General features: G+C 39.7%; 1 protein-coding gene and 1 long non-coding RNA gene across 2 annotated transcripts; one reads left to right on the top strand and one right to left on the bottom strand.

Annotated features, from left to right (window-relative positions):
* Positions 1-12,755: 12,755 nt before the first annotated feature.
* Positions 12,756-68,843, bottom strand: LOC105451930 (retinal homeobox protein Rx1-like). The gene is made up of 5 exons (XM_011692656.1): positions 67,752-68,843; positions 44,863-45,095; positions 14,219-14,316; positions 13,936-14,114; positions 12,756-12,919 (listed from the first exon to the last, which is right to left on the bottom strand). Exons 1-5 carry the CDS (start codon positions 67,924-67,926, stop codon positions 12,756-12,758), a joined length of 849 nt encoding a protein of 282 aa, XP_011690958.1. The 5' UTR covers positions 67,927-68,843.
* Positions 50,616-51,093, top strand: LOC105451929. Its single transcript, XR_974646.1, has 2 exons — positions 50,616-50,797; positions 50,890-51,093. It is a non-coding gene; the product is annotated as an uncharacterized LOC105451929 (long non-coding RNA).
* Positions 68,844-72,089: the final 3,246 nt, after the last annotated feature.

Here is a 72,089-nt window from a genome sequence, read left to right as displayed (position 1 = left end):
ATGTATAAGTCTTTTTTTAAACAGACTGTGCAATTTGCACAGGAAAATTGTAATAATTATAATAATTTAGCAATGTTACGTTCTTTATCGACGACTGTTTTATCGATGAAAAATATTTTGCCGATAAAAGAAGAAGACTATGCTTGCCGACTTCCAGTCATTCGTTACCATTGATGGTAACACTTCTATCGATTTTTCTCAACTGTACCGATAAACTGCATCGAGTGATACAATGTTTTTATGCCAGAGGACATCACTAGGAAATTTCGATATTATTGTAGAAGCTTTGTGGCTGTGAAGAATTGAAACTTGAAACCGAATTTATTCATTGGATTCATTATAAAAAGTCAAAACCTTTTTTTTGTATCGTTGATTTAAATATCAAAAACTTTATAATTAAAATTTCAAAATTACAAATGTGTAACGTAACATATAGATGATGCGCACAAAATTTTGTTTCTTAATTAATATTTAAGATTGAAAGACAAATTAAACTGTTACTTCATCTTGTTTAATTCAATAACTGTAAAGCGAAAACTGTCAACGTAAGATTTCAAAAAACAGAAGAAAACGTTGGAGGAATGTGTCAAAGGGTATTGAAATAGCCGCGTATCTTTACACAGATCGTTATTTATTATAGTAACATGCGCACGTTAATGCAGACAAATGCGACGGGCGTGCACTGATACTTCGTAGCCACCATAGAGCGGCGTCTGGCAGTGCACCGTTATAATTACGGAGTAGCAATCAATTAGTACACCAATCATGCGTTGATTAAGGGGTCGATTGGAATGTAATGGGACTGTAGGTGGTCACTGATAATTAACGTTGGTGGAAACCGCCCGATGCGTACTGCGTAAAATCAAATACTGTCGACCCTGCCAGGAAACGAAATATTCGGCGTGCGGCAAGCCCGATTTCATCCTACGATTCTGTAGAGGGCTGCAGCCCCCGCGGTGCGCTTGTCATAAAAATTATTACCCAAGCGCCGTCGTGACGAACTAATATTCTGAAATACGAGTGGATAAAATAACTCGAGTTATACTGGAAAATCAAATCGTAGAGGTATTTAAAATAGTAACTTCTCGACAAGGGTATGATAAAAATGTCTGTTTAACATAAAATATCATTTTTGCCACTTAATTGCATATATCTGATCTTTTGAGTTTTCCATTGCTGTTGAACGTCCAACGAACATAAATAGTAAGTAATAAAGAATAATGCGATGGAAATGAATGAAAATCGAAAAGCAATAGCTGTCATAGTGATTTTATAAAATTTGCTCGCTTCCCGTTTTATTAGCGGCGGAGAAGCGAGGAACGTGCCGTAACTCTGGGCGTTCACAAAAATATGCTAAAAACTTGCATTCGAAAATATCGCAAGTAAAAAAAATGAACGCCGCCACGCAGGAAATCATCGATCTGTCCATCGCCGTTTATCAAAGCTCGACGCGGACGATAACGCTCGACGCGGTTCCATAATCGAGAAGGGAGTGTGCGCGCGCGCGGTCGTGCGCTCGCGCGCACGAGCGAGCGGGCGAGCAATTCCGGCATCCTGCGAAATATAAAAGCATTATATTCGCGAATAATAATCAGCGTTTCCTGCATAGCCAGGCGGAAAAAAGCGCGATCGACGTTGTACCCCGTCGACGGCATTAATCCGGCACGAGTTTTATGCAATTTGTCGTTCACAGGCGTGAGAGGCGGGACGTGTGTGAGGCAGGATGTGTGTGTGTGTGTGTGTGTGTGTAAGCGCATGTGTGCGTGCGCGAACGTGCGTATATATTATAGATATGGGCGCGTATGCGCGCGACACACGCAGCCCACGCACACAGAGGCGCCGTCGCCAGTCAACTTTTAACGGGGCGCATTTTATTTTTATGCCGGACTACCTTTGAAATGCAAATCGATTGTTGGCCGAGCCCCTGCAAAAAACCGAGCAATTAGCGACAGAAACAATCCTGGCGTATTTGCACGGGTACTCATTTCGGAACTCCTCCGCCCCCTCGAGCCCACCCGCTCCGCCGGCCCCACCATCCTCGATCGGTCGCCGTCTGTTTGATACCCAGATCGAAAGTTGCTCTACGATATCGATGGCCTCTCATTGCCGATTTTTTTCTCGCGATCGCAAACACACGGCCGCTGCCGCGAGAATCTTTAATTAATGTTCAACGTTAACGGTATTCGGTGGGCGTATCGGTACTTCCCTTCCGTTCCGCGACATTTTTCAATACTTTTCGAGCTTACAAAACACAAAATTTTGTTTCGAAACTTGTTACGTGATGTTTGTACGTTTCCATTGAAAAACGCAATTTAAGTTTCTCAGGTAAAAAATACATTTTCACAATCATGTAAAATGTATTTTATTTTGTATAATGCTGTAACTGCGTCTTTGTAACTCTAAAACTGTTAGATTACATTAAATTAAGTTAAAATATCGACCTTGTATGAATATTTAATGACTCTCCGTATGGATGCTGGCTCTTTCGATTTGTGTTATATATTAATTCCAATCCTTTTAAATATACATATATTTCAGCAGTTTAAACTGTTTTTTTTTACTGATTGCCAAACAATTTTATTTTTCTAACCTAATCGTCTTAATGCTTTCATCAATACTTAGATAATGTAATCCGTAATTGCCTTAACACTCTTTATTTTTAATGTTAGATATAGGTATTATAGGTAATCTCTTTCTCTTTTCCCATTTTCTCTATTTATCTATCTCTATCTTTATTTCTTTTTTGTATTTTATCTCGATAAATCTATTCATTCGTATGAAATCTCCTTGAAAATATCGGTCGCACGGAGAAGCATATAAATTTCGTTGAACCATGAGCTCGATAAAATTCCGCTAAATACCAACGCTGCCGAACGTCTCGGCAGCCTAAATTATACTCTCCTCTCCTCCGCTTCTGAGATAATTCGATTCTGCTCATCTGGCGCGGTACAAGAGAGACATACAAGAGGAAGATTACGTGGAGGTAAGGGGAAGGGGGAAATAGAAAAGCATCGTTCGCTTCGCACGCGTCGCGTCGCGATTCTCTCAAAGCCAGCGGCGACAGTGGCGACGGCGGCGGCGGCGGCGGCGGCGGTGGCGGCGGCGACGGCGCCCGAGAATGACCAATTAGCGTGCCCGGGAGCGCGACGTCGGGTATTACATTAATCAGGGTGAAAAAACGAAATTTTCCCTCAACGTATTTTCGCGTTAAGGGGTAACCGCGACTTTCATTTAAGTTACCTAGTGGTAGCTAAACTACCCAGTAACTCGGTCCCCGCGACTCCTCCACCTGCCCTCTCTCGCTCTCTCGCCCTGCCTTCCCCCCTGTTCCCCCCTTTGTCTCTCCCGTCTCCGTGTTGAACACCAGCCTCCCCGGGCTTGCGGGCACAAGTCCCACCATCCACCGCTAACGGGTAAAATGAGTGCGAGAGGAAGAGGAGGAGCGGAGGAGATGAGAGAAAGGGAAGGGGATCGTCAACCTTCCGCCGCGGCCTCTGCGTCGGTCACTTTGTTCATCTCCGGACCCCTCTCTCCTCAACCCTCAGCTCGCTCTTCGTGGCCCCCTTGCACCCCTGCTTTCCCTCTCCCTCCCCCCGCCGTCCACCATTCGGCCCGCCCGCCGCTCCCTTTCTCGTCATCTTTCTTTTTTCTCCAGTGTCTCTCCGCGAAACGAAAAGGAAAGGCACGGTTATTTTAATGAGAATCCGGCTCGTTTATGCCGCCATCTCGTATCTTCGCCGCCGCGTCGCGCCGCGCCGTCGCGCCGCCACTGCCGTCGCCCGTCTAATGAACGCTCTGTGCAAATATTATTTCTGTTTATGTACTCGCCAACTTAGTGCGACTTTGGTTCTAATTAATAATGCTAAATAGTCAGCCGGAGCGGCCGGGAGCTCGGCGTCGCCCTTTGCCAGCGCGACTAGATGCTGCGGCGAGTATACCTATTAGGTAGTCACGTTGCGTACACGCGTGTATTTGTGTTGTATACGTGTGTATGTGTATGTGTGTATGTGTTTGTATAGGAAGCAAAACGCTTCTCGCGGCGTGCAATTTACGGGATTTTGTGTCCCGTTCGGACATGCGCCTTAGTAACGAGACGATTAAGACAATTCGTGAACCATGATCTTAAAGCTTATCGCGTTAATTGCAGTGCGTTTACACGATCTTTTTTCTTTTCTTTTTTTTTGCCTATGACTCCTGTTTACTCACCACTACTGTCTCTAATTGTGATGTCAGAAGCGAAAAAATACACAATAAAAATTCTTGCAAAATATATTAAAATGAAAATATTTCAATAAATAAGACTTCAATAACTGAATCGATAAAGAAACGATTATAAAAATATATCGAAAACTGTTTTTTTATTTCATTAATTAATAAATGATATATCTGAAAATGAATTATAGCTATATAATTGAAAATGAAATAAGCTATGTTCACAGCTATAACAACTGTCAAATTATTAATATACATATATATATATATAAATATATATAAATATACAAAATTTAATTCCTTCCCGAAGTTCATGCTCTATCAATTGCAAATTGTTTATTTGAAAAATTTTTCTACTGGAATATATATATTTTGTAAGAATCTTTATAATTTTCTCGCTTCTTATGTCGTAATTTTAAGATTGTAGTGGTGAATAAACAGATGCCTTAAGTTCATTTTATACAAGATCTGTGTTTCACTAGAGAATTTGCAATAAAATTTGAACATTTTTAAATGGTAGGAACGATATCATGTGTCAGAGAGATATTTATTTTCTATATCGATTAGCAATTTAATTAAAAAATTATGACATATCTTTTATTATACGGGCTGTAATGTGAGTTACGAAATCGACTTTAGGAAAATTGAAATGTTATCGAGAAAGTAGTCGAAAGATATTAACGCTGTGTCAATTGCGAAAGAGATTTCATCCTTAATTTTTATTATTACATTTTTATACGTTTTATACTGTCTTTTATATACAGATATCTTGTCATTGATATATTAGCAGTTAGACATGTTTAAAAAAGTGCAGTTTAAAAGTGTAAGTATCAAATAAAGGATATCAGCATGTCTACAATACTAGTTGAAGGTGTTAACGTTTTTTGAACTTTATTACTTCGGAAAATAGCAGCTATATTTTTAGGATACTATTTTTATTAATTTATAAACGAGATCGAAGCAATATTTTCTCTTATAATTCATAATACCGAATTAGAGCGAAATCATTGTCGGCGTCAGTTTGACGATTCTTCGGTTCTTGCCGCGATAATGCATCATGCTTTTACATCGAATCAATTTTAATTGAACGAATGAAGTTTACAAAATGAAGTCATACCCGTCGCGATATGCGTATAATATGTTAATTACACGACAATTATTACCTTGTTCTGCATATGATACTCTGGGCAAATAAGCGTTCTATATCGGGCTGTTATCGTAATTATAATGTGCAGCTAATAAAGCGTGTCGTGCAATCGCGTTTGGAGTAGCGCGTACGTAATATGTTAATGATGGACTAGATCGGACAAAGGGCGTATCAACGAAGGCATTATTCGATAATAGGCGATACAGAAAAGCCAAGGGAAACCTGAAAAGTATTACGTTATTAATTGATTTAATCGATCGTCAAGTTCTTGGAGATATCAATATATATGTAAATACATAGAACTTTTAATGCACGCGATGTTTTATCGTTTCTACTGAGTTACTCTTTGATAGTTTTTTCATAAATTTATAGTTGACACTTTACTCCCGCGAGGATCAAATTTCAGCGCAACCATCTAACTCTCAATATTTCCGCAACCGAGTCGCCGAGATGAAATCTTTGTTCAAGTCGACCTGCAATTAACTTATTGCGGCATATATATGTATTTTTTATTTCTCTCGAGATTTAGTGAGTTGTATTTTCATTCATCAATTACTCGTAAACTATCGATACTTTAATTTTTATATAATAAACGACAAGGAATTACCGAAATATAAATTAATAAAAATCATTAATAAATTAATAAAAAGTAGAAATTTCGTACGATTTTTACAATTATAATGTTTTTTAGATGATATCTATAATAAAGTATTTATTTACTAAATAGAATTTGATACACCGTATTTCATTAAACTATCAATTTCATAACTCGATTTCTCTACACGGCACTCGCTCAAGTTCTCCTTATCGTTGTTTGCAGATTTCAGCCGGTTCGGCTTGCCGCTCCATTGATCTGCGTCCCATCGGTGCCCGAAAACTGGTCTTATTCGGGTCTCCTTGCTGGTTCTTTACTTTGTCGGGGCAATAAGGTTAGGCAGGGCGGGCATCGGGAGATATTAGATAGACGACGGTTCGCCCGAAATCAAGACCCGTTCGCCATTCCCCCACCTGTTCCTAAACAAATTTAATAAAGCCACGATTTCCGTGCCAATTTCAAGCTCAGCGAGAGATTGCCGTCTTCCAGCGAGTCAAGAGTACGCCTTAGCTTCTAATTTGATATACACGAGACTAACGATCGACCAGCTGAATCAAATGTTGCGCAGACTGATATTTATAAATTAATTGCCGATTAATCCGGACGACCGAAAAGATGCTAATAAAAAATTGCAAATTTTTTGTACTTATATTCCTTCGATTTTGATTTATTACATGTTCTGCAAGGTATTTGAGAGATAGATATATAATATTAAGTATATACGCGCGTACGAGAATATTTGAAAGAGAAACAAATATACTATGACCAATGTAGAATTCGCGAAACAAACTTTTCTGGATTTTAAAAGTATAAATAATTGCTAATTTTATGTAACAAAGGTTTAATTTAGGTTTTAATTAAATTCTGTATAAGATATAGATGTACATAGATATAATATTCAAATCCAGAATTACGAATTCTAACTTTCCTTTTATCATGCATATATTTTTTATTAGATTTATTTTAATTAATTAATAATTGGTATAAAATTATTTATCTGTATAAAATTCTTTATCTTCATTTTGTGAGTTATTAATGTAGAAGCCTCTCTGTACCGAGCTCATAAAGAAATCTCGTATTCCTACCGTCTTCTTTAATCTAACGGGATAAATTCTCGAACTGTATCCCTATTTTCCGAGTTTCTACGACTTTTCCACTCACGTTCCCGCAACTCTCGCGCTCTCGACAAACTCCCTCGCGCTCACATGAGAGAACTTTCTCCCTCTCTCTGTCTCGCGCGATTTTACCCCGCGCCTTCTTCCAACTGTACAACTATATCACTGTCGGTAGCGTTCTGCCTCGAGTATTATTAGTCTTTGGAGTTAGGGAGTACGCATGGACTCGAATCTCCAGGCTCGCTCGCATGGTTAACTTCCGCAAACAGAAATTACCATTTTATTGGGTGAGTTCTGGCGCGCCCCTTACCGCGCCGGTCTCTCTCTCACCGGCTGCCCCCTTCCGCCCAGCCCCACGCTGCCGGCGCGAACCCGCCTTTTCTCTCCTTCACCCCCGCCGTACTTCACAGAAGCCCCTAACGCAACGATTGGAATACCTAATCGTCCGGGGACCATTCAGCACCATTGTTCCATCGACTTGCCGTTGTTGGTGCCTGTTAACGCCAAATCCTTTCACGCCCCGGCCGGCGCTGCCCCGCCGCTGCTTTTTCGCCACCCCTCGAAAAAGATGATCGGCTTGCACACGTACGCTGTCACGTTTGCTCGCGCAAACGGAATATCCGAGCGGCATTTGCATCAAATCGCAGCGGCCGCTACGTTAAATTCCCAGGCAGGGAATGTATGGACAGACCGAAATAAAAGGCCCATCTGATTGGTCGCACTTGTATACACTGGGCCCGATCGATGAGAAAGTGGAAAAATATAAAAGAAACTTTTAAGATATTGAACATTAACATTTTTTAAAATGTTACAATAAACATTTTTTTTTAATATATTTAAGGCTGCGTTTTATTGAAATTCTATATATAGATAGTTAATTTCACGTTCCAATTATTTAAGATCTATTAAGGATTAAAAATATAATAGGATTATACATAAAATTTCATTTTATTTGCAAACAGCCATGAAGCCAGTTTTTAAAATAAGTTTTAATTAATATTAGTTGAGAAAAGTGTGAGAAGGGCTGTATTTTTCATGTATAAAAGTAAAAACTAATAAAAATTTATACTTTATTTTACAGATAACAAGGAAAATTATTCTTCTAAACAATCGCCAATTCTCGACTGTTCCAGCGTTAACGGATTCTTCGTGTTCTAACAAATCTTCGGTTTTAATTAAACTCGAAGAAAGACGAATGATAGCTTTCTACCAGTTGTAACTCTCACCCTCTTTCTCGCTCTTCTCGGAAATGAATTAAGACTTAATTAAAGTCGTTCTTTGATATGTTAATTCTTTTGCAAATATGTATTACTTTCTCTGCAGAAATTAAAATTTTCACGGTATACATCTCGGACCGATTTGCTACTTATAGCACACGAAAAATGTAATCTACTGACAGAATTAATTTAGCTATAATAAATTATACAATAAATTTTCTAATTGAGATAATAAACAAAAGTAACGAATAAATGATTCTTTAAGATCTAAAGTTAATAATTGCTGAAAGTTCTTAATATAAAACATATATTATCACATTAAAATGTTAAAAAATATGTTCTCTCCAATTTTATGAAATATGTCAAAAAAAAATTTGACAAGCATTTCTGTTTTTAAGTAGAAATTATTATGTATTGTTATAAAATTATTTCTTCGGGTAACTCACGATTTTGAAGTTTTACTTTTTACACTTTTTACATATTACAAATATTTATTTATTTTTTGTATGAAGGAATGTGTCTTGGATTCAAGGAGAGGAGAATATTGACGTAGGAAGGGTAATAAAGTACCTGCCCTTCCATTTTAATATATTATCATCGTTTGTATTTTTATTTCAATAAAGGAGGCCCTGTCTTCAAACGATATGGTACGATTAAATATGTACATCGAATTTTATTTTGTCACGAGCGGGTATATATACAAATAGACGTCCGGGAAGTGGCTCTAACTACATTTCTTCGTTCTCTACGTGTATCTCGTTTACGGACCGCGGAGGCTGATCGTCATCGCTCACGAACGACCAGCCGAGAGCGAGCATCCGCGAAACACGTTCTGCAAAATCGTAAGGATGAGCATGTTAAAATAGGGGAGAGTTGCCGAATGCATATCACTAAAGATATTTTTGGTTATATTTCACATTTGGTACTATTTAGAATGCAAACAAACGTTCGAAATTGTAGCTTGATGTTCAAGGCATCTAATATTATATGTTAAATCTTTCACTAATAGCAAATTAATTTGTTCTAAGCTTTTTTGCAACATGCTGCTCAAAAGCACGATTCAGCAAACCGGTCGCCTAAATCGTACCTGTGAGTTTTATTAATAGTACCTCCTTCTAAACTATTGAATTTATGAATAAAAATAAGTAAAAACACAAGATTGATAAAAGAATCATGAATTAATACCTACTGTAATTGTAATTTATTAAACGCAATAACTGTGTTGCTTACGCAACTCGATGATGGTTTTTTCTCTACAGACTTGTTACAGAACAACTTCGATCGTGTTAAAATAAATAATGGTGATTATGTCATGTGATCTAAAAATAAAGATACATTAGTGTTCCTAAATTGTATCAATACGGTATAAGAACTCTTATGCTGGTTAGGTTAGGTACGATTTAGGAAACCTGACAGAGATGATAAAAATATTGATATAATTTTTATAATAATTGTAAATATGTATATATAATAAATGTAAAATATGCTATCATAAACTTTCTTTTAGGAAAAAAATAACGATTTAATTAAAAATTGATTGGTTACATTAGTATCAGCAATATAAATTGATCAAAAAGTCACATCATGTGTATCTGATTTTTTAAAAATGTGATAGCATGAACAAAACAAGATATATGTAACCTGTTCATTTTTTGTCTATTTTACACATTTCTTATTTACTTCATATTTTTGTTACTAAATGTTGCTTCTATTAAGTGGAACTATAAAATATTGAAGAGGTATGCTTTATGAGACTGGTACGCATTTGGCAACTCTTCCTTATGTTAAAATATAGATCGTCGGTAGCTGTAAGATCAATATATTGAGTTTAAGAAAAAGACTTATTATTTCGCCAAAATATTTGTGTCACAAAATAATTAATAAAAAATACGCAGAATGCACTATATATTCACATCAAGTTATAGCAAAAATGCTTAATAAAACGATTTTCTTGAGTTTTTTGTATTTGACAGAAAGATACTTTATATCTTACGATTTTGCACATCGCGAGTTGAATTTCACGTCAATCATTAAACGATGTCGGAAGTGGCATGTGGCGAATCTTCCTCCGCGCTCTCTTTCGGAATTTACATTACCACGATGGCGTCTAGATAATATGCACAATTCTTTGCCTTAACGTATTAATACTGCAGAATATTGTTTATGTCAAAATTCACTTTTTTTCCGCCTCCGTGCGCCTTTACCCTATGTGTACTCTACAAGAGATATTTCGCTAGTTCGCCGATCGACGATGACAACCGCCGTCGGGCGTCGAAAGCGTCGCCGTCGATCCGAGGGAGATCTCCGAGGGTTGGTCTCCCGACCAACATCCGGTTTACGCTTAACCGAACGCTTCGATCGCGCGTATGCTGCACTACGTGGGTTTGTACGCAACTTGCCTCGAGTTGCGAGGAGATATTCGGCCGACGAACGCGAATCGGACACACACTTCGCGAGGTGTTACTCGATTTGATCGGATTTATCGATCGTTCAGGGTATCCATGTATCAAGCGAGGTCCTTTTTCGCTCATCGCTTCGCACGGATGTTACCTGTTACCGAGCATCCTGTACACTTGCTGCTTGTTACGCAAGATGTTCGATGATAGTTGTCGAGGAAACCGATACTTCTTGTCAAAGACTGAAACGATTTGTTCCTTTTTGCTTCTTCTTCTGCTTTTATTGCGACGTTTAATGGTCAGTGCGACGCAGAGTGCGAGTTTGTACGAGACTGAAGTAGAACAACAGGCCACGATAACGTTAAAATAACGTTAAAGTGAATCGTGATTGATCGAAAAGAGACTTTCAATAATCGTTTTGAAATCATTTTTATGCCGCATGACTTTTTGTTCTTGAAGAAAGATAGAGATCGTGAATTCCATTTCTCAATGCGGTTTCGAACATGCTATTTTAGAATATTGGAATTATCACTTTACGCACATGGTCGAAGTAGATAATTGATAAAAAGCGACAGCTATTTATTATCACTCTAAATGGCCTACGTACGCAAGTGATAATTTAAATATCCCATACATAAATCAATACTAGTTTATTCACGTTTGTTCACGTGTTCGATGGCCGTAAAACGATATAATTACTTTATGGAAGGATATCGTCGGCTATAGTTCCCCAATTATTGTGTAGCACCGAGGAACGCGGAATGTATCTGTATGTCACGAAATATTTCGCCGCGTACCGCAGCTCGAAATCGCGACTCCCCGCAGTTTTATAATCGCGTATTAGCGAGAAAAAAAATTAATGAAACGTTAACAGATTTAGAAATTGATTTAAACAAATTTGTTACACATTTACTCTCGTGACGGTTGACACCAGCACATTTGCATCTGCGCACCTTTATATTGCTTTATAAAATTAAATAATGTACACCTCGATTTTTTGACGATAGTCATATATGTATCCGCGATACATAATAGACCTCGAGAGTCATATATCTTTATTTTTAAAATTACGCCCATTAAAAACTATTCGCGTAATTTTATGGCAACGTCATGTTCTATTCGCGGTTTGAAAAATAATTTAGCGTGAGATTCGACACACAAGTATTTCTGCAATAAATGTATCGTGAGTAATAACGGCAAATTGATCCAAATTGATCCTCCTTTGCCTTCACTTCAGCTAGGCATGCAACAAGTTTGCGCAACAATTCCTTTTGTCTATTGCACAATTGCCGACTTGGAGCGAGTAAATACCGAGGAAATTTTTCACGCGGCTGCAATCCGCATGAAAAATTTTACGCCAGACTAAAAATACGGGTCTCTGTCTGTCGGTCTGCTATTTTTAGCGGCTGTCGTCGTTATTGTTATCAGAAGCATCACAAATAACACAAATGCCTAAGAAGCGCCTTTGATCTCGTAGACGCTTCCTAGGCACATTTTATGCTTTCCGTGCTGTTTCAGATAAGAATTCAATTTTCCCGAGTTGACGTCAATAATTAGTCAATTCTCAACCATGAACACATGCTCATCGATCATAGATATCTTGCCAATTATCACATTAATAGTGTCTACAATCATCGAAAATATACCCACCGATCGTCGACTGTTGCAATATTAATCTCTTTGATTTAACACATTACCAACGTATATATTAGATCGTCCATTGGTAACTGTTAGTAAAATGAGATCCCTTTTCAGTCGCAGGTTCTCACTCCTCAACACACACACACACACATACACACACACATACGAACGATCGCCTCTTCTTTTCTTTGCCTAGCTTCTTGTACTTTCGTCACGTCCAGCATCGCGTCGATGATTTTCCCCTCTGTGTCACGGAACGAACTCGCTCTCGCCGTTCGACATACCGCTCTCGCTTGCCCAGGCGACTCCTCGCCTGATCCGGAATGTCTTTGGGCGAAGGATTGCTCGCGCTTCTGCTCGTCACGCCGTTACGAGCGCGAGGCCGGTACGGCTGGCAGCGGTGCGCGTCCTTGGCGTATCTTGTGTTAAACTTCAGACCATTTGCAGACCTTTGGTGATGCTCTCGACGTGCTCCTTGGCCCGCATCCTGAGTGCTTGGATGCTCGAGGTGCGAGGATCGTGCCCCGGCGGACTCGGCGGCGGTGGTTGCACGTGACCGCCGGCACTTATGCTAGCCATACTGCTGGCTAACGACCCTGCGAACAATGCGATTTCTACTTCTCGTTGGTATGCTCGATGGTAATGATTGTGATGAACGCTATTATAATGTTGATTAACTCGTTAAACATCAGATAGTGTTGTCAACTGTAAAGATGAAACTATACAAGATTTATAACTAGAATTATCTAATGTATATAATTAAAAAGTAATAAAATTTCTTATGATAAAACAACATATGAAGCGAAGGGTAAATAGAAATCAAAGCGCTATAGTGTCAGTACGCAAAGAAATATTTAATGCAATAATTTAATATAATATATAAACGTACGTTTCGGCTATTTTCTAGCCTTCTTCAATGTTATAAACATTCTTCTTAATACAAAGATATTTAGACGTGTAAATCCTCAAAAAGAACTTCAGTTACTCCACTAGTCAATATTTTAAAATATCGTGTAATTCGCCGCTATCCATAGGTGATCACTCAGAAATCTGTAAATAAGCAGCATTTAATTATCCCAAGCCAGTTGGAACGCTGGACGGAATACTCAAGAGAGCACGCGAAGAATAATATTGTATACATGTCAAAACAAAGAATATTCGTAACTTTAAATATTTCTTTGCGCACTGACACCAGCGCTTTGATTCCTATTTACCCTTCGCTTCACATGTTGTTAATGTATATGTTTATTAGTTGAATAAACTATTTTATAGCTGCAATAACTGTAAAATAGTTTATTCAACTATGAACATTAGTTTTTTTAACTATATGTATATTAATTTTGTATATAAACTTGTTACTTGTATAGTTGTCACCGTTATAGTTGTTTATTACTATGTTTTTCTCTTGTGAGTGAATTTGATATATTAAAGAGTTTAACTTAATAAAATACTATTTCTTGTATACTTTATTTTATTGTAAGTACTTTAATTTTATATTCTCAGGTATAATGTTTCAAATAAGTATATTAAATTTTAACTATCACTCATTTTAAAGCAAATTAACTATGTTATGTTTGTCAAAAGAGTGGGATGTGTTAGAAATAATTGTTACCTGGAACTGGGTTTGCCACAGCGCCAACGTTTGGCGGTGATGGCAATCGCCTGGGTGACGTCAGATAGCTGGGATAGCCCGTGTGAGGCGCAGCGAGGAAACCGGGAAGCGCGCTGAGCAATCCTGGCGGCGCGAGCCAAGGATCCCCTGGCAGACCTAGAGCTGGACCGGCAACGTTCCTGAAAATGGAATGTCTCCGTGTTGTAGATGCTATACATATATTCAGTATGTCATGAGGGTTTATGTAATCGGCACATGTTAACACATAAGCGGTCGGACGAACCTCATATTAGCGGCGTGATGATACTCGCTCAAGCCCAGTCTCGCAGCCTCCATTTTCTCCTGCCTACGCCACTTGGCTCGCCTGTTCTGAAACCAGACCTGGAACACATAACGACAAATTTGTCATTATTCAATTAGAATACGTAAAGAGACATACAACCGATAAAATACATTTGAACGTACGTTTGCTTCAATAGAAAATTTATATGGTTCGCGAGCGTAATAAATTCGGTTTTCCTTCGGCCTTCAACTTAATAAGTGATGGTATTAGCCGTATTTAATATTTTGCTTAATTTCGCAAATTCATTAAGCTTCTACGCTACGGCGTTTGGCTCGACGTAAATCGGGAACAATGGCGGCACAAACTCTCATTAGCCGTTGAGACGCGATAATGGTAACGTGTCACTACCGTATACTTGAGGAAGAGGGCACCCTCCTTTCTTCCCATTCTTCCTGCCCCGATCTCAACAGCAGACTTCGAGGTATCGCTTTTGACTTCGCAAAACGTTCAAATCTCTCTTATATTATTAATACTATGGTTTCTTTTTATATTGCTATTATAATCGCTTTTCAAGCTAAAACAATGTTCTCTTTTAGGAGAATTTATACTTTATTTACGTAGCTATCATTTAAATATTTATTCGATTATTTTGCAACAAGAAAAAATTCAAAAAGTAGAACAATAAAAAATTTATTGGAATAGTTTAAAATATTCAGTGGCAAATCGAGAAAGAGTTTTGACCTTTTTATTATTACATTATCGCCGTTAGTATTTTGATTCACAAATATTACTAGTGCAAGTGTCTGTTAAAACAATATAATCACAATTAAACTATGTATATAAATAATTAATATTTTTTAAAAATTTTAGTAGAATTTTTACAATTAGATTAATCGTCCTGTTTTTATTCGCATATTAATAAGTAAAAAAAATTTCTTATTAAAAAAAAATTCTTTCTAATATGCATATAAACATTAGAAATTTTTATACAATTTGAATTAGAAAATTATAACGGTTATATTTTTAATAATATATTAGTTATCATTAGTTATAATTACAGTTCTAATAATTCTAATACTTATATCGAAAGTATATTTACAATTGATCCGAGAGTTCCTTGAGTAAATATCTGTGTCATATTTCTGAGATTGACATTAGCACTTCTAATTGAACTAGACGAGTTTTGGCTTAGAAAAGACCGCACTTACTTTTCCGACAGAGACCGTTCATCTGTAAAAATCTAACGCAAGAAAACAGATGAAAATGAGCAAGATAGTAACAGTCAGAGCAAAAGTGAAAAAAAAGAGCGGTAAGAAGTGAGAGAAAAGATTTAGAGGTTTCGATAGAAAATGGAGTTCCTTTGCCGGGGTGCGATCATGCGAAGGGCGAGAAAAGTGGCTGCCAAGACTTTCTCCCTTTCCTGCAGTTTCGCCTCGTCTAACTTTCTCTCTCTCTCTCTCTCTCTCTCTCTCTTTCTCTCTATATATTTCTCGACTTTTGCTTCAAAAGGAGGGTTGCAGAAATGTCTCTTTGGGCGGGTCTCCTCGGTCCAACCCTGAAAGCAGCGTTGGCTAAGAAAAGAGGGGACCATGAAGAGGGTCGGTCGGTAAAAGATCGAAGGGTGTGAGAGGGAGGGCGGGGAGGGTCTATCCTTCCATCGGCATTAAGAGGGTAACGAGCCCGTGGGGTGAAATCGAAAGTGAGCGAACGACGTGACGCGACGCGACGCGACGCGATGCAGTGCGCCTCCAAGGTGGACCCGAGGAGGGAAAGAAACGCGCGCGCCGAAGGGGGCACCCCGGCTCACCGTGACGGGCTCTCGGCCATGTTGATTTCTTTATTGTAACATGGCTGCTGTTGGCAGCTCGCTTAAGTCTATTGCGTTAAGAGCCGATGCTATCGGGGTCTCGGCTTATGAATTATTCAATTCTGTTTGAGACGCGCCCGGGTATAAGGCCCACCGTCCGGGTGCCCCGTCCGTGACGAATTTACACGCGGCGGCGGCGGCGATGGCGGCGGCGAGGTGAGCGTGAACTATTCAACTTGGGATCCATCAGCGATCGATGAATCTTCGATTTTTGCCTCAGTGGTCTTAACGCTTAAGATCGGATGAGTTAACGCTGAGCAATCGAGCCCAGCCTCTCTACGGTAGCTGACAGTGAATGGTCAAAGGATAATTATTGTTCGTAACATGAATTATTTGTGACCTGTAGGTTTTTCCATTCTGGCGTAAATTTTTCACGCACATGATCACCAATAAAGTCAATAAGATCGTCAATTGGACTCTAGAGTGAGAAGTTATACATATATAAATTCAGGAATGTAAGACATTTTAACTTGAGCAATGTCTTAATCAAGATAATTCAACAGAAACATATATTTCAACAAAGATTACGATCTTAACGCGCGTAAGAAATAAATCCGAGATTCTTTAACAACAATAACACGAAGCGAACAAAGTGGCGTTCCGTGTCGCCGCGCACGCTTTTGAAATCAATTCTTTGCAAATTTAATTAGTAATAGGCGACGCAAAAATTCTTTCGCCGCCTATTATATTAATAAATAAATTTTGCCTTCGAAATAATCGGTGACAGAGTGAGGCGTTGCGTTCGAATAACGATCAGGCGACTAGCAAATTGAATATTATCCGTCGGGAATGAGTGCCGGTGAATCATCAGAAGAAAAAGTATACAAATAAAAGAGAGAGAGAGAGTCACAGAGAAAAACGCGGAAACGAAGTGAAACGGAGACGAGGTTAAACGTCGGAGGCATCACCCGAGGTTTGGAGCTCTTGATGCAGGAGAAGGGTGGGAGGGAGAAGGAAGGGGTGAGGGGAAAGAGCGGGAGGAGGGGGAGTGGATATCGGAGCATTCCCGGGCTCATCAGGACGATATTCCGCTCTCGGAGAACGAGAAGCAATTTTCTTTCCTGGCTCCGTGGATGAGAAAAGGCTACGGACAAGATGCCACGCCGAAATGATGGGAAAATAAGCGAATTTCCCTTCGTATCTCTTATATATCCTTTTCCATCTCGTTCCATCTTGCCTTTCCTTCCTTTCCCCCTTCCGCAGTTTCCTTCTCTCCTCTCCTCTCTTTCTCTCTCTCTCTTTCTCTCCTGCGCTTCGCTGTAACAGTCCAGCTCTCCGTCTCCGGTTCGCCGAGGAACCGACTTGCGTTTAGCGCGCGGCGAGAAAGAGAGAAAGAGAGCGTGGCTCTTTCGTTTTCGCTCCTCTCGCGGAAATATAAAGAACAGGGCTAACGCGGCTTAATCTTTTTAGGTCGTAAATTTATTAGAGCAGGTACTTCCACCTTTTCCGCTCGTCTCCGCCGCGCGACGTCCTTCTTATTCCTCTCTCGCTCCCCTTTCACCCCGCTCCACCGGCCCTCTTCCTCACCCGACCCGACCAGCCGGCGACGATCCTCGGCAATGATATTGCGAAGGTAAACTCGCTTAGACGGTTTAAATGCAAGAAAATTGAAATAAAATGGAAGTAATTCCGAGATTAAAATTGGACGTCGTTCCGTTGTCGCTGAGAAGCGGCGACACTTTTTCGTGCCTCCCCCCGGCCTCCCCCTTTCTCCCTCATCCTTGCCCCGCTTCCACCGTGGCGTGTTAGTCTCTATAAGATTTTACGTGGCACACTCTCTCGCCCGAGAAACTTCGTGATGCCGGAGTTGCATAATTTGCGAGATTTCGCTTGGAAGGTTGACGCGCGGATAAGAGGGCTAATTATCATTATCGCGTTAATGCGCAAGTAACATAACGGAATAACAGTCCCGGACTCTTTCGCATAGAATCGTTGAATATGACGTAATCGGTAAGAGTGTGGCGTCGCGCAATTTATAAAGAAAAAAAATTATAAATGATACACTGAGAAAAAAGTCTGGTAATAACAATCAAAGAGATCCTAGATATCCTAGATAATATTTAGTTATTAAAGCTTTGAAATGAAGCAGTGAAATAGTTTCAAGTAAATGTTCGGTTAATATAATCAAAATCAATTAATTGCTAATTTTACTTTTGTAAATATTAATAATAATTAGTAACTATTACCACACAGCTAGTTACTGTTATTATATTTGAAAATATTTATTAAATATTGCACCAATATGCTATACAAAATACATTTGGTAGCTATAATTATCAAAATTTTTTCTCAGTGTACATTATAAATGTTATAATACGGTGTAAACATTTTTTTTTCCAAAAAACATTTTTTTTCCAAGAAAGGAGGTTGCCGGGCCATTTGTCAAATTTTGTTCCTGGAAGACAATTTTTAATTTGATAAATCATTTTACAGCTTCTTGCGTTATAGGTACAGACGTGCGCTATTTTTGCTATCAATTTACTCAAATCCGCATAAACTGAATATTTCAGTCGGAGGATAGCGGAGGAGACACAAAAAAATTTATCTTCACACCAAACTTATTAAAATGCTTATATTAATTAAATAAATAAATGAATTATAAAAATTAAACAGGACTCTCAGTGTTCAAGTAAAAAATAAAAAATAAAAATCGCCATAATGGGAGTCAGCGCAGTACTTAATGCGCAAATCTTTTAAAATATAACAATTTAATTGAGATCGTAAATCCTGATATTTAACAATTTAATATTCAGTCATTAAGTCATTCACGTAAAATACAAAAAACCCGTACGAGTTTCGACCTACATTCAAGTCATTTTCTTATATTAAAGTCAGTCTTCAAGCATCTTCAGCAAATTTTCTTATTATTTGGCCGTGCCAATATGCGTTTAACTTTTCGTAAAAATTATTTAATTTTTTAATTGTTCCTCCTTGCCAAAATTCAGGGGGAAGGCAAGAAGACACGCGTCCTGCCTGCCTTCCGTTGCGTATGTACCAATGTCGGTGTGTATTAAATATATATAACTTGTGAAAGATATAAATGTATGGATGATGTGTTTCCGGTGAGCGGACGCAACAACAGCTCTCGTTCTCTCAGTGACGAGCACTCGACGAGCAAGAAGTGTATCGCGCCGAAAATCACTCCCGAACTCTATCTATCGTACGAGCTTTTTTTTCCTCTCTTAGCCCGCACACGTACGTACACGCACACGATCGCCCCTCATTTCTCTCTCCCTCTCCCACCCTTCCTTTCTCTCTTTCTCTTGCCGTCTCTCTCTCTGATGAAACGCATCGTTCCGGGACGATGGTCGCTTTATACTCGACGGCGGCTCTCGTCGAATTCGGATTAGCGCCGGCAAAAAGGTATTCGAGGTGTTCACGCCACGTCGAGTTCATTGTTGCCGACCGGAGTATTAACAGATTTCGGGCATTGTTCCCCCGCGGTGGTGGCGGCGGCTTGTGAGGTCTCTGACAGAGTGTCGCGCGCGGATGCGCGCGAAGACGTCGGCGGTCGCGTCGATTTATCAGCAACGTGATAGGGATTTTTGTCGGTGACACACCTTTTAGAGACACTTTCCTTTCTCCAATCGATATTTTGACAAATTCGCAAAAGAGATTTATAAATCACATGCCATTTGTAGCAGCGTAATGCCACGCAATAATAAGACGCATTGAAATAAACGAAATAACGTACGTGTCCAAGAAATTAGGAAATTACTATCGACATTTGATGTTAAATTTAGATGTGTGAAAGAGCGGAATTTAAAGAGAAATCTCGTTACATTGCACGCAAGCAAAGCGGATCACTAAATAGGAGACAAAGAAATTAATAACCCAAACAACACAAAGTGTAAAATCGATACATAAGACAGCTTTTTTTCTTCTAGACAATTTTATAAATACTTATTGTTAGTGCTCGCAGAAGTGTCTAAAAGACATCTAAAAGACGTCTTGAAGACGTCATGTGTGTCAATTTTAGACTTTATGTTGTCTGAGAAGTTATATTAATATTAATAGTAATAATAGTACAGTAGACAGGTAATAATGTCAACATTCACAAAACATGAAAATTTTTTCTTCTTCTAACATAATTATCTTGTATTTCTTGTTTGCACGAGATCGCGGCTTGATGAAAGTCGATGGTGGACCAAGTCGTGCGAGATGAATACTAAAGTCTTTATGATAGAGGAGATTAATGTGTCTTCCTATTAGCGCTCTGCGCAAAATCGGAATGACGTTGACGTTGATATCGACGTCTTTCCTATAGAATGCTGATAGTTCACACGGGCGTTTTATGGACGCGCCGTGGGGTGATGCGAAACATGCATGAATTATTTACTTTTTCGCACCATTCGCGCGTCACGCGAGAAACTTAATTGAATTGACAATACTTCAGTGTACCAGCAAAATCCTTTCCCGCATGAGGGAGCATCTGTTAACTCTCTTTCACTGAAGAAGTCACGTAATACGTTTCTCGGTTCTTCAAACTCATATTAAATATTAGATTAGATACCAGAAAGATGTAGTTTTCTTTACTGAAAACGAATTAACAAATTGTTATTTCATTTTTTCGCTAAAGAAAGATTATCGAAAAATTTTTGCTATTTTTCAATTTATGTTATTTAATGCATTAATATTTTCTACTTGCAGCTTGTTATTAAGCAGGTCTAATATAAACTAATTTTAAGAATCAACTGATGTATGTGTATGCGATATTCGGACGTTTAAAGTAATAAACATTATGTCGTCATTAGTCATATCAATAGTGTTAACAGAAATGTTAAATATTCATTGCTGTGTATAAAGTGACCGTTTGCATACTTTTAATCCCGTTTCTATATAAAATAAGATTTACGATTCAGCGATAATTTTTTATGTATATGTAACTCGTTATAAGACAAGATGATACGTGAAATTAATCTTAATATGTACATATTAACTTATCCTTTCCAGAAAATACTATTTGTGAATAAAATTGAAATCAGCAATTGGAAATAATGACTTTTAACTCAGAGTTTTAGATATACTTGTTCTATGTACAATTATCCTTATAGATATTATAAATGTAATTAAATGAAGTTTTACTATTTCTTTATTTTTTTTTATGTAAAAAAGAAACAGTCAGTTATAAATCACAGTTAATATTTCATAACCATTTCGTGGCCGATATTTTCCGATTATTTCGATCATCTTTTACTTTTATTCTTGTTCAAAGGATTACCCCTGGCCTCGCTTAAGGACAACACGTTGATAGTGGTTCGACTGTTACGCGTGCGGCACGGTAGACCCGCGTTCAACAACCGTGATCATCGATGTTAATAGCCCTAGCTAAAAAAAGGCTAACACAACGCCGCCACTAATCCGCGGACAAGGAAAAAGACGGACGTGATTATTTTTCTTCCGGGTGTATTACAAGTCTATCAAAGCCCTATCGTCGGTACACTACGACAATCGTGGATAGAAGGGAGAGAGATGGAGAAAGGGGGGGGGGTGAAAAGAACGAAAAAAAGAGTGAGAGAGAGAAGAAATAGGGGACACGTTTCGAATATAAGCCTAGATTCCGGTCCAGGGTACCGCGGTATGCATAGAGAAGGGAGATGTTTGGAGAGGGTTGGAGTCTATTATTCACCGCGCTTTTTATGCTCCTCATCCCCCTCTTTGTTTCCCCCCCCCCTCTCTCTCTCTCTCTCTCTCCGTGTTACTCCCCCTTCTCTGCCCTACAGCCCTGTCAAACTGTCGGCCAAATTCAATCCTATGCAGTCGTTCTCATTTCCCTCTTCTTCTAAGCTCCGCTTATACGCGCGCGGATTCGTCCACAATGCATTTGAATCGTCGCTAATTGATGGTACACACAACATTAACTATGTCGATTTACACAAATGTGAAACAATTGCAAGTTTTTCATATTAACGCTTCTTTTTGCACGCAAGCAATATTACATATTTAAGTGTATGAGTGTTATAACATGATCACATACACAAGAGAGTTGCTGTCGGTCATTACTTAACTATTAAATACAGATGAGAAAAGAAAAAAATTGATAAATATTATAAACTGTAATAAACAAGTAACTGTAAAAGAGTAACGAAAGGTATGATAAATGTGATATATGTGTAGAAATAAGAAAGAATAACAAATCTAATTAACGTGAACAAAAAAATAATTGTAAAGAAAAAATTAAACTATTATGTGCTAAATATTAGCAGAAATTTCTTAGGAGTTAATTTCTTATTGTTTAATAACAGCATTACATGTATTTATAAAACATATTTTATGTATACTAAACACAATTAAACTGATGTATCACTGAACTTTGTTCGGTGATCCAAAGCTCGAATCTTTCTTTTCAAGTGATTAAACTGCGCGATTTTGGAACATCAGGCATATCCATTCTTACAATTTCTTAAGATCTTCTAGTATGGTATAAGTGAGCACCGCTGGCGGCATCCTCCAATAAAGCCACCCCTGTCGTTGCGTGTAATCACCCTTAAACACTCCAACGCCCCGGCCTAACCCCGTCGTACTGCGATACAATACTAATGTGTTACAAATAACATCCCAAACACGAGGCGATTTCACTTTTACAATGCGACTAAACGGCTCGCCGTAACGCCGTTCACGGATCCGCCATGGATCGTCCGTTTGTTGTTCTCGAGTGGAAACCTCGCGACGCACAATGAATTTCGTTGGATGATCCTCAGATCGCGAGGACTATGAGAGCTTTTGTCGCGAAGTCACAGAAATTTCAATGTATGTAGACGTGAATACTCTTTCATTCCGTATATCATTTTATATTTGACAAATAACTACATTATAAGAAATGTATGAATAATACGTCAAGTTACTCCATGCCTAAAACGTACGTAAATGCGAAACAACTATTTAATTAATAATCTTTAAAAAATGTTAGACAAATTTGAATGTCCATTTAGAATTATGCAGCTCAAAAATTTTATAATTTAGACACAAGTATTATATATATATACAGTATATATATATATATATATATATATATATATATATATATATAGTACACACACACACACACACAATATTGCTATTAAAATTAGACATTCAAACTATTATTAAATAATACAAAATTTTACTTTATAATAATATACTTTATAATAATCTTTACTTTATAATAATATTCTTTTTGATATTTGATTTTTTAAATATCTAAATACTTTAGCTTTTGATCCCTAAATTGCTATTGCACTTCTTTAAACAAAAAGTCTAGGATACACTTTATTTTAATAAACTTTAATAGACAACGACGAAATCTTCAAATATATGAACTTATCCTTTAAATTCTTTAAAGGTTGGCAATCAAGCTACAATTATTTTAATATACAAATTGCAGCGCATTTCCAACATTTCGCAATTCTTAGAAAATTATAGTCACAAATGCACGATATGCGAACAGCGCTTTCGAGCAAGCGCGCGCGCGGCGCGCGAGACCAGGCCGGAGGATGGCGTGAATGAGAGACCGCGCAGAAATTCGACAAATTAGCCGTATGGCCTGTGTATTTTGACACCGTGCCCACATTGTCTGACCCCGGTCGTTGTATTTTCTTGCTATACACGCTCTCGCCGCGACGAGATCGGCTCTCAGTGAATGCATCCTTTGTGCAGGAAGCTATTTACCAGACAATATGTTTGCGCCCAAAACGAGGCTTTCAAACGCATTTCTCTCTCGCTCTCTTTCTCTCTTTCTCTTTCCCTTTGCGTATGTGCGCAAACTTTTGCTACTGTTCACTTGTGCATAGTTCGGCGGAAAGCTCTATGAAGTCGCCGATGAGAACGATCAGAACTTTCCAGATATTTTGTCCCCAGTATCCTGGATACCACAGCACGCAAACAGCATCTTTTTAATTGCACTGGACCATATCCGCTGAGTCACTACATATATATCCAGTTTACGTCATATTTTTTTCTCTACGTTATATTTATTGCGCCATAACATTACGTAAACAGTAGCAGGTAACCAATAATAAGAAAAGAAATGTTTAATGTTGGTTAGCGTTAACAGAGAAGTCGAAGGAATTAGATTCGGAGAGAGAGAGAGAGAGAGAGAGAGAGAGAGAGAGAGAGAGAAAATTAGACTCCCCAGGAACTGGATCGCGGCGCGCGCGAGCATTTAACACCATTAAGTCACGTCTGTGCATGCGAAATTACGCTGCGTCGTGCATTCACAGTAGCAACGCCATCGTTTCACGTTTCGCGGCTATGTGCTCTGTCGCATACAATCCCGGTGACTGTACCGCAATTAAGACTGCTCGTTTATAGAGACACTCATCAGAGTCTGGCCAGTGCACCACTTTCAGCGAGTCCCCCTCTTCCCTCCTGCCTTTCCCATGCTCCTTTCTCTCTCTCTCTCTCTCTCTCTCTCTCTCTCTCTCTCTCTCGCTCTCTTTCTGTGGATTACTTTCAGTTAAATGAAATTAACATAAAATTACCGTTTGTATTGAACTGTAAACAACTAAATAGAATAAAATCACGTGCTCGCTACTAATTGTATTACAAGTGTAATATTTATGTGATTCCCATCAGTCCCTTCAAAGATAATAATATTAAATCGGAGCAGTAAAGACAAATCACATTTTATAATAATTAGCTCTAACTGCAGCATTTATTTACTGCTGTCACTCCCTTAAAACTGTACTGTATTTCTTTCAAGTTAATTTCTTGCCGACACAATCAATATAATTTTTCCTAAAATTTAGCGTTTTACCGTGTAACGTCATTTTGCAAAGTGCCATTTACGTTCTAAGACTTTAGTGGCAAACGACTCTAATTTTCACCGTCGCTTCTTTCTACGGGGAAAACAGCGGGGGAAACAGCGAACTCGCGATAATATGGGAGAAGGAGAAAAAAATCTCAGCGGTGGAAAAAAAAGGAAGCGAGCGAGATATAAAAGAAACACGCTCGCGAGACCGTAAGTGCGCTGCACGTGAAAATCCGTCGCCGATGTAATAACTCTAATAACTCGTAATAAAGCCCGGGTGGAGTCGTATTAGCGTCAGGAGCACGCGTGGGCGCACAAAGGGCGGCCGCCCTCGACAAACACTGTGACTTTTGATGATTATTAACTTCATGGGCCAGCCACGGTCGACCGGGAGATGGGTATGCAGAGAAGGAAAGGAGTGGGGTGGAAAAGGACGAGGGAGGCGAAGGGTGTAGGCCGTAGACAGTAATCTGTTGCCCCGGAGGCTTTCTGGTCCCGGTTGAAGCCTCCCCTCTCTCTCTCTCTCGCTCTCTCTTTCTCTCTCGACAGCCCTTCCTTCCACCTTCCACGTGCCCGCCCTTCGTGGCTCTTCGTTCGTACTTGTACTCCCCTACCTCTGGCCGACGCCTGGGAACCAAATTAATAGTTGGTTCTGCCTGGATATATCTCGAATTCGTTGTATTCCCCGGCGAGAGAGTGACCCCGAGCTTCCCTTCCTTCCTTCCTTCTCTCCACGTGAATACACGTAACGCGTGGGCTCTGCCGAAGTACGTTGTGTGTGTGTGTGTGTGTGTGTGTGTGTGTGTGTGTGTGTGCGTGTGTGTGTGTGAACGTTTACGTGTGTGTGTTTGTCGGTCTCTTCTCCGGCTGCGTTTGACATCGGTTACTCGTTAAAGGGCCGCGAGATGCCTCGATAAAGCGGGGGCTCTTTCGTAGTCGAATGGCTTTAATCAAACGGGATTTGGAAATTGATAATTGGCACGATCTCTCTACGTCAGGGTCGTTTGAGAGAGAACTTTTAACGGGGTCGAGTGGCTCCGATGCCGGGGCCATACTCCGAAGATACAACCTTGCACCTTTCGAAGAATCGTGGCGCGATCGTACGACTCGTATTAAATTTACTTCGTCGCTTTCTGACGAATGTAACATAGATTATTCACGTGACAGGCTAGAATTTTTATTAATCGCAATCAAATTACCTGCAGCTAATAATATTGATTAATCAAGTGATATTTAACAAAATTACTGGAAGAAAAATCTTCCGAGAACCCTGTGTCTATGTTATTTTCTTCAATTTATTATATTCTAGACAATTTTATCTTTTCAGTAGTTCCAGCATTAACCTATAAATTTCCATTCTCCCTTCATTCGCTTCCCATTGAATTAACAATAGAATCGTCACGTATCATTAATCCCCGTTTAACGCCCGACGCGGCACCGATAAACGAAGTTCGAGGAACGATTCACGATGGACACATTTGTCCGTCGGACAATTCGTCTTGTCTTTATCTCGTGCGTATCTCTGCGCGAACACAGCAGTTTAACATTACTAATCCTACGGCCGTGTATTGCTACACACGCCACGGTGCACGCGTGGTACTACATCGGTATTGCGAGAAACGGAGAGAGATACCTGCGCACGGGGATCCTCGAAATCTCAAACTGTTTGAAACGGATATTATTTTCACAGGGTGACATTCATCCCCCGTCCGTGTGTAGAGGCTCGGCCCGGGCTGCCTTTGTAAGGGATCCCACCACGGCTTGCAGTCTGCATCTACGCGCATGCAGCGGCGAGAAATCCGATCTTAGAGGACCATGGAAAAAAAAGGAGAGACGAGCCAATAAGGTCTCCGTGGGTATACCGGAGGGGACGAGACGGAAGGAGGGAGGGAGAGGGGGAGAGAGAGAGAGAGAGAGAGAGAGAGAGAGAGAGAGAGAAAGAGAAAGAGAGTGCCGCCGTGCTCTGAAGGTAGCCCCCGGGTGGAACTGAATACGTTTGTACCTGGGCCCGCGACAATGGCCGCCGTAATTCGATTACAAGGACCGCCAGCTAATTGTTAATTGCCGGCCTTAGGACCGATAGAACGCCGACAACGGCTTCATAATGTTATACGCGATATTAAAACGAGCAGGCACGTACCGAATGTACCGTGTGTCCTATATGGAAGCTCCTCCGCCCACTCAGAGAAGAGTGACGCAGAAAGAACCGGCCGAGTAGTCGAGGGAAGCCCCTCTTTCCGTGGGAAATCCTTTCGCTATTTTCCCGTCTTATTAATCCTCAATTAGCGTAGTACGTCTTTCGCCGTACGTCTTTCTACTGGCGATTTTATGTCCGTAGAATCTAAAGAATGAATTGTTCTCCCTGTCTGACACGTTTATCTTCAATTATTTAATGGAATATATACATACATATATCGCAACTTCCGTTGATCTCGAAGAAATGTACATTTATTAGGTAAACTTTTTACGCAGTTGTAATTTGTAAAATAAAATTTTACGTACTTTTTACAGTATTCTTTATCTATTGTACATTTATTAAAAATATTAAATTATATATTAACATAGAAATTATAAAGATAATATCAAAATGATAAGAAGAATGAGTATTTTCTGTTCAATTTACAGTAAATTTTTGATATACAGTCGAACTTCGATATCTCGAACCTCTACAACTCGAAAATATCTACAAGATGAAAATTTTGTTCATTCCCTTCCGCTCCACTCTGCGGAAAACCTCTATAAATCGAAATAAGACCTACCTTAACTCAAATTATTTGTTAGATAGTTAGATATTTAGATGTATTATTTTACCTCTGCAACTTGAATTTAAAGTAGCCAGACCTCTACAAGTCGAAGTTCATCTCCGTAAGTCGAACTTCTATTGTCACTGCCTCTATAATTCGAAGTTATAGAGGCAGCGACAATACTATGATTACTATGTGTATAACCATAAATAATAGCCTGGAAATTTGTTTTATGATTACATTTATTATATGTATGCAATAAATAATTCACTATCAAATATGGATTTTTTTTCCTTTAAAAACTATTATAATCAGAAAATTATAAACTCTCGTACAAAGCCTCCGTAAGTCGAATTTTCATATGTCAACCCTCTTTTATTCGAATTTCGATAAGTCGAAAACTTTAGAATTCGAAGTGTTTTTCTATTCCCTTGAGATTCGAGTTATCGAGGTTCGACTGTATTTGTAATTTAAAATTTACAAAGTCAAATTTTACATTCTCTTTACGATATTCTCTGTTACAAACATTAATTAAAAATATTAAATCGTAGTGTGAATTATAAAAGATAATTAGAGAAAATGATAAAAAGATTGATTGCATTCTATTTAACTTATTGGATCAAGCAGAAATTTACAATGCATCTATGTACGATGTCAGCTATATAAGAACAGTACAAAATCACGCAATAAACAGATGATACGTCATCTCCTTGACAAATATTCTCGATTAGATTCTTGTTCTAATCGTTTTAGTAATTTGTGCGAACAAATGGGTACGGGGGACCAACGCGCTTTTCTCACCAGACACTTTTCGTGCTTATCGGTGGTAGCTATGGCGCGGCGCGTGCACCCTTAGTGTTTAACAGCTAATCTGCCAAATGAAGTGTTTTTGTGTTTGAGCACAACACTTCGTCTCAATAGAGGAGCAAAACCGCCCTCGGGAAAAGGGTTGCTCCGACATGATTGATGCTCGAAGAGGGGAGGGGGCGGGCAGGACGAGGGTCTCCCAACCCTTTTTAGCCAAGCGCTAAACGGAGTGCTTAATTGAGCCACAGACCTCAGAACCTTGGACAGCTAATCTCCCGAAGACATCTACGGGGAACTCCGTCTTCCGTACCGCCGAACTAACCTTTGGCTTTATTTGCCCCGAAACGTTTTAAGTTTTTTGTCAAACGATCGAGGATCGAAACACCGAAACTTCATTTGATTTTGCCATTAAATACTGGCTCAGAATTTCGCTGATCAAACCGACATTTCTTCACATAAATTAAGCTTCTTGCTAGAAAATAAATGTTAACATTTCGGTTTTAACATTTCTTTTTTACATTTTCCGCATGTTACTCTCTTCTGAAATTTATTTTATTTCTTCTATATTTCAAATCACGTTTTTATACATACATGGCTTGGTTATTACATTATATTATTTTTTATTTAAAAAAGCTGCAATTTTCATTTATTGGATAATAGTTAAAAAGCTGATAAAGATTTCTCGAGACAATATACATCATAACGAGTTTACGATAGGAAGACTTTCAATCTCAGATTCCATATTATTCGCTATCTAATTTCGTCTGTGTCCCCAGATAGATTTTTCGTCGCATGTACCCTCCTCCCCGATTGAAACCGCCCTTCAGCGTTGCCTTCGTTAGGCCGCAACAAGGTGGTGTGCGTACATGCGCGCGCGTGTGTGTACGCGAGGAACGAAAGGACGAACACTGGCCCGTAATGGAGTTTCCAAATATTCGGGGAGCCCTCGCTCAATTTCGAACAATTTGCATTTAGGGTGAAGTGCAATTAATAGAAGCGGGGTGTTGTCCCGCGCCATTCCACGCCTATTAACACTATATTCCGCGGGAGTTTAGCATATCGAGGGTGCAATATTGAGTTACGCGACAGTAATTATAATACTCGTTAGACGGCGCTGCGACAGAGTTCGTTCTCGCCGCGGTCTCGGCGATGATCGAAGGACGCGTTTCCTTCCTCGGCTCGAGGCTTCCGGCAGTCTGCTTATACGGGAGAACGTGATGTAAAGTACTCATACAGCGTGCGCCATATTTTGTCGGCTGCACTAACGATTTGTATTTAATTACAATCAGTGTCTCCGCTACGTTGCGAATATTGTTGTGCCTGCAATCGCTGTCGACTCTGCATTAACTTTCAACTGCTGCTTAACGATAGAAGAATTTTTGCGGTATGCCTAACAGGAATTTATTAACATTTATCAAGTAGATTTAATCGCATTTAATCGTTGTATTTTTTCCTTCTCCTTTTTATATATTCTTTTTATATATATTCAACAAAAATAAAAAAAATTATGTTACCAAGCAGAAATAAAAGTCATGATTTCGACATGGCATGAAAATGACTCCAAAATGATAATTAAAAGTCACTTTTCAATCAGTCATGATTTATTTTGAACATTATTCTGTTGTTCTGGTTATAGGTTTAATAGAGATAATAATAATAGGTATAGAGAATTATGTTATATGAAAGATAAATAAAGTTTTCATTCCAAAATAGTTTGAGGCTGAGCTATCAATTTTAATTTTGAGAACTGTCGAATGTTTAATTATTACCTTTGCTATTAAAAGACATTGTAACGGCTTTGCTGCAGGCGCCTTGTCATTTGTATCTATGACTTTATCTTTTTTATTTATTACGTCTCTTATAGCAAAATTTATTAATCTCAGATGTTCTTGTAAATTATAATAAAGAAAGATGATTATTATTATCTTATACACGATACAATAAGATATATCAAAATAGTACTCATTGCTCAAGCAATTTAACTAATACCGAACACGACGGATTGACGCGACAATTGCGTTTATTAATTCGCACTGTGGATCGGCACAATTTGTGGATCTGCGCAATTTCACCCTGTCCATCTCGGAAGCCAATCGCCTCCTGCCGTCTGATTTATTCTCACGCGTTTGTCACGGTGACTCGATTACGACGATCACGCGCGCGATACATTTCTACCGTGTGTGCCACCCTCTCCTTTCCTCCCCCGAAGGTCTCCCGCCCGAAGGAACGCGCCCGTCCCTTTATTTTTTTTGCCTCTCCTGCGCGCGCGCGCGGGAGGCAGGTGTCGCCGCTCCCACGATCTTCCGCTATTTTCCGCCGGGCCATTTTCCCCGCTCGCGGGGCTTTTCGCGCCTAGCGCCGGGCCATTATCTTATTTTCCGCCTGGAAACATCGCACCCACAAGAAAAACGATCCCGCGTAGAGAGGAGAGGCCGAGGGGGCGCGAGGCGAACGGTAAGGGCGGCCATCGGACCGGGGAAGATCGGGGAAGTGCTTTCGCGTAATAACATTTGTATCCGCGAGCGCCTCTCCTCTCTGATATCGAACCGGGGCGCTTTATCCCAGGCTAACGCCGAGAATCTCCCTGACCCCGACGCCTCGGAAACTTCCCCGTGTTGGAATTAGAAAGCGCGTTATTGGCGCCATTACCGTCCGGGCAAGAAGCAAGTCTCCCGTCAGCGGGCGCGACAAGGAATAGGGCGATAAAACGGCAGGCGCTCTGCTTGCAACATTCGTTGATATAATTAGCGATGGGCATGACAAAGCTTTATCATTCCACTTCGTGCGCTCTCTCTCTCTCTCTCTCTCTCTCTCTCTCTCTCTCTCTCGGTGACTCTTTTACATTTCTATAATTATCGTTGAACAATAGAATTGAAATAATAATTAAACCTCGTATTGTAATTTTTAAGACGTCTACATGATAAATTATTTCTATATGCATGTAAAATTTTCAATCGCATGTTCCTTAACAGATATATCCTGCAGTATCGAAAATTAACCCGTAAAGGACACCTGGGTGCGAATTCGCACCAAGCGTTTTTAAAGTTTTATATCTTCTGAAAATAAAAAAGCAAAATTAAAGCAAAATGTGTTTCTCAATGTAAAATTTTTTGACCAATCGATTGGTAATATTAAATTTTCACAAAAAGAACGTAATTGTTTTCAAAACTCGTGTTAAACAAAACCATTCAAAAGAGACGTAGTCTTTACGGATTAATACCAAAGAAGTTCAATACATTGTTAACTCTTAGTATATACGATTGGATCATTTGTGTCGGCTGTATTTATAACATTTAATACACGATCTTACAAATACTTTCTACAGATGTTAAAGTATATACATATATGTAGGAGTTACTTAATAATTTTTGTATTTTTTTTTATTTCTAAAAGTAATGAAATATGTCTGTAGTATAGTGATTATGACACAGAGAGAGAGTTGTGCGTCTGCTTTCTGTGCCGAAAACCCGAATTCAAATCCGACCAGAAACGGATTTTTATTCGATCACTATCTTTTGGAAAGCAGTGGTACCGAGCAAAAATCTTGCGAGAACCCCTCTAATTAGGCCATTTGGAATCGGCGTTAAAACTATTAGGTCCCGTATAAATTATAAATAGCGCACAGAAATACGTTGAGGAGTCACCACGCTTCTGTTAAGAGGCAAAAGGAATCAAAGGAAGAGAAAATTAATAAAAATTAACCTAGACACTCATTGTGTGTAATTACAGACCGAAAAATCATCGTGTGTACTAACAATAAGATCCATTCTACAATACATCATATGTCGGTGTCATAAACCGTAAGAATTGATCAATCAAGTATTTTCCTCACATTCGACTGTGGTTGGTCAATTCTTATGGCTTACTACTTACAATACAACATACGATGTATTCTAGAAAGGACGTTATTGTTAGTACACATGATGATTTTTCGGTCCGTTTCTACACACAATGGATCGTTCGATCGTGTCTGGATTAATTTTTATCATTTTTGCTATTGATCAATTTTTATATACAGCTTACGGTATAGAACATAATGTAGAACGGGTCTAAGAGTGTATTAATATAGTATACGTATGTCTACGATTGCTACATTCTGTAAACCTTTATAACACAGTTTTGGCCAAAAGTATTATGTATTTTATTAATCATTATTTTTAATATTTTAGCTCAAAAATTGATTTATGTTATTTATTAATGATACAAATTAATATGAATTATTCTTTATTTTAAAAACTCTTTAAATTTAGGTTTTTTTATGATACCGGTAACTAATAAGGAATGATACTAATAAGAAAACGGTAAAAAATTCCAAATACTGCAGAAACACGGAAAAAACGATTTTGCTAAAAGGTCTAAAATTGTTGCTGGATACAGATTTGAAAATAATTTTGTTGGTCCATAATCAAAATAATTTAGTCAAAATAATTTAGTCAAAATAATTTTGTTAGAAACTCAAAAATGTTGAGCATTGCTGTAAAACGTTTTGATATTATAGCAATCAGTTTGACCTTTCAACAAAATTATTTTCAGATTTAGCACAATTTTTAGTTCTTTCCATGTAAAGAAGTAGAGACGCCTAATATTTTTGGCCAAGGCTGTAAATGTTTTTTACAATTATAATACATTAAATTTCTTTGATATTAATTTTCAGTGTTAATTGGGGGGACATCTGCAAAGAATGTTGATTAAAAAATAATTTATTTGTCATTGATAAAAAAATGATACATCTCAATATTAGCAATTTTTCAGTATAGTATTTTTAACTCTGTATTTTTTTTAGCAACGTTTTAATTAGAATAGTGAGTATGTATAACATCACATTTTTTTCCATGTCATACTTTCAATTCTTATAATGTATTCTTTAAAATTATGTCATGAATTTTCAGAATTTAAACACAGCAATCCTAGTATAATGTAAATCCCTTATCAGAATTGTGACACTTTTTTCCATGTAACAAAACAATTTAAATATGTCATATTTCAGAAACAATTTATTAACATTTAAAGAAAAGTGTCACGTCATTTAAATTAAAAATTTGAAAATAAATCAAATATGTATTTTTTTAATATTGGATGGAACACATCACAACTTGAAATAAATTTCTATAAATGAAACCAATTAAAACATACTTATCTTTTAAGGAAAATTGGCATAATTCCAAATAGAATTTTTTAAATATCTCAGCATCGACAACACACTATTTAAGTAAAAAAAAGAGTCTCATTTCTATAAATAATCTTTGCTAATTTAATTAGACGACAAATGACACTTCTGTTCTCTGTAACGGCAAATTGGGAGAGTATAAACGTGTCGTTTATTTTTTCAAAAAAGAATATATTAATTTTTAGAGTTGATTTCCTTTCATTATCTCAAAAACTAAATTTTTTTTACTTACATATGTCGCTTTTTTTATCAACGCGATGTATCTTCAGATTCGTGTGCGTGACAGATATACGCTATATCGGAAAAAGAATAATATTTGTTTACTTCGTGGCGGTACGCTTGGAGATTATTGACCGCTGCGTTTACGCGAACATTAGTTTGATTTATGTATTACGGGCTGGCAACAGATTCAGGTGCCATTAGTCGACCGTGACCTCGTGCGAGAATTCTCACCGCGTGTCGCGTGGTAAACAGGTTTATGGCGCTCACGTATGGGTATTAATATCCACGGCGAAAGCTCACAGGTCTCGGTTGGTTGACTCGAGAAGCGAGGGGATGGGGGAGGAGAGGGGTACGTGAGAATCGCACCCCCATGTAAACCATCGGGGATTACTTAATCCCGCTTGGCGGGGTCTTCGCAGGAAAATTGCGGCGATTCGTTCGGAGAAAAGCAACGCGCGCGACGCGTTGTTACTTGAGTAAATAAATAAGATTCGATCGAGCGAGATGCTATAAAATTTGACGCGTTAAAACATGTGACAAAAGTTCAGCAAACAGATCGAATAAAACAGCAATACACGCGTGCGAGCGCGCGAGTCCCCGCGTTGTTCCCGCCGCTTCACCTTTGTTCGTAAAAAAAAAAAAAAGAAAACAGATGGATAAATGAGAAGAAACGTTTCCACGCGCAGAGAGACTTAACATTTAATCGACTAACGTTGCCGTGCGCCGGCGTATGGCTGCATTCGATTTGCCGGGACGCGATCCTTTTCAAGCCATCGGCGTGTGTGCGTTGTTAACGTGGCACCGGCGCCGATAAATTCGCCATGCGGAAAAAGAGTGCACGAGCAAACGCAAATTATTACTCGATTTTGCGAGAGCGCGGAGCGACAAAAAGTTTTAATTTTCATGAGGTGACATTTAACGTGGGAAAAAAAAACTAAATAAATAAGCGATCCGCCCGTCAATTTTTTAATTCTCCTCCACTCCCTCGTTCGCGGCATGTTGCATGCGCAATTGCGCTCTCGTCGCGTCGCGTCGCCTCGCGTCCCGGTTGCGTTGCGTCGCGTCGCGCAGAGAAATTCGCGGCAGTAGCCATGGTTACGCCCGTTTTCGCCCGACGGGTTGGGCGGAGGCGGCGTGCGTGACTAATTTGACACTCCGTAGATATAGGTGCGCCCCAGACAGTCACCTGCGATTCGTGCCGGGCTCGTGTCAGCGCTAACGATCACGATTCGGCCCCTAATAATCCCGAATTAAACGCCCCGATAAGCGCTTTCGCTATCGACCGTCGGGAAAAGGATGCCGCCGAATCTGCCGCAATAAGATCCCGGTAGCTCGTGCGAACAATCAGTTGTGCCGATTACCTTTTAAATACTGTTACAGGTTAGATACTAATTAATTAGCCACTTTGTGTAAAATATTTTAAAAACGAGTAGCAAACCCTTAAATACAAAATGCAAATGACAAAGTAATGCCTTGTATATTCAATATTTTTACATCAATTACATGTACTTGATGTATCACTCGTTTTAATCAGTTAATTAGTGATTAATGCGGTATTATAATTTCTATAAGCATGATATCTAAATTATTAAGATCACAAATTAATTTTGGGGAGATAAATGTCACAAATTGTGATATACATCCAAAAGTAATTCTGATAACAAATTAGAGATGTGCAAACTATTCGAATATAAATCGAATTGAATCAGATAAGATTCGATTAGATTTGAATTTGAATTTTTATGATTCGAATTCAAATTACAAAAATTTCGAATTTAAGAGATGCATATATTAACAAAATTATAAAATCATATTTTACGCTAATAAATAAAATAGTAGGTATATCACGTAATCAATATTTTCTTACATAGAAATCTTTTTACTGTCTATATTTTAAAATTCAATCAAACAATAATTATGTTGTTAATTAAAAAGTTGTTTCAACAATTCGATTCAATTTAATTCGGTTCGATTCGGTGTTAAAAAACCTTGATTCACACACCTCTGTAATACACAGTAAATTTTTGTATAAATAGTTAAAATAATTACATTTTTGATCTCTGTGAACGTAGCAAAAATGCATTGTTTCGAAATAGGAGTTTGCGTTAAATAACTAAATACTGCGACATTAAGTAATTTATTTGTCGAGCGTTTAGCGCAGAGGGATGTATGCGAATGCATGCGTCTTCGAGCGAGGTTTCCATGCCGACATGCCAGTAAATAATGTTAAACAGCGCCGCGTGAAGAGATATATTCCATCTGCACCCCTTTATTACGTCGGCATTGCCTCTCGCCCGTGGTATCATTTTTCTGTCGCGCGAAACCCCGGCGCATTGTAACCCGCGCGAGGAAGCTGGTCACCCGCCTTTGAGATATGAAGAGTGCTGAAAATAGTACAGATCCAGACCGCAAAGAGAATATCTCGGAGGGACGAAGCAAAATGAAAGTGTGCGAGATTTTATGTAACGCAAATGAATAAATCGTCTAATCCAGAAAAGTGTTACATCATGTAATTTTTTTTGAAGGAATATTTATCACTCGCTTTGTCTTATACGCTTAACTCACTTTCTATATTTTCTTTTTCCATAAATCGAGAAAAAATTCCAGCGGCTACAATTAGAACTTCACGCGTTAATATTTGGACCGAAAGAATTTGTAGTCTTACCCGATACGATGTCGAAAGTTAACCGGCGACGTTTAATCGCTTAAACGGGCGCATCGAGAAGAGATATCGCGCAATGTTCATTGATAAAAAAAGATAAAAAAAGGCCAAAAAAACCAGCGCGCTACCGACACGGCCTGAATTTCCTTCCGGATAACGCAGGAAGGTACGGAAGATCGTTTTTTTAATTGCGCTTTTGAAAGCTGTTAGATGACCATCGGCGACTCCCTCTTCCCCCACCCCCCTCCGCCGATATCACAGCGGCCTCGCGACCTCCTCTTCAAGCCCGGGGATTGCCATAGTTTTCGTCGTTCCGCCGAATCGTTTTAAATTTTTCCGCGCCGTTGTGTGGAGCCATCGAAAAAAATTGTAATCGAATTGGAGTATTTTTCCAATTGGCAATCGTCGAGCGGCCGGACATGGAACGATGGGCATCCAACCGCGTCCTCTCTCGCTCAGCCACTCGCTTTATTCACCCCTTCCCCTCCCACCTCACCCTCTCTTCCTCTCCCTCTTCCCGCAATCATCCCCCTCGGTCCTCCACCCCCTCGTTCAGTACCGAATTAGTTGGCCTACCGCGAAAAATCAATCTCTCCGTTTTTTTCCGCCTGCCCGGTAGATTCGTCGACAACACCACCGTCGATTCCACTGTCCGCAGTCAAAGCAAAAATTTACAGATACCATCGACTATACCCATCCGTACAAACTGATCGTCGCGTTTCACTCCCACGAAGTACTTCATAATCTTTACGCATAAACGTTTAGAACGATATTGTTTATACACGTAATATAATAAACTCTCTATATATTGAAAAAAAAATTGAGAAGAAGGAAAACAATGATGAAAAGTAGTTTTAAATGTCCACGCGGAAAGAACAATTTTGCTGAATACAGATCTGAAAATAATTTTTGTTCAATAATCAAAATGATTTTGTGCGAAAGTCAAAATGATTGCTAAAATAACAAAACGTTTTATAGCAATGCTTTAATTAGTTTTAACAAATTATTTTGACGATTCAACAAAAAATTATTTTCAGATCTGATTTTAGCAAAATTTTTAGACTTTTCAACAAAATCGTTTTTTCCGCGTGCATGATCTGATTTATTATATATATTTATTTTTCCTTCTTCTCAATTTTTAAATCATATATCAATCGTTTGCAAAACTGCAAATATATGTTTGCGCTTTTATCCGCCGTGATAAAAAAATGAGGAAATAAAAATAACGGGGTAATCGAACGATAAAAATAATAAAAATCCGTTGAAGAAACTTGTTATGCCGATACCAGGTCGCGGGATTGTTCTTTTTAAACTTCTAAAGTTGTGGCTGCAGGACGATAAAGCGCGGATGTCGTATTTATCAAAACGCATGCGGAACACGAATTACCCGCCGAAATAAAGTCGACATCGGCACGCGAGGTAATAATTCCCCAGTGAGAGAGCCGGTGTGTGCCGCCAAAGTGCAATCGACTCCATCGCAACGCGGGAACAAAATTTTGTTCTCGTTGAAAAACGGATGCGACAACGAATTTTCACAGTATCGCGAGCGAAACATTTTCTCCTCTCTTATTCTAATGCCAACGAAATCCTCGAGATAAATTGAAATATCATTGTGTAAAAAAACAAAGAAAAAAGACATTTTTAGACAGATATTATTTTATTTACAGGCGTTTTAGTTCATCTAGTGTAATATATTATAATCCACTAGACAATAAATAACTTAAAAACGTTTGAAATTTGATTAGTTTTAATTTTCTATGAAATACATCTTCAATTTGTATTAACACTACCATCTTGCTCGACTAAATTACTCATTTGTTATACAATTTGAAATTTTAATTCGCGATACGGAAAAAACAATTTTGCTGAATCTTTGAAAGATTTGTGAAAATAATTTTTGTTTAATAATCAAAATAATTTTGTGCAAAAGTTAAAATGATTGCTAGAATATCAAAACGTTTTACAGCAATGCTTATTAGTTTTAACATTCCAACAAATTATTTTGGATTTAACAAAAAAATATTTTCAGATCTGTATTTAGCAAAATTTTTAGACCTCTCAAAATCGTTCTTTGCGTGTAGCTAAGTCTTTGAAGATACTTATTTTTAAGTAACTTATATTTAAGAAATATAATTTGCTAATGTCCATTTATATTAATATAGATTAACCTTTAAACTCGGTTTGACTTATTTTCTATCTTCCTCTCATTCAAAGAATTAGAAAGACGTAAAGAGTAAATTAAATTCAGATTAAAATTAATTTACATTGTTGGAAATAAATCTCTCTCTCTCTCTCTCTTTCTCTCTGCATTGTAAAGTAACGTAACTAATAAGTAAGTTAATCTACATTGTTGGAGCAAGTTGACATAAGTCCTTCGATAATTAGAATTTTGAATAATCGCGTTCACAGACTGCTTATTGGCGGAACCGTCGCTATTCCATCGACATCGCGCTCCCTGCGCGCGTGACAAACTTTTAAAAGGCCCCTGCAGGTGTGCTTTCTGCCGGGGGTTAATTCCGGTAAGTGTTTCTACCGAAATCGCCCGGGAGACTCGGGGTATCGATTTCGGGCAAGTCGCTCGAGCAAAATCGCCGAATTAGTCCAGGCTATCGTTTATTTTTTCGACGTGGCTCTCTCGCGCGATCGCGTGACAGGCGAGTAATACGCGCGGGCTCGCCCCGACAATGGGTCCATAATAATATAATAGATCGCCGGTGTAGTTTCACCGGCACGGCGTTTCGGCGCACGAAAACCCGATAAAAAGCGAGACTCGAAACGGAAATGACTTTTAGTGCTTACGATGGAAATTAGATTATCATCGAACGAGGAGAGACATTACGGCTTAAGGGAATACAAATGCCAGTTTTCAACGTAACTAAACGCATTGCGAGGGAAGAAAATACCGTGAAAGTATTGGATATTAATTTAAGCCCCTTTAATTTTAACACAACTGCGATAACACAATTTCAAAAAGAATGATATCCTGTCTAGATCAATAAGCCGAAAAGGTCGGTAGTCAATTTATTACGAAGATATCTGTCAACTGCATTATTACCTTAACTGTCCTTTTTAAATTTTTGACATTTTTTACTTTGATTTGCTCGCGGCAACATTGGCAAAACACAATTGCCAAGAATATCGAGGCACAATTCGGTTTTGACCGGATTTTGTTTCGTAGAATCGTGACGTAACCACATCGCTCGGCGAGATGCTCTCTGATAAACGATCGTGATGTATATGCACTACTTACGTGCGTCGTACGATCCGTGCAAGGAAGCGCGGGATTCCGGAATGAAATTTTTATTGTCGCGATAAAAATAAAATGGAGGTAGATACCTTCCGTTATAGTAAAGCTACGTAAACGCGCGCGCGAGGGAGACTCGGCAGAGCATTGGCGGCAGTCGAAGAATCGAAGCTACAAAACGGCTAGTAATTTACGAGCGAGCCCGGCTCGTAAATCTAACCGAGTGAAGTTGCATTACCCAATTCCATTTATCTCTTTGAAAAGACGCGGCCCCCCGTATGATTCCCCCTCTCGCCCGCTCGCCGCGCCCGCGCGAGCTTTTATTCCCTTTTACATTTTCTGCAATCTATTTTTCGATTTAGCACACGCAAACAAACATTAACGCGCGATTTAAAGCTAAACCATTTGCCACGTTAATTGATCCGGGCGAAATATTTTTGTCGCGGCGTATAAAATAATGTACTTTTAACGAATAACAAACACACACACGCGGGGAATGTTTTAAAACCCCGTGCGCGTTACATTCTTTTAAAATCCGCCCCGGCGTCCCCCGTTCCAGCGCGCCAGAGAAAATTGAAATAAAAGCAGATCCTATTACAAATTCTACAAAAATGTCGGCTAAAATGCCGCGCGGCAAAACGTATAGCAGTAATTGCTATTAGAGTTTTATTATGCGCGTACGGTATTACGTGCCAGTAAATAACTCTCGGTTCTAACAATCAGTTTTCTATATACGGGCGTACTGCACGTGACGTAAGATTTCTTTTCTCCGTTTGTGTGATACAGTGCGAGATAATTTATAGAAATATCGAATCACGCACCGATCGAAGATTAATAATTAAATCACCGGGACTGTTCGGCGATTCCGCGCCTTCGTCACGCCGCGCCGTTGCGTAAACGCAATTTTTGCGTTAACCTGAAAAGCGATGACGCGATCGGCGACGTGAGCGCAGCGTTAACTTACGCGTGACCCGTTCGCGCGCGCACACGTGCTGTGCGCACCGGATCGGGAAAAGCTGGAAAACGTGCGGGGCGCTTTTCCGATGACAATCAGACCGCAGCGACCGCCGACGGAATCCCGTCCGCGCGTTCCGCCACGCCCAATAAAAACCCTCCCCCCCTTCCCACCGCTCTTCTCTCCCGCCCCTCCCTCCTACCCTCCCAATCCTGGTTTTCCGCCCCTGCCTTCATCCCCTTGTCCCTGCGAAACCATCTCGTCGAGCGGCCTAATAAATCCGACAGACGGGATTGGCGTGCGCTATCAATTAAAAATGATGAAACCGAACGGCGCCGCGCGCGCGGCTCGCCGCGACCGGGCGAGCGGATAGAGAGTGGAGAGCCCGCGCGCGCTTGCATCGCGAGCAAAGCTGATTTCGCAACCGCCTTGTCCGCTCTGGCGTAATAAGCTTAAGCGATTAGGTATACCTCGGGGGCGGCCCGAGACGGTTGCGGTGCCCACGGTTAGTGAGAGGCAAAGGGAGGGGGGGACGGGAAGGGTGGTGAAAATAAACGAGAGTACAAGACGTGCACGGACCGTGCGGACCCGTTCGAAAAACTGGGAAAAAACACTCCGCGCGGGCAAGAGAAGAGAACGGGATGCCGCGACACGAGAAGACGGAGCGAGCGCGCGCCGGCAGCTCACGGCGGGTTTTAAACGCAATTTAAATTTTTAATTGCGAGTCCGTCGACCCCGAGGAACGCGACGCCTCCCTCGTCCTCACGACGCGCGACGCGGCGCGCTGACGTTTTGTTCCGAAGCGCCGACCCGTTTTGCTTAAAAATTCTTCTTTCTGAATTTCCCTGACTGGATAAGCATATTCCTCGAAGTGCATATAGTCCCTCGTACAATGCACAAAATGTTCTAAAGTGTCTTCAGTTTCGTATAAATTAGAGATGAGCGTACTATTCGAATACGAATCGATCAAATCGAAGCTAGATTTGATTCGATTCGAATTTGAATCTCTATGAAATATTCGAATTCGAACTATTCGAAAATTTCGAATCTAAAAAGTAAAAAAAGTTTGAATACAAATATCGACAACCTTATGAAATCATATATTTCCCGTAATAAGTAAAACAAGTATAAATCCTTTTTATTATCAATGTATTAAAGTTTAAAATTTAACTTAACATACAATAATTATGTTGTAAATTAAAAGTTAGGTTTAAATAATTGGATTTTGATTAATTCAACTCGATAAAATTTTGGTTCGATTCAGATTCGAACAAAGAAATAAAATTTGATTCGATTCAATTCGGCTGTGGTGTCGATCATTTATATGTATATCTCTAGTGTATAAATATCAACATGTTTAAGTTGCATACAACTATATTTTGATTATTATGTCAATAATTATCACACAAAATTACTGTTTTACAAAAAATGAAAAGCAACACTGAGTACACACGCGCTCACAAAAGATTTGATATAAAAAACTAGCACCAACTTGGGTAATTAAAATAGTCAGTAATATTTGTGTCTTACTGTCTTTGTGAACTGACAAACAGTAATTGTAAGCTTCAAACATGGTTTCAGTATTGCGTAATACATATATTCTATTCTGCCGCAAATTCTAATGCAAATTTTAAATTGTATAAAGCGGTCTTAAAACTAAACGTGACATACAAGAACGTGTCTTGTCCAGCGGGTCGCATTAAAACTACTTTTGAACAACTATCAAACAATATAATAAGTGGATGTAAAACACAAAATTATTAAATTAAAATGTTGAATAAATTTTAATATTCCTTATTTATGCTATGACAGAAATTATAATTTAATTGTATTTTCGGCGAGATGAAAAGATTACGAGTATAATACGTGTACATTGTACTTATTCTGGCTTCTTAATAACGCTGTTGTTCAGACATTTTATTGAGTGAATAATAATTTTTCAAAATAATATATATAAAAGAATTTATCTATTAACTTTCTTCCCCTTCGATATCTTATCCGTAATTATATCTGCATATCGCTAGTATTCACAAAGTAATTTACAAAGTAAAATTTTATCTTAATATAATATAAATCATTATAATTAGCTTGAGCCATTTTTCTATATTTAACTTCTATCGCTAATTGCCTACCTATCATCTATTCGACGCGGTAAAGTACGAGGGAGATAAATTATAGGACAACTTTATTACCCCGGTCGATGTGCTTATCTCGCAATATAAACTGCTTGTTAATTGCGACAATGAAAACTCCGGCATTTCTAAAAGACAGACGGTTCATACCTCGCCTTACTTCCACGCCGCCGTTTTATATCCTCCTTAAGGCCCATCTATAGTCCACTTAAGGCGCGAAGATAATGCCCACGTTTCTTGCATTGCGTGTTTAATGGTAACTCTAACGAGCCGAATGCCTGGCGACACTACGAATTAGCGTGGTCGCCTCGATAAAGCCCTAATTGCAATCGACGCGTAATCTTAACCATCGCCGGCAGGCGAGATCGCCCTTCGCAGCGATGGAAGCTCAAGACGGGCGCCACGGTAAAAATCAATTCCGCGTTTCGAGGAGGTAGAGAAAGAAAAGGCAGGTGCTCGTAAGGCTGCCGGCCGGGTTATTATCCCGTGTTGCCGAGAAAGCCCCGCCCAATAGCGTAACAAAGTGGCGATGCTGACGAGGCCTACACCAAGATCTCTTTTACCGGGCTCTTTCTCCGTCCCTTTTAGACCCCTTATCTCCCTTCAAGAGCAAAAAAAGTAGTCGAAAATTTAATAAAGAAAAAACTATTGTTATCACTCTCCTTTTGCAATTTATAAATATACTAACATGTAAATCGATTGTTTTGCAATGTATACTTAATAATTGATCTGCTTTTAAATTAATTCATACATTATTTAATTATTTTTAGTTTACAATATCCTGCATATTCTGCAATCGTCGTTTTTACCTGAGAACAGCCATTCAAATTCTTGCAGCGTGAGATTAGAATAGAATAAGGAAAGAAAACGTAAGTAAAGCACTTGTGGATTACTATTGTCTGAAATATCCGGACGATGGCCCTGCTGAACTATCGGCACCACGGTAGCTGCGCCACTGGCCCTGGCAAGCGGTTAGCGGTACGTGCCGCTCGGCAAGCGTGCCCCCGGGAGCCTAATCGATGCGTCGTCGCACGCGACTGCGTGCTTTTATCGCTGTCACGCACATAATTAATTTAATTTAGTCTAATACGTCGGCTCGGCGCGCCAGGCAGCGATTGTCGTTCCGATTGTTTGCACGGAAACGCCAGCGTTAACCCCTTCCCCCCTTCCTCCCATTGCCCCCTCCTCCCACCTGGCCGTTTCGCCGTACACTATATTTCGTACCCGTCAAATTTCGGCTGAGGAAGAATAAATCCTGCTCGTATCGTGCGCGCGCTTACAGGTCGCACGCGTGCGAATTTATACTGCCCCCTCTTGCGACTAAATATTATACCTACACGAAAAACGTTAGTATAGCAAACGTACTCTTTACACAGGATTATTTACGTACCTAATCGTAATAAATTTTCTGATATCTCGATAGTCCTGCATTACATCAGAATGTATATTTTATGCTACGTTTTATTATGCCATGGTAGTCCGCCTTTCTTTTGTAGTGAATCGTTAAAGCGTTTTAGTATTAATTCCAAAGAAGAGACGACAAAAAAATTCATTTTAATATTACAAAAGGGCCGGTTATTTGTGCGTATGTAGAAGCAATTTATAAATCGATTAAATGCCAGAGGGATTTAAAACGATTTCTCACACTTTTCCGTCTCCTTTTCTATACTCCATAAAAAGAAAAGCTATTTGTTTTACTTCATCATGATGTATAATCAGTTTATTTAAATCAATTTCATGTTATTAAACAAAGAAAGGGGTTGAAGATTATCGATAAATTATCAGCGTGCAAAATCGTAATAAATTCGCGTTAACGAAACGGCGAGTGACAATTATTAAAATCTAAATTTAGCTCATAACTTGAACATTCTAAATTCGACAATTTAAGTACTGTCAAAATTTATAGCTGCGCGTCACCTTCTCTTATTTCTGCCAAGTCAACTGTCGGTAAACATATTTCGAATATTTGTCAACCGAGCACTTTGAACTTTGAAAGAACGCTTTCTCCACTCTCGTGCACATATATGCGCCCGAAGTCGTGCCTTCTTGAAAGGAAACGTTAACCTCCCCCTCGCCCTACGTCGATCCACGAATTCGTTCGCGGCGAATGACTCACCTGAACGCGAACTTCCGGCAAGTTGACCTTCATGGCGAGCTCCTCCCTGGAGTAGACGTCCGGGTAGTGGGACTTCTCGAACGCTCTCTCGAGCTCGTGCAGCTGGTAGGTCGTGAAGGTGGTCCGGTTGCGACGGTGCTTCTTCTTGCCCCCGTTGCCGTTTATGTCCTCCCCGCAGCCCGCGCCGAGCTCCTCGTCGCTGCCGCCGCCGGTGGAGTTGCAGCTGTTCTCACCTGGAAGCCGCGACAGAGTGAGTGAGAGAGAGAGAGAGAGAGAGAGAGAGAGAGAGAGAGAGAGAGAGAGAGAAAGCGGTCAGGAGGTCCTTCTCCTCTCGGAAATGGTCGTTACGGAGTAATAGGAGCGGTAATGGTGATCGATTTATCCGGAGTCGCAGCTATTACCCCCATTATGCGCGCATAATAGTAGCTATTAGAAGTGCTGCAACGCGTGCACGGCCGCGCGGAATTGCGTGCCCGTGTGTGCGTGCGTGCGTGCATGCGTGCGTGAAACGTGCGTCACGAGTGCACAAGTGAATCGGTCGCGCTGCACTTTAAAGCGCCATTCGCGCCTAGATTTCTTCTCCTACTCTCCTTTTTCGTTCGTTCTTTTTTCCTTCGCGTTTCGTGACCGAGCAAGCGCGAAGCGCGACGCGTTACGCTTCGTTGAATGTAAAAGAGACAACGAGGATTAATTCGAGTATTTGACGTTTAATGTATGCGGGATGCTTAAGGGGAACGGAAGGACGCCGGTTATGGCGGGTCCGACGGGTGGATTACTTTTCTCGGCGTGAACGAGAGAGCGTGTATATAAAGTATCGGTTGTCACATTTCCTTTATAAGTATATGAAGATACAATGTAATCTCTCGCGGTGAGCTTGCAAAAATAAAATGCGAATCTGCGGTAACAGCGCGATATGCCAGCACCATTATGGAGGTTAATGAACAGTTCTTCCCATATGATTAATTTCGCCGAATAACGAAGCGAACGAACTAAATTGCTATTTTTTCTTTCGTCAATAATTTGAAATAAATAAGAGACACTTCTTGCTTTATGATATTAATGCGAAAGTGGAAGATTGGATATCGGTTTATCGAGAATAAAGCTGCCGGGAAATAATCACTTACGTCTCGAGGAATATTTGTAAAATACAGTAACGTATTTTATAATCGGAAGTAGCAGCGGGAAAATGTCTTTTTCCCCTCTAATGACCTTTTCGATATCAAATTAGACTCTTCAAATATTTTTTTCAAACAAATGCATTACAAAATGTGAACTGCTGTTTCGAATAAGAAAAATTATATATGTGCAATGTGTGAAAAAATGACGAAAGGGAAAATAATATGTCTCTAAAATAACAATTATATATTTAATATATTAATATGAAATTAATGTAAAATAATTAAGATGGGAAAACGCCAACACGGTCAAAGCGGATCTTCGTGCTTCCATAATATTCTAAAGTGTAAATCTTACAATTTTCGGTTCAAGTAACACCACGTGGCCGCCGATCGCGTGCTTCAACGCAGCTTCAAACCGCGCGAAAATTGTAAGATTCACACTTCAGAATATTATTGGAAGCGCCAAGACCTGCTTTGACCGTGTTGGCGATTTTCCATCTTAATTGCTTGTAACATTCCTCGGTCTGTCCTGATACTTAATATAAAATAATTTATTGAAATAATTTATTAAAACGTTATGTACTTTTCTCTGGATAGAAATAAAAATCTGCAGAATAAGTCTAGTATACACATTTATGATGAAGATAAGAAGCGAGTGAAGTACCTAAATCGAGAGTCGGAAACATGTTCTCATTTCCAGGGTGCTTGAAGGAAGGATGTGGCTCCTGAAGGAATCATCTAATCGTCGTTCACAAGATAAACGAGAGTGCATCGCCGTAAGTGCGCGCCGGCATGCACCCTTTTTTTTATACCGAGCGACACGTATTTGCGTAACCGCGGGCTCTATCGTTTTGCCGCCGCGCTTATCCGGGCGCTTTATTAAGGCGACGACCACATTGCCGCGTCATTATCGCCGTTAACGAAAGGGTCAGCGCAACGAAAACGACGCTGGGATTTATTTTCCGCTCGTCGAACAATCACGCGATCATTTTCATTGTAAATAGACGAACGACCGGGGCCGCATTCCGCTGGGGTATTTGTGTGTATTTAGAAACCCGCGTGGCCGCGGGTATTCCGTGCGCGACCCAACGCGGCGCGCGGCGGCGCGTCCCGGTCGAGGTCTAATCGATTTAAGCGCGGAATTAATTGTCCGACCGACTACGATATGCCGTGCCGGCCCGCACTGTGCTTAATTGTTTCACTGTCAAAGCGCAGGTGCATTGTAATGAGATTTGCATTGGCGATGACAGCGCTGGGCGATGACATCGCGTTTGCCGTTAGTCTTGGGAAAGTATAAGCTTCCTTTGATATGATATCTCACCGCTCTTGATTTACTTAACGCAGGAAACGGACCGCGATTGAATTCATGTGATTTAAATGATTGTACGCAAAAGTTGTGCAGAAAATTTAGAGACAAAAATTACGGGTATCTTGCCTGGTGGATTTTAGAGTTGGTTGTGCCGCGAAAGCGCATCACATCGAAGATATACTTGATTTACAGTGTTAACTCGAAAATCCATATCTACTTTTAACGCAACAGAAATCTGATTCTGTGTCATTTCTTCGAGCAATTACTTAGTATTCAATTTTAAATTCATTTTCATTTTTAATTTTATCTCACGAGGATTTTTTTTCATTCTAAAAACAGATGTTACGAAAGAGAGAAAAAACTGCACAAGCTCTCTCGCGTGCATCACACACAGTTTGGAAAGTCCACGCCCGCTTTGAGGAAAAATACTACTACTGTGTCTTAAACCGGTGCACTTTTACCTACTTTCGTATAAATTACAATTTTCTTCGTAAATTACACGATCGTCGCCAGACCGTGCAATTTCGCGGATTAAATCATTAAGTGAGTAATCACTGGGTAATTTTCGAGCACTTTGCGTCGCTGTGAGAGAACTTAAGGCGCGTCAACACGCGGCACTTCCACCGAGCTATTACGCTATCTCTCTTTCCTTGCAAATTACACCTTTCTCGTTGAGGTTGATGATTGCTCGCGTCTGAACGCCCAATCAAAATTCGCATTATTTTCATTTTCGAGGTAATATCGTTCAAAAAGTGGAATTTCTCCGCGATTTTCTTGTATATTAGTCGCTAAATAAATATTAATCTTACAAGAATTTTTTTTATTTACCACTAATGACACGTTATTTTAATTTAGCAAGGTTGATTAAAATGTTATCATGCACATTGTCAAACACTAATTATCAAATTTAAACCAATTCTTTGAGTTAAATTACATTTTGTTATTTTTAATTTTCATGTCGAAATTTATTATTTTAACACAAAACACGTGGTTGAAAAAACAACCCATGCAATCAACCATTTCTGTGGTTGAATTGCTTAGTTTCAAAGTAAGCAGCGTCCGAATTAATGTACGCACTTTTGTTAGTAAATAAACTAAATTTGAATAAAATTTAATACACTTTGTAATTTTTTTGAAATCAAATTGTTCAACTCCATTGTTTTTAATTAAATTAATGACACATTGAGTACACACTTGTGTTATAAAAACGAATCCATCCAGATCCTTGTTAAAATTTTATGTTGAATTTTTAACATACCTGAGTGCCAATCTAACATAATGAATGTAATTTGACTATTGTGTGTTAAATCGGTATTTAATATTTTTCAGTGTTAAAATAACACAATTATGAATAAATGAATAAATAATATAAAAATAATGTAGTTTTGAAACGTAAAATTCTAAGATAAATGAATAAAAGACAAACGTATATTAATTTATCATAATATAAATGTTAATTTTACTGAAGAAATATGTTTCCACAGTTTGTTCTCAAATTGCGTTAAGGAGTTACATTTTTGTGTTAATTTCTTACATATTTATCTTGTGTTAAATTAACACAAAATTTGAGTAAACCGTTTAAAGCATGTAAAATGTATTAAATTTAATACAAATTTTCAAACTATAGAAGCTATGCCGACCTATATAGGAATAATTAAAAATAATTTAAATTGGATATAATTCTTTTTTGTGTTAATTTCTAACATATTTATCTTGTGTGAAATTAATACAAAAGTTGCATGGACCATTTGAAATATGTGAAATATATTAAATTTAATACAAATTTTCCAACTGTGTAGGGGCGATGCCAACCTGTATAGGAATAATTAAAAATGATTTAAATTAGGTATAATTCTTTTTTGTGCTAATTTCTAACATATTCAATTTATGTTAAATTAATATAAAAGGAATGGATCATTTGAAACATAAAATGTATACATAAAATGTGTAAAATTTAACATAAATTTTCAATATGTGTAAGAGCGATGCTGATCTATATAGGAATGATTAAAAATGACATAAATTGAGTATAATTCAACAAATTTAATGGCGCATAAGAGATTTATAGTATATGTAAAATTTATATTATACACACGAATGTTACAACAGACTTTATGGATAAAAATTGCGCGGTGAGCAATTAAATGACGGATAAAAGTGAAGTTTTAATCTCTCCGTTTCGCAGTTCTGTCTTTGGTTCGGCTAAGATTAATACGACTGCACGCTATTACACAATGCGGAACGCGTTGCGCTCTCGCTGGGCGAACTATTACACGATCATTTTCCCTGCAAATTACATCCATCCCGGGCGCTGCGGTTACTCGTCGACGAACGCCCGATCAAACCTCGCATTATTCCCGTCCCCGAGTGTAATATCGTCCAAGAAACCGAACGGCACCACCGACGAAGAGATTGATCCTGCGGGACCGCGGCAGCAAATAGGTATTTTCCACCCGTGCACGCCTCCCCCCTAAGCTCTACCCCCTCCCTTCGTCCGCCATATCCGCTCTCGCCCGTAAATCCTAAACTTCATCCCGATCCGTTCTGTCGACGTAGTGATCAAGGGAAGTTTCTCTTTTAAGCAGGACCCCTCCCCCCCCCTCCCCTTCAATATTATATCTATTATATGTATATACATATAATACGGAAATACATATACATATATATATGTATATATGTATATATATGTATGTATATGTGTACATCCAGGTAGTCTCTCATTAACTGCATAATTAACCTTCTCTCGCGTCGCAGCGCAGCGCGTAAGCTGCGAATTGTATAGGGGGGAGTAATCGGGTGGGCTCAATGGCGGCGTTCCGTTCCGCGCGCACTCGCGCGAGCGTGCGCAACGGTACCGCTAGCGCACACTGCACGCAACCCTGCACGATCAACGCGCGCACGCATCCAACACACGCGTGGCGACCACGCATCCTCGCGAGAGCGGCTCTCTTCTCTCTTCGCCCGGCGACTAACCAACAACCTAATAACCTCGCCTTGGCTGGCGATTGACGCGCGCTTGTACCGGCTAATTATCAACAACAATCGATAATGGCTCTCCCCCTTCCTTTCACCCTCCTGCGAGAGTGCCAACGCTATCGTCTCGCCCCCCTCCTCCCTCCATCCCCGTCGAATTTTCCTCCTCTTCTTTGGTCTCTCATGTCAGTCTCCTTCCAATTCTTTTCGCCTCCTTCTTCATGATCCTCCTACGTTATCTCTTTCGACATGCATCCGCTTTGGTGATTACTTTGTTTTAAATCGCCTGATCGCCTTTTTTTCTTTCTTTCCTCAGGGACAGTCTGTGTAGAAACTAACGAATCATGAACCAATGGATAGCTCACAATCAGCTATCAAACGGCTGTCGCAAGATAATTTTGTATATTGGACATATTCGTCGATATTTTGAAGAATTTTGCTTAGACATTATTAAATACCGACAATTTCACGCCCTGAAACATCGTTAATCGCTTCTTCCTCATTTAGTGGGAGACGTCTATTATAAGAAAATGTCGTAAGTATTAAAATTTTATAGACTTTGGCGGGGTTTTCCGTCAGAATCGATAATTTCAGACCAACATCATTAATCGCTTCTTCTCCATTTAGTGGAAACTTCTAGAAAACGTCGCATTAAAAGTTTTGTAGACTTCGACAAGGTTTTCCATCAGAAACAACGTTCGCGATCTTCATATTTGTACTTGATTAATGCATTTTACATTTTTGTACATACATGGAAGCGTTTATATCTATTGTACATAGATTCTTCATTTGAATTACGCTTACACGTATTAAATGAAAACAGTTTCTAAATCTGAATTGATACGTTATTTAATTATAACTGCTTCGTATCAGAAAACACACGGTATAAGAAACAACATTCTTGTTATTTTAAGTTTCTCTTAAGGCGAATTTTAATTATCCGATCGTGAGATTGCAAGGCAGAAATTGCGAATGTTTGCAGATTCGTGGCGCGGTTGAAGGTTATTAACTAATTTAATTCAGCTTTCCGAAAGACGTGCAGCCGTGCGTGCACGCCACAAGTTCATTCGTGCATCATGCTCCGCGAAGTTTTAACCGACACCCGATAGAAGGTAGAAATTTACACCTGGACGTTGCGTGCCGTCGCGTTCTCACCCTTATAGGCATACCGACTAAAGATTAGTTTCAAATGAAAACATCTGAAAAGATTGAAATAGATTGCATCAAATAGCTTTACAATTTATACATTTATTTATCTGGATATACACATTTCTTATGTATACCTCAACACAAATACACGTAGCGCGGATTAGAGTCGGCATCGATCCTTCGTATAATTTTTCAATATCTGTAAACAAATGATTGACATGTCACGCGAGATGTGCCAACTCGAGCGACTTCGTGTCTCCATTATTTATCCGAACATTATCGAAAAATTAAAAGGGAAGTGAGAGGCGGAGGGGGGGGGGGAGGGGGAATAAGTATACGAATCCATCCCACGCTCTCGTGCTGTTTGCGCGCGGCGATTGCTTCCCCGTACGGATATTCGCAGAAGCGGATTTCTGCGATACGGGTAGGCGTATACACGTTTGACTCGAATAACTGGATGCCTCGTATGTATGTGCGCGGATACGTCTGCGCAATAATTGGTTTCGGTCGGGACAGAGTAACCATCGTGATTAAATCCTACGAGGCAGCTGCAGGGTGGCGGGGCGCCTCGCCACCCCCTCCCCCTCTCCTTCCCGGTCGCTCTTACTACTTGCCGCCCTGTTATATCGAGGAGTACGTCCTCGAGAACGACCTGCATTTTCGTGGATTAAACGCGACACTATGCCGCCGGAAAGCGAAAGTTTATGACATTATCCGAGAGCCGAGATCAGAATTGGCTGGAGGCGGTTGACAATCAAACGAACGTTGTTGACCACTTTCCGCACGTCATCCTCTTACCGGATTTACGAGAAATTTGTATTGTAATTTTGCGAATTTATGCCCACAAAAGTTGAACCTTGGTAAGTCTATTCTTGTAATGAATTTAACTTTGAAACAAAAATAAATAAGCCTGAGTCTTATTCCCTTTTATACAAAATAAAATTATTATATTTATTTTATAAAAATAAAAGAAAAACTAAAGGAGTTTTTAGAAAGTTAAGGGAGTAAAAAGAAAAATTTTTATAAAAGGAAATACGGACATGGATATATAAAGAGTTGTTTTCGTAACCGCGTTGTGATAACAGATAAAAATAATTTTGAACATTTTTGCTGCTTTGCTATATTACAATTTTATATCATATTATAAAAATTTTATATGTGTATACTATATAAAGAAATATTTTTATAATATAATGTAGGACATATTATATTTATCAACTTTAAGCAAGACACATATAGTGTATAAACCATAGACATATAAGAAATATATATATATATATATATATATATATATCTTATATGTCTATGGTATAAACCATATCAAATGCCGTTATAGAATAGGTTCATCAGAACGACTCATAACTCACATCACTGTAAATCATATAGAAAACAACTAATGCAGTTTTCATGTTGCTTTCTATCGGAGTTCTTATTCCGTTTAATGTGTTTCAGGACTCCGCGGAACAACTGTGGAACGTTTTACGTTTCCTGCGCGTTTTCATCGGCGCGAGTAGGAACGTTCCGATGAGCAATTTTGTGACACGATCTCGGAGAGGGATGAACGAGACAGTCGCTCGGTATTTCGCGTTCACGGAGCGACGGAGAAGATGGTATCGCGCGGGATGCAAAGCGGTCCTAGTCGGTTCTCTAGCTACTTAAGAGATTGACATGGTGAGATAGTATAAATGGACGGTGCGGCCCGAGAGAGAAAAGAGAGAGAGGGAGAAAGGTGGGAGGGAGGGAGAGAGAAAGATTCGTGGCTACGCTCTCCGCGGACCCTGGCCACTGGCTCTAATGGGTCAACACTGATCGTTGATAAATTTCAAAACGCCGTGGGGGCCTTTTGGTTCTTCTCGGCGGCTTAATCGAGTTAAGGCGTCGATTGAGGAGGTGCGGCGAGGTTAGCGGCGAGTTAATGCGCCGCGCGTCATTCCCCGGGGAACGATGGCACACGCAATCGTGTCTGTAAGTGCGATATAAAATGCACGAAGCAAGTGGTACACTGAACGGTATTCTCACACGAGGTTTTTATCATTTGCTCATATTATCTGGAATAGTTGCGTTATTAAAAACGTTTTCGGCTTTTGTGATTTATACATATATATGTATCATACTACGGTTGAGAAATAACGCGTTATTTATACTTGTAACATCGTTACTGTTATAATTACTTTTTTTTTTGTAACGAATGAGTAATGGCATTTCTTTATTTGTAACGTTAATGTTACAGTTATTAATAGCAATAGAATTACATTTTTGGAGTAATGATAACGAATGCAATTATTACTTTTACCAATGCTTTGTACATGTACGATACATATACATACATGAAATATGCAGGTTTCAGGAGAAAAGAGTCTGCTTGATTATATTGCGATTGACCGTGATCAGTGATCATTATAGGTATAGGTTTCGTGTTGAACTGGTCAATACGACATAGACGAAAGTCATTTGTGAAAAAGTAATGGAAATTGTAATAATTCGCATTAGTTTTTGAGTAACGATAATGGTAACAAGTTGCTTTTTTTAAAACGATAACGATTAACAGTAATGAGTTATTTTTCAGAAAGAAGAACGGTAACGGTGAGAATCGAATCATTTTTACGAAGTAACTTTCCCAACCTTGTATCATATATCATTTGTAAACCTTTGGATAATATCGGTAAATATGACTGATATTATTATATCTTATAGATAATACATTCTTTCTAAGAGATTACATTTGATTGTGTGGAAATAGCGTAAAGTCATTAATCGATGTGTGAAAAAAATTCCATTACTGTTTCACGTGGTATTTGCCAAATACCTATACGTTCTAACTTTGACAGTATTTTCATAAATATTCAGTTTAATATCGACATTATCAAGCGAACGAATCACGTTATCCATGTAATGGGAATTAAAATTTTTTGCTCTTTAAAATTTTAAGCGACGCGGTCGAGCGGAACGAGGAGATCTTGAAAAAACCATCAGACATCAGTCAAAAAGGTTACGCGTTGTTAGCCGCTTATTAAAAGCGGCTAGCTCCGCGGTAGTCGAGTTCGTTTCCCTGTTTGTAATGTAAACCGCACATATCCCAATGCGCGCATTTAATATATTTGCGAGAGCAAATGTCGCGAATGATGAATTAGAGGTAAACGAATTGATTCCAACAAATATGCGAGCGCTCTCGCGGATCAGTCGCGGGGATACGATGATATTCAACTGCCGGTCAAATTAATTAATGTCCCCCCGTTGGCATTTTATTAAAGGAAAAGTCGTGCACTTTGGCGCATAAAACGAGAAGCCGGTCAACCGCCAATCAAGTGTCAAGATGGGTTGCATGAAACCGATGAACTTTCGCGCGCTGCTTTTTTAGACATTCGTTAATCCAATGTTATTTCGCAATGACAATTTTTCGCGCGCGATTATTAGATCAGGCATGCGCCAAATACGGCATCTCGGGATAACGATTTTGCAGAAGCTTCGAAAACTCTAGAGTAATGTCGTTACGCTGACAAAAATCGCGGTAACGCTTTTCATTTCCGTCGTCTTTATCGCTCGCGGAACCTCAATTTGTAATCGTTAGAACGATTAATAATATATGAGGGAGAGAAAATCAGAAAATAAAGTGAATTTATTTATCTTTAACGTACAATACACGTTAACAAAATATATACAAAATTATTTTTCATGCAGCTTTGCAACTCATTTTGTGTAATAGTCTACAAGTCTTTCTGATTCTGTAAAAAAAAGGTTTCAAGCCCTCGAAACCACGCATGGAAAGAACAATTTTACTTAGATTAAGGTCTAAAAATTCTACTGGATGCAGATTTGAAAATAACTTTATTGGACCATCAAAATAATTTGGTTAAAAACTCAAAAATGATGAGTAAATGATGAACTGTTGTGAAACATTTTGATATTCTAGCAACTTGTTTGAATTTCCAGCAATATTATTTTCAGATCTGTATCCAACAAAATTTTTAGACCTTACAGCAAAGTCATTTTTTTCCGTGCGTATGCAACTCTTTCTTAACTTTCTCGTCATTGGCATATTTTCTTTAATGATCCATGCAAATGGAAAGAAGCAAAGTCAGATTTATAAGTTGAATGTGAAAGAAATTCAAATTTAAATTGTCTTGAAGTTTCAATAGCAGCCAAAAACCTTCTTCGCAGACAAAATTGGAAGATGTGAATCAATTACACAAAATGTGTTGCAATATTGGGCGATTATATTGAGGAGTAATTTTGCATATATTTTGCTAAAGTGTAGGTATTGTAGGTGTGGAATAAATAAATTTACTTTACCTTCCCTTGTATATAAGGTGAAACTTTACCCGATAAAAATTGATAACCGATGCGAAAATTGCGCGAGATCGACGATATGAAAGATAAAAAGGGATAGATGCGCGATGATTTTGTAAACTCGGGCGATGCCGCGCGCGGAATGTGTACATTAAACTCATGCCGCGTATTTAATTGAATTTCCTGTCCAATATTGATACGACTAACGCGGTGTCCATAATCAAAAACTAGATGCCCAAAATGATTAATATCCCGATCTCGGTGCTATTTTAGTTAACTCGCCTGAGAGGAGGCGATAATCGAAATCGTTCAAATCCTGCGCTAATATACCTCTAATGACCCAATACGCAGTTTAAATATTACATTTTTTTAGAATATGAAATTCTATTTACACTTCGGTGCGTTATTTACCTCAATTATTAATCACTTTTCACGTAATATAAAATGTCTAAAAATGACGCTGAAAATGACATTTTCTTTCCTCTGTTAATTGATACATGTACGTACATAACTATTTTACTTATTTAGCGTTCTATTGTGCTAAACAAATGCCGCATATTATATATAAAACTTTGATATTAAAAAATACTTCATTTTTTATTTCTTGCTGATCATTATTGTAACTCAATTGTATATTTCAATTATCTCTCTATCTCTTCTCTCTCTTTCTTTCAGTGATATTTTTACTACCAAGTCCAAATTATATAAACGTTTCTCGAGCGTTTCCCGACACGTACAAAATATTTTTTGTGAAAAAAAAAACGGGATTTCTTCATAGATACTGCTCGATATTCGATGCAGGATACACCGCGCCGTCGTTTGTACTTAAGCACGGCTGTCGATTCGGAATCTAATTTCCTTGATCGGCGTGGGTGGAGAGACGGTGGCGTGAGACAAGGAAAGACGGAGCGAGAGGGGGAGGAGGAAATAAGAGAAAGAGGAAAGGTATGCCGTCACACAGAGGGCTTAGCTCGCCGACCAAAGAGGATTACAGAATTTGTCTTCTCGTGGACCATCACCGGTGTCGTACCTTCCTCTCCTTTCTCCCGCCCTCTGTCCTCCACTCTCTCACTCTCTCTCGGTCCTCTGCCCTCTCGTCCCCACCGCCCTCCCTCCCGGTCTCCCGGACTCTTTCAGTTTTTATCTCCGGAACGAAACGCAATGGCCACTTTGCGCGCGGCACAAAGTTTCGACGGAAATTTCTTCGTAAAAGCCACTGTCACCTGTCGCGCTCTTTAATCCGACGCACGTATCGATCCTCGCGGGAGAGAAGTGTCTCCGCCCGAGACGCGACGCGCGACGGTGCCCTTTCGTTCGCCCGAGAGACACACGGCGCGGCGCGGTGCGGCGCGGGCGAGCGTGTTTTTATTACCGCGCGGTAGTACTTAATGCTCCGGCCAATACCACCCAGCAAATTTAATTTATTTAAAGCACTCGCGCTTTAGAGTCGGATCATCGGGAGCTGTTAGCCGAGTTAATTGACGGGGGATTAATAAAGCGAGCGCGAGAAAGGGAAAGAGCGAGTAAATTAGCGAACTGGTTTCCGATCGATATCTCCGGCTCAGGTTTTTCTCCGTCACGGCGTGAGCGAACGTAAAACGCGTTATCTCTCCTCCACAGGAGAGAGAGAGAGAGAGAAAAAGAGATATATATCGGGGCTGATGGTTACATTAGTACTCCCCGGTTTGCGATAAATTAAATTTCTGGATGACCGATGCCGATGCAAGGAGGCAACGGTCGCGTTAATCGATAACCGAGTTAACAAAACGACGAGCGAGTAAATTACAATCGTAAGTTGACGCAAGTATATAATCGCGGCGCAGAATCTTTTTTTCCTCCTTCGTCGTTTGCTGCAACGTGCGCTCACCGCACGCGCACAGACACACGCTATCAGCAGTTGACGAAGAAGCGAAAGGGCAGACGAGCGCTTAATCTTTGTAAGATGAATATCGGGTTCGTCGATTATTCGCGTATGGGATATCGAATTATTAAATCGTCTCAGGCGAGAGAAAGAGAGATAGAGAGCACGTATGTGTATATCGCAACAACGCTCGAGGTAATATTCTTAAGCTGTCATCGGGTTCTTGTCGTGCGGATAGAGTTTCCGTCTAAGCGGGTCAACGTGTCCGTCCGGATAGGAAACGCTAAAGCAGCATGCAGTAAACACGTCGCGTCGCGAGAGACAGTCCCGGGGACGAAGCACGTGTCCGGAATGGGATGCAATTCAATTAACGCATCTAGCTTTTCGATATTTTTAAAGAATATCGCCAAGCTTGCAAATTTTTTGGGCAATATCGCTAAAAATACTGTTCCTAAAGTATAAATTATAATTGCAAGGATTAGAGAAACACGTTTTGCGTTTATAGTAATATTTCTAACCCCCTACACGGAAAAAAACGGTTTTGTTGAAGTGGCCTAAAAATTTAGTTAGATACAGATCTGAAAAAAGGAATTAGGTATATCGGACCATCAAAATTATGTGGAAAAGCATGATGATAATGGTGCAAAAAGTTTTGACATTCCAGCACACACAACATGTTTGAGAGTCTAATATAATTGTATAGATGGTCCAATAAAATTATTTTCAGATTTGTATCTAGCTAAATTTTTAAATTACAGCAAAACCGTACTTTCTGCGTAGGTTCAAGTGAAAATTTTTTCGTATGAAATATAAATTTTGTTTTTATGCTTCCTTTCTTGCATATATTTTCTAAATCTGCCATATGCGTCCAATTAAATTTCAATATTAGACAACCTCATCTCGTCGACGGTCGTCTAATTGAACGGCCGCAACGTCGGCGACCATCTGCCTAATGATAGACGCAGCGCTGATTTTTCGATATTCAGTGGCATACGTCGATCAGGTAATATCGACTGTCGAGGTTGAAGTTCCGCAATTACGGCGTGTACGCGCGCAGAGCACGCAATTTTCTCCGCCGTGGCGTTACCGCGCAAAATTCACACGGCCGATCTCGTAAGATTTCACGTGGGGAAGAGGGATAGGGGGAGCGTCGTTTCGATGAGGGAGTGCACGTGCGTAGAGGTCAAGGTGGACGAGATGAAGGGAAGGCGGGAGGTACGATTTATTTTGTTTACGTACCTTTTGCGTGGCTCGTGAGGGCGCGGACGGGGAGGGAGGAGGACGGCCTTCGTTATAATAGTAATCAACGGGCGGGCGGGCGGCCCCTCGTTATCGTTACTAGTTAATAATTTAATTGTTCGGTGGCGTGCGGGCTTTATTGGGATATCTCTGCCGACATCGCGCGCCGTGTTGCGCGCAAACGTGTTCGTGGAGGGCGCGTATATGTATGTATGTACGTGTCCTGCGTGCCGGCTTTATGTGAGCCGGCCGAAAAGCCGTGTGTATATGTACGCGTCGTACGCGGCCCGCGAACGCGCGGTCTGCACGCGTGTGATGTGCGCACGTGCACGCACGCACGCACGCACGCATGCACGCACGCACGCACGTACGCACGCAGCAGACAGGCAGGTAGGTAGGCAAGCAGGCAAGCGGAGTGACTGACTGACGGCTCGCACACACATACACACGCATACACTCGCGGCCTGAATTATCCAGGCGTCAATATTAATCGTGGTAATGACGTACCGATTGCTAATCGCTGCACAAATTACGCCAATACTGCACCGCGCGCGAGCGTCTCTCTCTACTTCCGCCGTGTCTGCCAGTAGATATATACCCGATGCCCTGCGCATCCCTCGCTGTTTACTCGTTCTCTCTCTCTCTCTCTCTCTCTCTCTCTCTTTCTCTCTGTCGCTCTCTCAGTCTTCCGACGGTATCCTCAACATATCCTCTATATATCTACGCCGATATATGCGGACTTCCGTCTCAGCGTAGTCTCGGCAATCGATCACGCGGCATTTCGGTATTCGAGCGCAGTAAAATAGATTCCGCAACGCCCGGTGTACGATTGATCGGTGACACACGCGCGCCAATTACCACTCGCAAGCCTCGATCGCGACGGTAATCCGGTTAAACTAGCGCGGAACGACACCAGCGTTGATTCCATCCGCTCGCCGCGCTCGCGAAGAGAGAGCAGAACTTTGCGTATCTAATCATCGCCAAGATCTCGACTAGATCGCAAGGTCAATCAGTTTTGCAAGAGTTAATTGTCACGGAAGTTGCGTTTATCAGGAAAACGACAAAAAGATTGATTACAACGTGAATTAAACGATAGATTACGCAAGGAATTATCTAGCCAGATATTTCGTGTTGCGCAAAGAAATTTTGACTTAAAGCAATTATCGGAGAGAAATAGTCAGCAATTATTTTCAGTTTAACTATTACTCTTACTTTTATTCTGCATTGTCTCGATATTAAAGGTATAATCATCTTATTCTGACGCTCATTTACATTGCAGCGTCAAAACAGATGACGTGATCAAAATTGACGGATGTCAAGCGTCAATTTTGATCACGTGATCTGCTTTGACGTTGAAAATGAGCGTCGAGCGTCAACATGAAAGGGTACCTTAATTCTGTGCATTTGCTGTTGAAGAAAATCGTTTACGGTTGTTTATCCAGTGTCTTCAATAACACGCACGGTTATGTTCCGAAGGGAGAAAAATAGCGCTCGAATGACGCGTCGCTGCGAATCCAACCCGGGTGTGCAGGTATAGAGATTAACGATTGAGTTCAACTTGTCCATTTCTTGCACGGCTGCGTCCAATTTGCGATCGGGCCGTAAGTGCGAAAAGTTTGCTGCCGAAAAAACAACGGGACTCCCTGGCAATAAATGGGTATAAAATTACACGTAATCGCCGATGCCTCTCCCGCTACTCCCCGGCCTACCCCTACGACCCGCGTGTTGTCACGCGATCGAAATTGCTCCCCCTAACAAAGCGCTTTTACGTGCGGCGCTCCGGCCCGACGCGCGACGCGACCTGCGACGCCCTTATGTTACGTCGAATCCGTAGAACCGGGGTGGAACTTTTTACAATATAGACATTACCAGTGATGCACAAAGGTACTTAAGGGCCCTATCGAACTACGTATTGGAGATTGAGGATACCAAATTGAAGATTAGATTTCGGCTACTTGTCAGATAATTTAAATTTTATTCCGTTTCGTTCCGATTGGTTACATTTTAATCATCAATTCGCAGTTCTTAATCTTTAATACACAGTCTGATACGCGCTTTAAATCCGTGTCACACTACGCATTAGAGATTGAGAGTTGCGAATTAAAGATTAGAATTTGACCAATCAAGTAATTTTAATTTCATTTGATTCATTACGATTAATTAAATTCTTCAACTCGCAGTCCTCAAATTTCAACGTAGTCTGGTATGGACTTTACATTTATGGATTTCGGATGTAGATTGATTTTGTGACTTCATTAAGATTATCTGCCCGCAAAAATTCAAATCAAAAACTCTGAAAGATACTCGATATTTGCTTCGGAAGATACAAAAAATACAATTTTTATAAATGCGAAGAGAAATTATAAGTATATTTGCCTTTTATAAGGCTATACTCGAACTTTGAAGTGGGCGAGTCGAAAAGAAAGATCAAGAGAGGTGAAAAGCGTACGATGCTTGAATAAACGTGTAACGTTGCAAATGAGTATATTGATTCGCGTATTGCGGACGCGCTTACAGCAAAATGTAGATGTTGCATTTTAAGTTGCGGCCGTACGTTGATAAGTGCGGGTAGGTCGTATATCAGGGCTCGCGATCAGATTAGCGTCAATTTAGCGGTAAAAGCTAGGTCGTAAATATTTCCTACAAACTCGAATCAGATGGGAGCGGGGTGGTGCACGTATACACGCGCAATAAGTAATGAAATTGTGATAACGCGAGTCATGCCAGTGTGTAGAAAAATATGAATTTTTCAAAGGGAAAAGGGGTAAAATAACACAAAATATTTGTAATTTATTCGGAAGATCCTTTCAGCAAAAGTACCCGGATACTCGAAAGCAAAACTTATTTTTCCATTCAATATAATTGTTACCGACGATTATCGTGACAGTATAAGCTTCATGCACTTGCCAAAGAACCATATAATTTGATCGGTAGATGATTAATACTTCACTTCGCCATAGGACTATTTATCTTCCCACACTGCAAACAGGTACGTACTTCATTTTAATTTCTTTTTTTTTAATTTAAAATGATAAATGATTATTTTATTTTTGTCAAATGCACCGATCGAAGTTTCTTCAGGCGAGTCAGTTTCGCCGCGCGGATCGTTTTGCAAAATTAATTATTTACCGCGAATAAATAGCACGTTCGAGAGATCGCTGCCATGATAATTTGTCGTGGCCGGTTTATCGTAATTAGCATGGATATTATCAGTCGCGCGCACGATTAATTACGGCTTCGTTCCTCGGAAAGATGACTTGCCATCGGGAATTGAATTAGACGGAATAATTGTGAAACTTGCGAGGCAGATGATGAAATTATGAAGCGGAAAGTTAACGACGTTAGCGCGGCGTTAAAAGGAATTAGACAATCGCTGGGGAAACTCGTAACACGACGAAGAATTAATTCGAAGTGTGTTAACGTCGCCGCCCGCATACGTCGCGGGATTGATCTCGCCTCGTGAAACTGAAAAGCGATTTTGCATTTGTTCGGCTAATACGTTGTTTAATCGGCTTATCCCGCCATTATCCATCTTACGCTTTCCCGTCCTTTTCATCGGGCCGGGGCAATAAGCGCGCGAGTTGCAATATATCTTTCCAATACCGCAATATTAATTATTACGATGAATTACGCGTAAAAGCGGAGAATTATTTGCGAACAGTGAGCACTCCGATTTTAATAAAAAGAAGAGGTCTCTCTCTCTCTCTCTCTCTCTCTTTCACGTGGGAATAATATTTAATTAACGGTTGTATCGGCGTAAATATTTTCTTGCACATTCGCTTTTATTTTAAGAACAATAGTTGTATATGGGAATAGCGTGCTGCGTTTATCGAAAATAGATATCGAAGATGTGTAAAATTTCATTAATTTGAAATGAATGAAAATACAAGTCGTCGTCGCGAGGTAGGTTGTGAGATTCTGTATTCATTGTGAACCATCACGATTCGCAAGTTTCAAGCTTCGTCAACAAAATTCGCGTCATCGATTCTAAAAAAAGGACAATATTTGCTAAATATTGTTTACGTATTGACGTATTAGCTATCGGTCGCAATAAATCGGATACAAAAAAAAACTCTAGCTAGTTGTAAAGCGCATACAACGATAATGTGGTGGCAATCATCTTGTATCAATAAATCCCGAAATCGCTTCGACGTCTAACTTCGGCGGTGATTTCGGCGCTTAATGCGATTTGACTTTATTTCGGGTTGGACCGGGAGCTAAAATCGGGGAGAGCTGACAAATATACCAAATTCACAATGTAGCACGGTGACACATGTATACAAATAACGCGTGTCGCGTTCGCGCGCCCGTCGCGACAACGGTCATTCGTTATTCCAGCGAGTTAATTTCGATCAATCGCGGCACCGCACGGTAGACGACCGATTCCCGCTGAGGATAACAGACCTGTTAGCCCCGGCGTTAAAACTACAAGAGCGATATAGCGATATGGGGGAGAGTAGAGGGGGGAGGGGGAGGAAAGAAGGAGCACGAGGAGGCGAGAAGACGAGAGGCAGGCACGATCCATTAGTAGGCACGTCAATTCACCTCTTAAGAAGCGACTTAAAGCCGCTTCCACCTATCTTGCCTCTCTTCTACATTTTTCTCTTTTTTTCTGGTCTTTCTCGCGCTCGCGTTCCGCCCGCCCCCTCTTCCTCTCCCCCCCCTGCTCTTCCTCTTATTAGTGGCGGCTGGTGCCCCTCGCCTTTTACCTCTTCTTTCTTTTCCCGCGCGTACGGTATCATAATTAATGATAATTCGATTAGCGGGACAAGATTGGGTCTCGGCTAAGCAGCCTCCGTCCTTTTTCCTCGGCGCATTTCTCCCGCGGTTGGTCCACCTGGCTCCTACCTCCGTAATTTCCTTCGAAAACGATCAACGTAAAATCCTCGGGAATAAATGCCGACAATTAATCCCACGTCGAACATATTAAGCTTGACAGAGGCTTATTCAGGCTTGTTATAGTTTTGGAATCGGATAAGAATGAACTTTATTCTATATGCGTTTATTTTTCCAATTCGGAACGTAATTTCTTTTATCGACGTTTCCACTTCCGATAAGATTACGAGGTTATTTGATTTGTGAAATTTAATGAAAATCGTTTTCTAAATAGAAATATGTGCCTCGAAAAACGAAACAATAAACTTTTTATTGATCAACGCTATACATTATAGTATTTATTAGACCATCCTCATTATTTTGTAGAATAAAGGAATTAATCACTACTTTTATATCAAAATACTTTTACCACATTTTCAATACAGTTACATTAAATATCATGTATCGCGGATAATATAAATTCTTTTACACTGTAAAATCTTTTTGATCGATCTTATTAATCATAAATAAATTGGAGCTACATTAAAAGAAACCGTGATAATTGCGTCATTTCAGAGCTTGACGTGAAAGTGAACGAGGTTGCGAGCGTCGCTATAATTCCAGTCTTTTACATTCTTAAATTTTTCGAAGTAAACTCATAAGCGAGCAATTTTGCTGACCGATTGACACGCGATAAACGCTTCGATATCTCGCGCTACGATATTCATGTCATTGTCAGTCGGAACGGAAGCTACTGTTACCGTGAGAAACAATGCAACCTCGTTGAAAAATTAACAGTATCGCAACAATATCGATCCCGTGATGTGAACTCCCGGCCACGCGGGAAACGCGAATGCAACTCGCTCCGTGATGTGACGCTAATTTATATCACTTTACGGGGATAATATCCGATAGCTGTTCGCCCATTTTTTTCGTCCGCGCACCGTACACCAATAATGGTAGCGCCGGCACAAAATTGTTTTGTCGATTCCGACCCTTCCGCCGAAAGTGTTGCGTCGATAACTCGCGGCTCTCTCGCCCACCCCGGGTTTGTGTGTGCGCGCACTTTCAGAAATGACACGAACGACATTTCGCGGGCAGCGTAGGCGAAGCCGGAGACGAAAGTGTCTCGAAACAGGAATTATCGGATATACGTTTCATCGAGCGGGGGAGAGGTGAAGGAGGGGGTGGAGGGGACACGCTCCATCTACGTGTACAACCGACCCGCTCCGGGTCGGTTCGATCGCTCGATTCGGTTTCGACGCTGAATTAGCGTGTCCGCCTAGTTTGGAGAACGAGATCTAACGTCGCGATACTAACGATTTTCCAATTATACGCTAACGCTAACCGACGAGACGCCCCATGCCGAACCGCTCCCGTGCGGCCGTAGAATCACACGTATACACGACAGGTGTGGGATCAGTTCCGCGCAGGAAATTGACGCCAACACCAGTGTGCATCCTTAGAATGATTGTGGGCTTTAGACAATATATTATCCACGGTCTTCTTAACTTTCATATATTTCAAACAAAGAGATAATTATATATAATTTATGTTTTAATGTTGTTAAATTCGTTGTCGGTGAAATTAATTTTATTTTTATTTTATGTTATGTCTTTTCAAATCTCTAGGATTCTATCGAAAAATAATCATCTTGCTATAGTTTATAGAAAAATAAATTATAGTATTTTTAATAATTATCTATTTTAATACACAGAGAGAAATATTTGTTTAGATTTAACAAGTTTCGAAAGAAATTGTTTCGAACAATCGTGTCCTTTTTGCCAAATTGTGTGGTTTCATACAACTAGAATTTGTATTTGATAAAATAATATTTTATTCAAAACTTTGTTGTTTCAATAAAATAAATGTAAGCCGAACAAATAAAAATACCGAGTGTAAAGAAGTATTTTTCTCTGTGCAATTGTTGTATAATTTATTCTCACTTTTAATTCAATTATTTAGGAAAAGATAAACATCTACCTTTTCTCTCTTCTTTCTCTCTTTCTGAAAACATGACTATTTCAGCACTAAATAGAATAATAATAACGAAATACTTACATTAGGATCTCATTACATGAATTGAATTTAAATGTATTAATCATCGACCGCGATAATGTCACCGCGGCCAGTTGTCCTCGTGGAAACATGTAGTCCATCAATCATTGATATATGGATCATGGACGTACGATAAAGTTGTATAGACGAATTATTTCGATGTAATAAAAATAAAGCGGCTCCGTGTTGTTAGAAGCAAATATTTACCGGCCGCGGAAAATACGGCGTAAATTAAATAATGCGGCGCACAAATGTCTCGTAAGAAGGTGAAGAAGTATATAGTGCGCGGTAAATTGATTTCAGTACGACGGAAAATCACGCGACGAACGTAATTATTATTCAGATCTTCACCTATCTGTGTTGTTAAATTTTATTGGACTAACGAAACTTTCGTCAATCGCAAACGGGTACGTACACGCGTAAGTGAGATTATACAGCTTTGTTTTATTGTGCCTCGAGAAAATGACGTGTAGTTATAAATATTTCCTTTTTAACTCTTAGAAAACCAGCTGATGTGTGAAAATTTCAATGTCTAAAAAAGGGGGAACTGTAAAACTCTAATGGAAAACTCTTCTAGTTTTATATTGTATACATACGAGACAAGATGTAGCACATGCGCTTAGTTAAATGAAGCGGCGCAATGATTTTCCCATTGTTAAGAGATGCAATAACTGTCTCGTTTCACAGTAATATTCTAATAATTATTTAATTTTCATCGTTTTGCGACAAATTGATAACCGCTGTTAATTTCATCGTCGAACAATTATTGCATGGCGCCACTTATATATACGAAACATCCAAATCAACTCCCTCGATTCCATTACGTTTCTCAATTATTTTTCTTAAATTCTGTCCTCGGGGATGCGGAGGGTATACGTACGTACAATCGATCAAACGCGACCCCGGCGATAATTAATCGAAACTCGATCAAACTGTGCATTTACCTGGCCGTAACGCAACTGCCAGACGGGATAGCAAAGCGAAACTCGCGCGGCGCTTGATCGTGTCTGTCCAGGCAGGATGCAAGATTCAACAGACGGACAGCGGAACGGTTTAGTCTGCTAATCGAATTAGTCCGTAAATGCGAAAAAATAATCGGACCCCGTGTGGAAAACTACACGCGGCCGTCGGTCGAAATTCAGTTAGGTTCTCTGACAATTACGCTATTAACGCGCTATTGATTTTTCGTTTTGGGGCAGTGATACCACAAGTTTATATCTGAATATGCTCGACCGAACATTTCACTTTGATTGCATTCGTTCTTTAAACGCGCCCGAAATCGAGCTTTCGATTTTCGAAAGCTTGTTAAAAAATTAAAAACTAATGATTTAATTAGGAATTAATAAAGAGATTCGTAAACTGTATAATAAATTTTTAATTAACAGCTGAACGATAATAAATGATGTGTTGACGACTAACAAATCGTAGATGGATAGTGGCGAAGGAAAGGGTAATTGAATGGAACGGACGACTGAAGCTGCAATGTTAATGTCGTTAATGGATTTCGAAAGATTTCGTAATAGATTTCAGTAATATAAAGTATTTTATAATTTAGAAATCTATGACTTTGCATGCCTCACAAGCAAAAACCCTTAGAAAGCTAATATATGAGCGCTAATTTCTGCGTGCATTAATCCGACGGCCCGAGAAAGCGACGAAATCGTTTGCAGATTCGCGTTGCGTTAATTCAAAAATTTTGACGGAGAAATTGCTAACAAAGAAAAACTATATTTCTGTATTAAATTAACTGATCTAAGCGAATATATGCAGCGTTAGTTTTGTTTTAAATTTTGACAAGTTATTACAAGATATTTTCAATATATTGCTGTAGTTTCATAACCGTTTAATTTTCCGCAAGATTTTGAAACGTTAAGCATCACATAATGTTAAAGAAAGAAGAGCTATTGTTATTTTTAAAATTTAAAGGTTAAAAATAAAAATTTATATCAGATCCTTAATTTTAATTCCCTTTTAAAAGAATTTTCCTTGTGAGAAGCATTCCTAAGAAAGTGGAAAAGTAATTTTAGATATTACTAATGTTATATAATAAGATATATTGTAGGCGGGAGTAAGTTGGTACCGGTGTTTTCCTGCGTATCGCGACTGGTGTCTTCCATCTCCTGATGAGTCCTTTTATGGCTGGCCAAACCGAGGATCGCGTCGATGCTGTGTCGCGGTGTGCTGCTGGCCGGTTTCGGTAAAACGATGTCTTGACTGTTCTGCGAGGCCGTGTCGACGAGCTGCTGCGAATCCATTGTCAGGAACGCTCTCGTGTTTCGATGGACTCTTCCCGGGGATTGCTCTGAGTCGGATCACCCACCCTCGCGCCGATTAAAGATCTCGCGAATGATGACTCCGCGCGGGTGCACTAAAGCTCGACAATCGCACGACGAAACTCTTTGGCACACGTGTCCCTCACCGTGAAGTGCATTTCGGACAACTGCATCACGCACTGCTTGAGTTTGCGGTCTGTCAGTCTGCCGGGGTAACGTTTATTAAAACTTAGGTACTTTCGGATATCCGATTTATATTTTTTACAGAGCTAAGAATCTCGTAGTTGCCTGGACGTTTAGCCTGTGTCAATCGATTAATAGGATCATGTCATCAGCTCGAACAATCGCCGAATTAAATTCGAGTTTAGAAATATTCACCCCAGCGTTCGATCTCTCTCGCAAAGTCAGTCGAGACCCATTCAATATACGCAGCTAAATTTCATAATGAATTTTTGTAGTCACATGTCACCTCCTCACAAGTCATGGTATAAATCATGGCACTTTCATCAACATGTTCTGTCGACACGGAACTGATCTGCCCCTTTTAACAATCATTTAGACAATAGAAGACAGATCTTTCATTGAAATTTTCCCAAATGTTTATCACCAGTGTATTAATTAGTACTTTAAGAAATGAATACCTCGCTATTGTTTACTAACACCAGATATCGTCCAAGAACCGAGTCTCTTAACAATCCCTTGAATCATCCACCGTCCACCGCGAACACCTACTTAGCTCAGAAAAAGTGAAATCGTTTACGAGGAGGAAACGTTATCCTCCAATTTCTCGGGACGTCCAACTTTGTCTTCGCTTTCATTCACTTTCGCAGGCGATCAGATGGCTAGATGGAATCTTTCTCGTTAAAGGTCGAAGCTCTTGAGCGTGCGTCGTGTCAACGAGGACTAGCCGGCCGTCGTCTACCGGGGTGGCCTTTGTTGCAGCTGTACACAACTACTCCCGAAGACTACTCGCCGGTGAAAGAGGTGGTCCAGGCATGAGCCGCGCGGGGGGCGTGGCCCGGATCGACGAATCAGCGACGCCGTTCGTCGGGCTCGCGACCAATCGCGGCGGGGATTCGGGAACATGGCGAGATCAGTGGCGCTCAACCGACGGGTTTTAGAGAGTAACCCTCTCTCTCGGACGGGGGTAGCCGCAGGGGTTGAGGAGGACGGGCTCCCATGACGCCGTAACGCGCGTCCCGTCCCCACCACAGGGTGTACGACGTGTACGTGTGTGTGAGCGTACAGAGGTGCTGTTGTGTGCGCGCGTGTACCCGCGTGTGTACGAGCGAAGTATGTGTAAGGGTACGAACACAGGAGAGACGAGCAGCGAGTCCGCGCGCACACGCGCACCGCGAAGGGGTGGTTCACCTAAACAGAGGTGGATGGTACACACACGCGGCCGGAGTGGGTTGATTCTTGCGGCGGATTCTGGCATCCCCTGTAATTGCCAGAAATGAGGTAAAGCTTACCGCTTACGCCAAGCCTCCTACGCTTCTGGATGCCCCGCGGATCCGCGGGACCTTACGCGCCCCGCACGCTTTTGTCTGCGATTCACCTACGCGCCTACTTGTATCGTCGCACCGTTTTGGGCTCGTATATATAGCAATTCGTTTTCTATTCACAGATTAAAACTGATGTAAATCTGATGAATTTAACTTTCGATGTTAGCACGTGAAAATCAATGTTTATTCGTGACATTAGGAACCTGACTTTATCAAAGTTTTTGCTTTAAGGACTTTAAGGGAGACCGAAAGATTCACCGCGTTTGAAATAACTTTTCCGCAGACTGCAGAGTATTTATTTTGCAGCTGTTTACCGCGGTGAATTAACAAGCAAAAATATTGTTCCTACGTGGACATTATTTAAAATTTAGTACGATACAATAAAATAAAGCCTCATTTATTTTATTGGCTGCAGTCAAAGTATTAGTATATTTACGTAATATTATACATTATATTGATGATCACGTATGTATATTATAGCGTTTATATTATACGTGCGCACAATCCCGACTCGCATAAATGTCACGAGTTCAAATAAATTTTCTCATTTAAAAACAAATATCATGTTTGCAGATTCGCGATTATTATCGAGGCCAATGGTGTACTTATCAATTCTACAATTTAACATCATTGTTATGAAATTATAGCTATCAATGTTATCTTGAGCCAATCCGCGAACACACTCAATATCGCGAAATCGCCCGTGCGATAAGACGGGAATTTATTTTTGGCGAAAACAGTTTTATAAGCGTTTTGGAGCGGGTTTTTTTTCTGTTTTACCGTTATTTCCTTCCGCAAACTCCCGAAATTAGCTTCGCGACAAAGAGACGAGAGAAGTGGACGTTTTCCGGTTACCAGAATGGCGGATGCCGCGTTGGAAATTGTTTCTTTTTTTCGAGCGGCGTGCCGGCCGAAAACCGTGCGCACAAAACGAATCCCCGTTTCCCATTCCACGTTCGATTCCGCGTATCGTCGTTACCATTTGGCGTTTTAGCCCGGGGGGAAGTGTACGCCCACAAAACCGCGCCACAAAAGATATCCGCCTGTAGCGAAACAGTAGCTACTCAAAATCGATCCGACTAAATCGAGGCAAATTATACGTTGTGGAGACGAGAGAGAGAGAGAGAGAGAGAGAGAGAGAGAGAAAGCGCTCGCGCGCGCACTCACGCTCGCGAGCGCGCGCGCGCTTCTCTCTTCCGTTATAGAAAAGAACCCCCGCGTTGTGTGTTCGTTCGCGCGCGGCTCCGGGTCGCTGCGTCGCCGAAAATGCGCCACCGCCTGTAATCGGATTGTGCATGTATGCATTGCACCTCGCGAAAGAGAACCAAAGCTCGGGCGTGAAGATGAATCACAACGGTGGCGTTTATCGATATTGCATTTACTCATCATTCACGCGTTTACGATCGTGTTTACGAACGCGCGTGGCTTGAGGAAAGAGAAATAAGTAATCCGCAAAAAGTAAAAAAAATTAAAAACCCAATTATCTGGGCAGTAAAGATGCCTTTTCTTTGTTTTCCCTTCTTTCTTTCTCTTCTATGTCTTCAACAATATCTATATTTTTTTTATATCGGTTTTTAGCACTTATTAGAGAAAAATATAGTGGTAGCAACTATATGGATGACAATTATATACACAAGTTTTATATGTAGAATAAATGTACATAGTTGAATAAACATAGTAAGTATATGTATGTATATATTAGAATAAATTATTTGTTATAGTTGGAAAAACTATAAAACAGTCCATTTCTTTATATATATATATATATAAAATTAATTCTACATATATATGTAAAACTTGTATATAGTTGTCATCTGTTTAGTTGCCATTATTATGTCTTTTTCTCTGATAAGGGAAGAGAGTAAAGAGTACTTTATAATTATAATTAAAAAAATTTTTTTATATATTCTTACAACTTAATTTTTTCAAAATTTCTTTTATGATTAAATTAAAGGTACTTTTTAAACTTTCGTTCTGACAAATTTCTTTTATCTCGGTAGCCCGGCATTTATAATCGCATAATTCTTATTTCAAGATCGTCTTAATAAGTAATGTCTTAAGATGCTAATATGGTTCTGTGATTGGCTTATGATATCTTAAAATTGTATTTAAGACGATTCTTACACGGAAAGAACACTTTTGCTGAATCCAGATCTGAAAATAATTTTTGTTCAACAAAAATAATTTTGCGTAAAAGTCAAAATGATTGCTAGAATATCAAAACGTTTTATAGCAATGCTTATCAGTTTTAACATTCCAATAAATTATTTTAATAATTTAATAAAAAATTATTTTCAGTTCTGTTTTTAGCAAAATTTTTAGACCTTTCAAATCGTTCTTTCCGTGTACATATATAAGAATTGATTATGTGAATCGGCCGTATAGTTTCCCTTCGAAAGAAAATAATCAATTTCTTTTAAGGGATGTTTTACCCCTTAAAAATTGCATTTGGGCACGTATACAAAAATACGTGTCCTTTATTTTTGTCTAGAAAGAGCGTATTCAAAGCTCATCAAAATCGGAGGGTGTCCTTTCTTTGTGCAAACAGTACAAAGAAAATAATTCTTTTCTTATCTCATTATTATAACGAAGGCTTCCGAAAATTAAAATTATGGTATAATTTCAAACATGATTAATCAT

The sequence above is a fragment of the Wasmannia auropunctata genome, unplaced genomic scaffold, assembly GCF_000956235.1.
Source record: "Wasmannia auropunctata unplaced genomic scaffold, wasmannia.A_1.0 LD336040.1, whole genome shotgun sequence".
NCBI classification, from domain to species: domain Eukaryota; kingdom Metazoa; phylum Arthropoda; class Insecta; order Hymenoptera; family Formicidae; genus Wasmannia; species Wasmannia auropunctata.
Note: the sequence above shows the minus strand (reverse complement) of the source record. Positions and strands in the feature narration are given on the sequence as shown.

What these genes read in the sequence shown, in the direction of transcription:
- LOC105451930 (XM_011692656.1), bottom strand. Translation starts at nt 67,926, where the DNA reads ATGGATTCGCAGCAGCTCGTCGACACGGCCTCGCAGAACAGTCAAGAC. An exon ending in CGATACGCAGGAAAACACCG is followed by an intron (nt 45,096 to 67,751) that starts GTACCAACTTAC and finishes CGCGGCTTCCAG; the next exon opens with GTGAGAACAGCTGCAACTCC. An exon ending in TGTGGCAAACCCAGTTCCAG is followed by an intron (nt 12,920 to 13,935) that starts GTAACAATTATT and finishes CATTGTTCGCAG; the next exon opens with GGTCGTTAGCCAGCAGTATG.